Here is a 71,941-nt window from a genome sequence, read left to right as displayed (position 1 = left end):
AGGTAAGGCACATTCCGCCTTTCTCAATTTTCAGAAATGAGGATTTTGACGAGTTTTCTGTTTTGAATTTTGTTTCCGTTAGCGAATTTCAGGTATTATTTTCATTTGACAAAGGTTTTACCGCGTAACTTTTGGTATATCTTTGAGATAATAATTGCGCACGTTTTGAGTATTTTCTGGAAGATTTTTACCAGATATTTTGGATTCTGCGGTGTTTTAAGTAAACTGCAAATTATCAGGATGTTGAAAAATGTTTTGTCAGTACAAGGAAAGTCTTACAATGTTGTTGTGAATGTTCTGTGGTAATTTGGTAGATTTCTGAATCTGTGAGTTTTGTGTAAATTCCGTATACTGTCGTTATGCCGCTGAAATTTCGTACGAATTCTGATTTTCCTGAATTGAGTTCTTGAATGAATTAAAGTGTTTGTGTGCTATCAAAAGGAAGTTATAAGGGGCTAGAATTCGTAGAGATTCTGTAAGTGTCTGGGAAGGAAGTTATAAGGGGCTAGAATCCGTAGAGATTCTGTAAGTGTCTGGGAAGGGAGACATGAGGGGCCAGAATCCGTCGAGATTCTGTAAGTATCAGGGAAGGGAGACATAAGGGGCCAGAATCCGTCGAGATTCTGTAAGGGTCTGGGAATCTAAAATCTGATATGTTATATGTTATCCGAAATATGATGTTTGATATCTGAAATCTGTTATGTGACTTATCTGATCTATTTTATGAATCATCCGATATATGCACGATTCTGGTTATTCCGTACGATTCTGTCTATTCTGTGACTTGAAAGCTTTATGATATCTGTTCTGAACTCCAATTCGACATGACTTCAGTTTTTTATATTTGTTTTTGATTTATGTTTGAACAAGTGTCTGTTTTGTGAGTTTCGTACGGCTATTTCTAATGGGCGTTTCTGACGATTTTGATTGGTGATTGATGTCTTGCTGAGCTGTTAACTCATCCTTGTTTTCTACGTGGTTTTTAGGTTCTGGGAAAGGGAAGGAAGTCGTGGATTAGCGGTCCAGAGTCTGATCTGTGATTAGGTACTAGATACTTTTGATTTTTGTACAATCATGGCTTATTTGTTCTATTATGTTCTTTCTGTCTGTAAGTCATGCACTGTATCTGTATATGATTATTTTGAGAAAAGAAAAGATAGATGAACTGCACTGTATTTGGATGTTTATAGTAGCTATGTGTTTTTCTGTCTATTTAATCTCTGGAAGAAAGTCGGAAGCAAATTCCAAAACAAGATCCTGGATTTTCAATGACTATGTCGCGACCCGATGCGAGCAGGATCTGTCCCGGTCGGGTTGGGTCGTGACAACATGTGTATAAGAGGTTAAGGTAATCTTCCAAGGATGTTTGACCTATCCTAGGTTGTTTGTTAGAACATTACTCTTTGATTTTAAACTGTGTGAAAGTGATCGAATCAAATCCCCATGTGACCGATTACACCTTGATTGGGAGGGGAGGAATGTCACATGTATCTTAAATTAAAGGTGAAAAATGATCTATTTTTAGACCGCTGAGGTTGGGAATATAACCTTGCTTAAGGTGCAAAAGTTTAGGTAAAATTTTGGAGGGACTACTTGGACACAATTGTATTTGAGATCAAAACCAGGATTACCCTCCAATCCAAAATTACTTCCCATGGAATTGATACAACAATAGTTGAACATTGAAAGGAGATAAAATAATATGTGTTTGATTTTGCAATAAAGTTATCTTCCATATTGAAGGACTTTATTTGGACCTGATAATAGGTTATGATAAAGGGACCATTTCAGTTCAATCGAGCTAAGGACATTGATATGAATGACCTCTCGAGTTTGAAGAAAAAATTACCTCCATCCAGGAATCAAATTCTCCCAGATGGTGTCAAACTATTGTATCCTAGAATATTCATGGAAATAAAGAAATATAAAGTTTAATGTCCTAAGTTTTGTATGAAAATCTAGCACATACAAATAAATAGTAGAGGTGTAGCATTCATAAGAGACACCATAGTTTTTATGTGGAAACCCTTGAAAAGAAAAAAAATATGGGGGCTTACCAAATTTAAATGAATCCACTAGTGTTTACATTCGATTACAAATGAGGGCCTTCCTTAGAAGGAAGGCCTTGGCTTGATGAAGTCAATATACATTTATATAGAGTGCATTATATGATGGGAGTTGGAAGAATCAGTGTTGACATATTTGTTTGTCAGCAGGTTCATAGTTGGCAAGTGATGTAGGTCAGAAAGATCGTAGTCAGAAAAATTATTATCAAATGATGGAGGTTGGAAGGACCATAGTCGATATGTGATGAAAAGGTTAGAAGGACTACAATTGGGCGATGATGGTTAGAAGGATTGTAGTTGGTGGGAAACCGAGGTTAGAGAGATCGTGGTCAATGAAGATGGTCGGAAGGACCGTAGTCTTGATATGTTGGTTAGAGAGATCATAGTCAGCGGGTGATGGAGGTTAGAAAGACCATAGTCGGGTGATGGTTAGTGGCCGAGCAGAGGTCCGATGAGGGCTAATAGCCGGGCAGAAGTCCGACGAGGGCTAGTGGCCTATCAAAAATTTGATGAAGGACGGTGGTAGGGCTAAAGTCTGGCAAGGGCTGGTAGCAAAGCGGAAGTTTGGCAACGGCCGGTGGCTGGGCATACAGGTTGTTGTGCGGTTAAAGCTTAAGAAAGCAAGAGAGATCCTTCATTTTCATCTATTTTTCCTCCCCCTCAAGTGAAGAATAAGGGGCTATTTATAGTTTTTTGTGAAATACATGGCTAGTAAATAGGGAGAAGATCAAGGGCGAGTTGGGAGTGTTTCTAATGGATGGCCGATATCAACTCCCTTCATCAAAGACCATTTATAAAACATTTGAGTGCCAAAATGGTGTCATAATTTGGCAATCTTAGGCTCGTTATATTTGGCTCATTGTGTTGCTCAATTCAACTATAAGCACGTCACATTTTGATGTCATTTGGTTATCCAATTTATGCTTTGAACTCTCTAAATGCACTTCGGACCCTTTTTTTGGACCCATTTGGGCTCAGATTGAATCAAACTTGGTGTCATTGGGTTTGTCTTTTTGAGACATTGAGTTTAAGTATAAGTTTACTAAAATCAGAGTTTGGATGGATCCAAATTTAATTTCAAAATTTTCCAGTTAAAATTTGCCTCGAGATTTGTGCATGATTAAAAACTTTTTTGATGATATATCAATATTAATGCCCAATATCACCATAAAAACTGACACCTATTATTACCATTAAGGTTGACCCTCATTTATATCCTTATTGATGAATAACATCACTATTAGCCTTACTTCTAATAAAATTAATAATCATCATAATTTTTTTTACTCGACTTTGGTATTATATACACTTCCTTAAGTTAGATATGACCCTATCAACCATGATTTATCTAGTTCACTTAGTATATATATCATATAAACCTAGGTAAGTTATATGAAGATCTCATCACTATTTAGATTCACTAGATTATTGTATAATTACTTTTATTTACATATCATATACAAGTAATCAACTCTACTATGAAATCCATGTTTACAATCCCTAACTTGGTTAGTTGTATTGGAGAAAAAGTTGTATTATGATTGATTAAAGTAGTATCACCTTATTTATGATTCAATTTGGTATCATATACACCAATTGAGTCACAATTTAATGGTAATCCACTTATTCTCCATCTTGATCTAGTCCAAAGTTGACCTAACCTAGCCAGAATAGATCTAAGTTGTAGTTTACTAAATGCCTTGACTATTACAAGTTAAGATGGTCAATTAGTATTCATCTTAAGTTAATTTTATATCCTAGGTCAACACAATCCATTCCAATCCATCAAAGTTAAGCATAAAACATTACAAAAGACATCAAAGTTACCGTAGGGCATTCATGAGTGGTGATTATTAACATTATATATAGCCAAATTTTTTAATGAATATTTAATTCATCTTTCAAGATAATCACAATTATAATCAATAATGTTCATATTTCTAAATGACCATTTAAAATCTACCAAGACATATGTAATGACATCAATAAAATCATCTTTGAGCTTTACATCTTGTATTTAGAGAAAGTAAAATAAAGGAGATATATCTACACAGAGAGAGGCATTAATCTTATATTACATTTCTCTCACATAGTGAATGTGAATATTTTCTCACACTATTTTGCATAGAAAACATAAATCACAATGTCAAACACTTTAAATATTAATATTCTTTATATTGCCTTGTTTTTTTTTTTTTCGTGCTAACCTCCTCATAGAATATCCCAAGTTTAGAACCTTCTATGTTACTTCATTACTTAAACCTCTAATGCTTCACCTATCCTCTCTAGTAAGACCAAATTCTTAGTGTTTATAATAGTTCACCTTCTAAGAGAAATCATACACAAAAATAGTACATGAACTTGGTGTCTATATAAATCACAATTATTATAATAAATTTAAGTTTGTTTCGATGGATAACACAAGCATTATCTCTCCTCATTGAGATTGAACATCATAGAATGATTGCTTAAGGATTGGAGTTTGACACAATCAACCATTATCTATCAATGCTTGCTTGTAGCTCCCAATACACGACAAATAGAGAGACTTCTCTCTATCGAGTCTTTCAGATATCAAATAACTTCAGATTTAGTTAATTTTGATATAGTTGAAATCATCACAAGTAGATAGTCTCTTTAACTAAGGTTTCGTTTGGAACGACTATTTTATTGTTTTTTAAAGTGATTTAAAATTTTTTGTATTAAAAATTTATTTTTAGCACTAAAAAAGATGTCTCAAATGAAGCATAAAACTAACATATCTTATATTGTTTGATTTCAAAGATAAAATTTTGAACTCATTCAAAATAGTTTCATCTTATTTAAGTTGATGTAAACACCCCCAAACACAACAAAATCTTCATTTGTTCTGATAGATTTTTTTTATCACAATAATGCTGATATAAATAATATTTAATAATTAATATATATTTTATAGAAGAAATAAATATATTTTAAGTAATGTGAACCCTGCCAACAAATTCAGCCTCAGCTGGCCTTCGTTGAAAACTTTCAATAATTTAATCAAATGGGACCCACAAAATTGACCGTTGAGAGCATGGCTTGGCTGTACTAGCCTAGGTTTAGTTCATGTGAAAAGAGAAGTGACCCCATTAATTGCAGTATTTGTTGGAACAAAGTAACAAATAAGAATTGTTATATAGCTTCTAAAGTGTGTAAATTATCAAATCATTTTGTATGCTATTTTCTTTTCATGCATCTTCTATTAAAATAAAGTGTAGATTAATTAATTAATATTAAAAAAGAATTAATGGATAATATTATTACTTTTTTTTTTAACTTTTTCGTTATTTGTCCAAAATCATTTCTCATCTCTCATTATAAAAATATTTGATTTGTACAAGTAGCTTTGTAACTAGCTAGTTATGAGAACTAGTGAAAACCTTTTTTTCTACTATTTTCTAACTAGCTCAAATTGGCCAATGCATTCAAGAATTTTGCCCTATATCTAATGTCTCTTCCTCTCTCGTATTCTTTTAATGCTGTCGATACCACCATCATATAACTCACAGCATTCTTTGGCTCCACATCCCTAAATGAAAACCTCTCTCTATCTTCAGCTCTTCATTCCCCAACGACACCAATCTTCACAAATTGAGCCCGAATTCTATGAGGATGACCCCTTGATTTGACCTTTATTCTCCATCTAACAACATCACACACTCTTCTTATTTCATTTACCCTCTCAAAGAAAGGCCCCTGTATTATAATCAACATAAGTAAAACTTAAAATCTTGATTTTTATATTTCTTAAATCCTTACTTGTTCTTACTTGCTATTATTTTCATTCAAATTTAAGCTTAGGTTCTAGTTTTGTTAAGCAAATCTTCAATATTATGCTCAAAATTTGTATGACTTAAGGGCAATTTACTTGATATTATTCTGTTTTAAGCTAATAATTATGAGATCTGATTTGTAATCAAATGTTTGTCCTATAGCAATTTTTTTTTTTTTTTTGGTTTTGAGGTTAACTAGTGATCGAGATCAATTGGTTTATTTGGGATCATGATACAATGAACATAAAATCAAAAAATGAATAAATACTTTAGGAATAATATGATACTTATTAATTACTTATTTTAATTGAACGTGTGATGACAAAACATGTTATTTTATATGACTATATCACTGGTTAACGAGTATTTAAAAGTCATATGACACCTTTTGAGGATGTTTTGTGTAGTTTAATTTGAGGTGATGCATATGTTGAATAGTAATATATACATTAAACCTATAATTCTTGTAAGTAATCTTAATGAAATATAATAATGTGCATTTGTTTAAGGTTACTATTTGATACTCAAGTGTTAGCACATAGTAGTATTTACCCTTACCTATTTATGATGATATTAGTCCCTCTAATTCATAGGTTAGAGAGTTCAATCATTACCCTTACATGTTTGATATTGTATAAAAATAATGTTTTTTTCCTAGTAATATAATTTATTTCAATAATAATATAATATCATATTCTTAGTATCCCTATTTTTTAAAATATTAAATAAATATCAAATTAGAGCTCTATAATTCTCAAATTTTCTCAAGATTACTTGAAGAGGCACTAATTGGATTTTGAAAATATCAAAATTGAGTCTAGAAAGTCAGTAAAGAATTCCAAGGATCCCAAAAATATCCAAAAAGACTTGTATATGAACCCAAAATTATGCTTAAATTAGATGAGCTAGGCTAACATGCTGGTCGACATTATGTGCTAGGCATGGGTCACACATTCCTCGAGTGCACAAGAAGTAAAGGTTTTGATTTTTATTTTAAGAATGAAAAGGCTCCTAGGCACATAAAGTAGAGGTTTTTATTTTTATTTAAAGAACAAAAAGGTTTATCAATAAAGCATAAAATTATTTTTAAAATACAGTAATTGTATTAAATTGTCAAAAAATTGTCAACATATTTATAACTTCACTTCTCCCTTTCAAATCTCTATATCCCCATGGCTTATTTTTCGGGGTTGCGGGTTTCCTTTTTATAGGCTCTTCTCTTAAAAGAGATTAACTTTGTCTTACATAGATGAAGCGTAGCTCCCTTTCATAGGCTCCAATACATTTGATCTAGTCGGAGTACCAAATTGTCCTTTATAAGAAAAGTTATGACGCCCAAATTTGCAGACTCTAGTCTTCCTTTGATAGGAGGTTAACTGTCCTCGTTTAGATGGATTGAACTAGAGGTACCTAGAGTTCTAAATTCCTATAGCAGAGCTTTATTTTTCTTCTAAAACAAAGTTGATATTCTCTATTTAGATAAATTATATCTCAAGTGAGAGAATTTTCTACCCCATTGTATGGTTACAACTTTCTACACAAATGAAGTTAAATAGGAAGGTAGTCCACCAAAAAAAGATCAAAAATTTGTTCGGTATACTGATTTTTTTATTTAGAGCAATTTTCTTATTTCTTTATATACTTCCTCTAAAAACTTGGTCTAATTTCTTTATTAGATGATCATATTTATGCGGATAATTTTCTAAAAAAAAATATGAATTTTTGACATTTTATTTTTTGAAAATTTTAAAATTTTAATGTCCTTATGCTCAATGTGCGATTTTTTATTTTTGTTGAATTTCTATAATCATACCAATCATAGTTTTTTCAACTTATTTTATAAATTTACATAGCATAGTTGGACACCCTCACAAATTTATTTATAGTAAAACTACTATCTTTTAATAAAATATTAAATAAATCAAATGTAACCTATGCAAAGTCCATTTTCTTAATTATTTCAAATGCCTAGACTTTATTGCACTTTAATCTTTCTAAAATGAGTTAAAAATTTTATTAATTCCACTATGATATTTAGAGGCTTAATATTTAGAATTTTTTAAGAAGTTATTTTTCTCAATAAATTGTAGAAAATTTATTAAGGCATTGGATGAGTTTTAGTATGGAATTGATCTCATGACCCCTAATCAATACCCATTTTAATGTCATTAAAATTATTCAAGGTGAGTTATAGCTTAGGCATTATTTTAATAAGCTTCAAGAGGGAAGAGGCTACCCATGAAAATCTAACTAGAGTTTGATAATTCCAAGGTTGTAGAATACTAATGTAGATTCATTAGTTTTGCATGTGATTTTGAAATAAGACTTTTTATTTATTCATCTCTTGAGTTGAATGTATGTTTCTTCATATAAAAATTATAGAAGTTTGAATGTTTTTTTTTATAATTAAGCTATTGAAAGTAATGGAAATTGGTGATCTCTCAATTTTTGTATAACAATGATTCAGATTTTTTTTTTTTTAAATTTATCACCAAATGAGATTAGGCTATTTATATATATTTGAGATGTACTTAAAATCTTTATATCTTGCTAGAAATCTAATATATTATAATTAAATATTTGAGTTAGCAAAAAATATTGCTCCCCATTTGGAGCATAGTTACCTCAATTTCTTCGTTGATTGAGGGATTAATTGTCATCCATTAAAGAAAAGTTTAAGGAATACTTAAAATATTCTCATAATTGAGGCAAACTTATTATTTGCTAAAAGATTCTCAATAATAGAGAAAGAGATTTTAATGTCTTAGTTTTATATAAAGATCCAACATATATGGAATAAAGAATGATACATGAAACACCAAATTTTTTTCTGCATAAATTTGTCAAAAAGATAAAAAACCATGGGCCTTGACCTTGCTAAAATGATTTCAATTTTATATATCAAAGGATGCCTTTCTTTGTAATTGGGGCAGGCATTACCATGATGTAATAGACATATATTACGGATGATAGGTTCCACGGTGTTAATTTTTAGTATATTTAGCTATTATCTTTTTAAGTAGAGGATATCATAGACCAAAAAATTTTAGTATAAATTTTGGTGTTGACATCAGAAGTTAGAATTAGTGTTGATGATGTGCATTATCCTTACTGGTGTTGGTATGTATAAATGTTATTAATAACTAAGTACATTAATTTTATAAGAAATAGCGTGTTGATGTTGTGTTGACGACATGCATCCATCTAATAGATGATCGAGTTCATTGACATTATTGTTGATATAGGCTATTAAGTTAGCGTGCATAGGCATTTTTGTCCATAATGCGTATTGGCCTTGAAAGACATGGCAAGCTTTTATATTTTTTTTGTAATAGTGAGTGACAAAGTATGGAGTGGAGGATGCTACTCAGTATGAGTTCATCCTCAATAATTAGAAGCAAACTAATTAGGCGACTTAAACTTGGGCTTATGACTTTGGTAGTTATTATGTGGACTAAAGTTAGTACCAATCCACCTTATGAAAATCAATAAGTAGAACTAATGAACCTTCAATGATAAACAAATTAATTTATTATACATGAAGCTATCCTCAATCCACCTTATAAAGGCTGAGAGATTCCATCATCAATGGAAGCTAGTAACATAAGTGGAGGTTGAAGAGATCATGTGATCATCTTGAGGGAGCTACAACCATAAGGCAGTTGGGAGGAGCAACCAGCAATGATCAAGGTGAAGATGATGAGGCTGAATAGAAATTTATTTCTATTTTTTTAAGTTATATATTAAGGCTTCGTTTGGGATGGCTTTTTTACTGCTTCTTAAAAGCAACTTTTTAATAAAAAAATTAATTTTTTGTTCTAGAAAGCTGCTTTAAGAAGCGGCAAGAAAGCCGTCCCAAACAAAGCCTAAATGATGATGAGATTAAGGCTTCATTTGGGATGGCTTTTTTATTGCTTTCTAAAATGGAGTTTTAGTACAAATTTTTTTATTTTTGTACTAAAACTCCGTTTTAGAAAGCAATAAAAAAGCCGTAGGCTTCGTTTGGGACAGCTTTCTTGCCGCTTCTTAAAGCAGCTTTCTAGAATAAAATTTTCTAATTCAAAATATTTTTGTATTAAAAATTTATTTTAGAAAACAATAAAAAAACTGTCTCAAACTAAAACTAAAATTTCATTTAGAATAACTTTTTTATTGCTTCTTAAAGTAACTTTTTAATATAAAATTAAATTTTTTTGTAAATTATTTGACTCTCTATGTTATTGATTTATAAGTTCATAATGTTTAGATTTTCTTAGAGAATCGATGCCTTACTATTCAACCTAAATTCAGTTTGGAGATTCGATTGAGCCATCTCTATAAGTGCCAGCCCAAAGCATTTCCTTTATTAGGGATTCAATAATCTTGCTATCAACCATCAATAATAAGATAACTAACTTTAAAGAAGTATGAAATATTTTAGTGCTATTCGTTATATTATATTAACTAAAAATTTTGATTTTTTGCCAATCTATAGAAAATTTAAATTGAATAATATTGAAAGCACATTTATGAAATTTTTGTTAGGATCAAATATTTATATTGAAGCAAACTAAGTGTCCGTTGGAGATGATTGTTACTTTTTATTTAGTTAGTTGTGAAGTTGCTATGAAGAAAATAACTTCTCTATTATAATTATAAAAAATATACCTTTTTTCAAAGAAAATTTTGGAATAATAAAAAAACAACAAAAAAAAGTAATAATAAAATAAAATTATGATTAATATATGAAAAAATCAAACAGCCAAAGAACCATCCCAAGCATACCCTAAGATTTCGTTTGAGACATTTTTCTCCTTGCTTTCAATACAAAAATTTCTAGTTTAAAAAACTTTTGTACAAAAATTTGCTTCGAAAAGTAGGAAAAAACTGCCCCAAAAAGAAGCCGGAAGAATTAGACATGCAAACCATTAACCTGCACAAGAATTGAACTTTTTCTCTACAATACAAGAAATTATTATGCACGGTTACCGGACCGTCTGGATGCGGATTAGAATGTGCGACGTCACCCGGTACACAACACTGATAAACAGTAAAAAAAAAGTGGCGTGACGTATCCTAATTCGCCTCCGAATAGCATCCGGTGACTGCACAAAATAATTTCTCCTGCAATACAGGCCAGAATTATAAACAACATTCTTGAAACATTATTTTGAAAATAAATCCCTAGACTTTCATGATTTGTCACTACATGATAAGAATAAAGTGTGAGTACATACAGCAGGTGGGATACTAATAAGTAATAACAACTGTGAATGACAGTTTCTTAAATACACATCATGCAGAGATAAATTTAAGAAAAACTGAACAATAATTAAAGAATAAGCTTATGGTAATGAACAAAACTTAAAAATAACAAAAAATAAATGCAATTTTAAGATTCATCTGAACCAGCTTTATCCTGCAGTATTTTTTTTTTTTTTCCAAGCTCCAGATCCCTTATGGGCACAGAAAAAGAATGTTTCAACTAAAGAAATTTGCACTTCGCATGTGTCAATCACCTCTCAGGTTCTCTGCCTTTCCTTTTTTTTTTTTTTCTGATGAAGGAAATAAGAGCTAAACAAATATTAAAAAAAAAAATCATACAAGAGAAAAATGCAAGGCTTCATCAGGAAAGAAGTGACCGAGAGCCTCAAACAAAAAGGGTAATTTTTTAGCATTTTCCATGACGAGCTTGTTTCATTTTGGACAAAAACTGCTACTGCTTTAGCATTTTAGCTGGAGGAAACCCCAAAATAATATAACAAGGTGGGGTTAAGTGCAAAATTGATCTTCATGTTTATGGCTCATCTTTGGGGTTATCGCCAGCCTGCATATGACAAAGGTAAGAGGTAACATGAGCACAAAAATAAGCATTTTGAAGTCATTTTCTTCAAAAACTCAATTACAGAATTTTTTTGCAAGCTAAAGATCTTGATCGTTATGTTATCATTTGTTTTCATAAAGCAAAAAAATTTAACCAAAAATGACAAATTCAAAGATTATCAACATAATATCCAACTCAAAAACCCTTTTTTTTGCCCCACAAAAATGTAAGCCGCTTTCAACATAAGGTGCATGTGGTAATGCATGCACAGTTATTGCTATTGAAAACAAACAGACTATATATTTTTACTTAACAAACATACCTATATAATGGTGTTGAAGAGGCGACGATGGAGGCAATGATGGTGCTAAAGGCAACAACCACGTGCGGGATGCTAAAGTAGGAGGAACTCACAATATGATCTTGCGGAGGACACAATTCTGTGTATGGTAACACGAGAACCGGTGATGAAAATACAAGATTTGTTGATAGAAATGAGAGATTCATTAGATTGTGAACGACGAAGATGTTCGCCAAAAAGAGGGAATCCTTGCAACTTGTAGCATGGATGAAGGAGATGGTCGATGATTGTTCAATAATGAACGACCAAGATATGAGGAAGGAGGGATTGAAGAAACTGTGTGAGATGTGGTGGTGACTTCCTGAAAAGCAATAGAGGAGAGTGGTAAGATATTGATGTGATATTCCAGAGACACGGCAAGGGGCAACAGCTTCTAGGCTTGCAAGAAGGTGGAAACTAGGCGAGGCGCTATTATGATGGAAATAGGAGAGATAGGAGAGATTGAAGAAGCTGGTACAACAAGCAAATGGTAGGTGTTATCGCCACAGTATATTACTCAAAACCCATATTTCTGCCAAGAAAATAGTAAGCCACTATCAACAGAAGCTGCATGAGGAAACGCATACATGGTTTTTTCTATTGAAAACATAAAAAGAATACATCTTGGTTTAATTGATTTTGATGCAAGCACAAAGAAGAAAACATAATAATAAAGAAAAATACAATAAAAGGTAATATGATCAATAATGAGATATAATATAAAAATAACTCCCACATATGTCAAATATAGTTATTTAACGCATGATAAATGTGGTAACAATTTCAAGCATGCTAATCTCACGATAGGTGTTAAAATAAGTGCACAGCAACCTAGTTTACAACCAAAAAACTAAACAGGAACTCACCATTCCTGAACAGCGATGCAAATACAAGTTCATTCCAAGCATCCGGCACTCCAGGAAGGCACCAATGGCTGCAATCAAGAATGGATGAAGGATGACTCCATGGGCCTATATGGGCGTCACTTCGATATGCTCCCATCATAGTAACATTGAGGACAGTCACTGGAACAGTTATTTTTGCTATCACGTCAGCTATGATGTCTGTGAATTCGCTCCTGATATTCCCTTTAGCCTCTAATGTAGGTTGGTTTGTCACTTCACAAGTTTTTTGGCCTGAACCACTGCAAAATCCAGAGTAAGTGCATGGTCAACCGTACACCCAGGCTATTTGCACATTAGGGATAAGAAAAAAGTAAAGAACTTTCCGAATTATCTTGCAGGTACGATAACAACCCAATATAAGCCAAGTCAAATGAACTAAAGCAAGCAGAGGAAACATAAGTGCCGAAAAATAGCCCAAACTTTTATAAAATACAAGTAGAATCCGCCATTTATCGTGATCTAAGCAAAAGGGTCACAACATAATAGCGCAACAGCAACATTACCCTTGGAAATAGAATCCCTTTTAACTCACTCATAGCCAAAACTAACTGTAAAGCATCTTTAAGTTTAACTAAATGACAATACACTTCATCATTCATTTTAACTAGCACTAAACACTTAACTTTAAATGTCTTTAAAATGAATGAAACGTTTTTCTACTTATGATGGGATTTAGACAGCCTTTAATGAATCTAATCATCTTATCACGCTGGCTACTCCTTGAGGAGCTCAAATCTACCGTTGTCAAAAATGCAAATATTTAAGATGAGTCATTCTACTGTGCTAAGCCATCTTCCAATAAGATTTCTACGTAATTGAGTCAGCCTTTCTACAACTCTGGCACACCAGTGATGAGTAGCCAAGGGAAATATGCTATTTAACCTTTTCTGAGCAAGATTCACAACAATGGCGTTTTTTTTGTGATCAAACCCTCGGTAACATCTTGGCATTACCTTCGTACATTGCTCTGCATTTGCTTAAGTTTTAATAGAATTCTTGTTAGACAGTAGATTTGCCTGATCACGTTTAGTTAGCCCTCTTTTTATTTTCCCAGAATTTTTTCGTTCTTATTCACATTTAAGGCACTTCTGATGTTAATTAGTTATTTCTAAGTTTGCATCAGCGTTGCATCCTAGGCACAAATACATCATACACCATACTCTAACTCGGCCATATAACAAATGATTACATCCCATTAGTCCAAGCTTTCGAGATTCCCTACTTTAGAAATAACTACAGACTCAACTACAAAATGCATGAACAGGCCTTTAACGTTGTTAACGCATACAGTTCCTTCAGCATTTTCACCTTCCAATTCATCAAGTAGCCCTCAAGCCCAAACCTTCCCTCCCTCCCTCAGCACGTAGGAATAACATACAGCAACTGCAAAAGTTGCAGCAACTATTCATATATGATAGGAAGGACAGTCTTCTCTTGTACTCCATTTCAGACTCAGATTGAGAAACGTATATTCTCTTTACCCAGTCTAGTATTTTAATCTACAACCATTACCTGAGCTACACTTTTTCCCACTCTCTGTCTCCAGGTCGTCGTTAGCTACATGCATATAATATTCCTAACATTATATCACAATTCCAAATCCAAAGGATTGACATGAAAACTTTTTGGTTTCCTACTTGAAATTGAATAAGAAGGGCAACGTGAATTTTGAGCGACCACAAACTAGTGACAGCAAAATCTTTCCCATGTAGGAATGTGGGAGATGTAATGCTGACTTTGCAACGACTAGCCACAAGTGTATCTCCTTCCCTCCTTTACTCCCCATCTTTTTTTCATTTCACTGATCCATTTTTAATCCCATGTTTCAAGTGAATTTAAAATACAAAAACATGTGGTTCTGGACATGGCATGCCACCATAGGCTTCACTTGGTTATCCACAGCTTTCAAAAACTTTTTCCAGAAGCAATTTGATGCAGAGTGACATAGTGGAAGATTTGCGGAACCTTGAATAGCTAAAGAGGAGCAAAGAAGATGAGAGAAGCAGCAGCCTAAGTATGAAGTCTACAAGGAAGATAAAGCTAGCAATTATCCTAAGAAGATGAATAAGCAATGCAAAGCATTATTTATAATTCAATAATCATAATCTCATAGTCGAGCAATAACATGACAATTAGACCTCTATTTATAATAAAAAAATCCTATAAAATAAAGACTAAATAATCAAGAATTCTTGGCATGTGATAAAAATAAATACAAAAAATGAACAAAATAGAAATATAATGACAAATCAAATAAACTCATGCTTCCCCAACAACACTACTAAGGTGCAAAGAACCCCACTCCAAAGAGTTCACTGTTACCAGACAAAAACCTAAAAAGTCTTCTATTATAGTGCCATATTACTGAAATTCATCCTATTGAGAGCACATTTCGAAGAAGAGAGACAAAAAGAATACCTCTCAAATATGAAAGTATATATATGCATATATATGTATATACCCCCCCCCACACACATAGATATATATATATATATATATAATATATATATACGTATATATACTATATATATATAATAGGTAATATTATTTAACTTATAATCTATAGTTGTGTGGTTTTGGGTTTTTTGTTGGTGGGAGGGGGGGGGTATATACATATATATGCATGTATAATATTGTAGAGCAAAGAGGCGCCTGACTAGGAGAGGAAATAATTTTGTAATTTTGAATAGTTATCTTAGGATTTTCAAAAAAATATAGGAATAGCATAAGGATTTAAATTAATTTGAATTTAAATTCAAGGCTAATTTAAAATAATCCTTTATTCATGAAGAATTTCGTGAAAGTTATTAGAGAGAGTCTGAAGGACGATGAAAGAAAAAGGTTGATATTGGGCAATGATGAAAATTTATAAAAAGTAGAGGGTAAGTCTAAAAAATGCATTCTTGAAGGTTTACTGCAAAAGTTCTACTTTGTTTTGATGGTTTATTTAGGTTAATTATGAACATTGAAGAGTTTTAAGATGAGAACAATCTATTTGGTACCTGGCAGTTTAAAAAGAAACAAAACAAAATAGAAGCACATACGAGTGAAAACTTCATGGATGCCTTCAAGCTAATCTTTAGCAATGCATTGATCATCATTATTAAATTATCAACTATGATTCCCTAAATGAAATCGGGCTATCAGACCATTCAACTTTTGAAGATTGATGAATGCCTTTAATAGTTGAGGCAGAGTGAAGAAGAGAGAAGAAAGAAACTTGAAATCTATTTGCTCAAGAAAGACGACGCTACGGCACAGACCCTGCTTTCTCAAGCCTAAGGACCTATTTTTCCCTAGGTAGATTTGATTTTAATTAACTAGATTTCCCCCGATGATCGACATCAGGGTTTATTTAGTTCTGAGGTTCCACTTCCTATGAGCACAAGGCCTCATAGTTAATTACCACTCCTAACGCGTAGAAGACAACTATCGATTAAAGATGAATCGATTTGTTTAGATGTGCAACCGTTTTAAATTTTGGTTGTGGAGGATGGATGTAAACACGATCAAGATCTCATGCTTCCGTCATTCTAGGTATATCATATATTTCAATCTACCAACACTAATTTAAAATTAAATTTAAGTTTAAATTAAAATCAACCTCAGCTCATTTTAATAGAATTTAAAAATATATTTTAAAATTACTTGATTTAATTTAATTACATTATTAGTTAAATTTGGTTGTTTAATCAATTTAATTAATTTAATAAATTTCAATTTAAGGTTTTAATTAAGTGGTTTATTAATTAAAAGATTTTGATTTAAAAAAAATTATTTTAATTAAAGTTAAAGTTTAATTAAACTTTTTAATTAAAGTTCTGATTTTAATTAATTGTTTAAATTAGATTTTAAATTAATCAATTATTTCATTAATTGAATTTTATTTTAAAAATTGAATTTTGCTTATATGAATTTTAAATTTTATTTTTAGGTTAATCAATTATTTAATTATATTGATTTTAAATTAATTATTCAATTTATTAGAAGGTTTAAATTTTTTTTTATTTTTTAATTAATTAAATTAATTAGGTTTATTAATTAATCAATTATATTTTAAATTTATTAAATTGGTTATTAATCGTTAGATTTTAATTTGATTAAGATTTTTTAAATTAATGATGTGGCTTTTAATTATTTTATTATTTAAATTGATTAGTTGATAAAAATTCTCAAAAATTTAGAAATTTTTGACAACCTCTTGAGATAATTTTGGCAGTTTGACAAGACGATTTCGGCAGTCTCCCGACGTCCCCTCCCCGCGAAGGGAGGTTGGGAGGGCACTGGCCCTTTACAGTCTGCCTAACCGGATAGGATTCAACGACCGAGGGATTCGGGGGAGCGAATCAACCTCAATATTGATATTCGAGCACCTGTTTGCAATTTGGTGTTTTCCCGGATATTTCAGCAACATTTTGTTCCCCCTCACCGCGAGAGGAGATTGGGGAAACTTGCCCTTTAGGTTTACTTGGCCGGATCAAATCAACCGTCGAGGGCTTCGGGGGACATATCAACCACGGTATTGGTCTTCGACTCCTCAATTTGAAAATTGCAGCATTTTTTTTCTTTTTAAAAAATCATTAATAATATTAGTAATTATTATTATTATTATCCATATACACATGTGCATAGTTTCTTCATTTGCCCTCACAACTCACAAAAGCAGAGGATCGGATCTAACGGCTAGTTTACATCTCAAAAGCAGGAACCGAACAAAGGTTCATTAACAGAGACGGAACCTTTTCTTTCGTGTGAGGAGGAACACACGAAGGACAAGCTGGTGGTGGAATTGCTTGGGTCAGCCGAGATTCGTGTGTGGAGCGTAAGGATTATGTTATGTTCAGGCAATTATGCATGATTTTATAGTTATTTGATTCTTTATTAAGACATCTTGTATGGATCTATAAATAAGGATATTTTTTTATAATAAAATTAAGTTTTTGCCTCTAAATCTCTAAATTTAACATGGTATAAGAGCCAGATTCTCACCACCAGCCTTCATTGCCAAAATTCTGAGGAATACTGGTCCTTCCGCCAGCCTTCATTGCCAAAATCGTTGGGATATAAGAATCAAAGGAAGCAGAGAGGAGCAAGCGACCTTCATTGTCATTAGAGATCGAACGAGAGTCGAATGGGCCAAACCGCTAGCTCGTGCCCTCTGTTTCGTGCTCATGTCTAGAAGAAGCACAGACGGGAGTCTCTCGTGCGTCCAATACTGTGGAAGATCAAGCGGGAGGTCTTCGTTCTTTCATGTGACCTCTAGAGTCGATCGAGCAAAAGAGAGAGATGTCGAGTGCAGGACCTCCTCCTGCGTGCAGCTGGATAGCGAACAAGACCTCCTCCAGGGAAGGCGGCATCGAGCTTAGTCTTCGTCCCTTTGTGCGATCGAGAGAGGAGTAGCTTTCCTCATGGTCATCTACTTCGTGCGCTATTCCTGGAAGTCGAACAGAGAGGAGCAACCAGGAACCTTCATATGTGCAAAGGAGGCCGAACCTCTGTGCGTGCGTTCTTACCTACGCGGAAGCAGAACCAAGTGTCAGGAGGAGTCGTGCAAGAGTTTTTTTCTGTGTGTGTGCCTGAGAAGAGCCGAATGCTTAGATCGGTGGTCTTGTGCACACCTACAAGGGATCGAGAGCTTGGAGCCCTTATTGTCGTACATGTGACCTCTCTCGTGCACATATGTGCAAATGTTGCCTGATGATTTAATGCTTGAGGATGGGGTCAAAGACATCGGGAATAAGCTGGCGTCTCCTCCATCCGATTTATAACAACTTCTTCTACTTCTTGATAAAGCTAAAAAATTTATTGTCAAGAATGGAGCAATCTCCATCTGCTTCAATTTTAATTGCTACTCATCCTGCTATAAAGGCATTGATTGCTAAGGATCTTCTGGGGTACTACTGGAAAAGATTTTTGCACTTCTTCAAACTCATGATCTGAAATGAACGAGTCACACATACACCCTAGTACATGTTTCTCGATGCTGAGGACATCCTCGACGAGCGGGAGATTTCGTGACATTTCTTATTAGCTATCTTGTGTTTCTAATAAGTTGTTTAATGTTTGGCATGACATGTCTATAGAATCTTATTCTAGATAGAAGAGTGAGGATTGGCGTAGATCGATCTTAACCTGATGGTTGATGATTATGAATGATTTATATTCACACGAAAATTTTAAATTTTGAAACATACATGGATGTGAAGGTTTCTATTGCATATTGTCTTTGTGAAATAACAAGAATAACAACATATGCTCCATATGATGGTATAATGAAGGAGATATTTGGGTTGATTATTGGAGCTTTCATGAAATGTCAAGCCATTCATTTTCGAAGAGAGTTTCAATACTTGAAACTATTGCAAAGGTATGATCCTGGTTTTGATGTTAGATCTTGATTGTGATGATTTGATATTGGAAATATTTCAGCATTTCTTGAAGACGATAAGGTCAAAGATGATACTATCTTCTCCTTGATGGAGACTATCATGACACTTGTTTTGCAAGAAACTGAAAATACTTCTGCACAGCTTCTTTCATGTCTATTGGATGTTATGAAAGTTGTTGAAAAGAATATCTTGCACACAACCAATAAGCTAGCTAAGAAAGTGCTTGTTAAATGTTCCTTGAATCTAAAGCCTTATTTGGCTCTATTATTTTTTATGGAAATGGTGCTCTGCTAAGTGATTACAACAAAATTGTTGTTGTTGTATTTTAGTGGAAACTTGACAATTCGATACAGAACAAAAAAAATGCTTGTGCTGAAAATCAGGAAGCTGATCATAAATTATCTGAGCGGTTCCTTTCTGACAACTCGCCTCAGGGATTTATACAACAAAAACATGAAATTTTTCATCTTGAAAAATTTGTTGATGTTGTAGACAGATCTTCCAAACCCATGGCGAATAATAGATCTTTTCAGAATGGGGATGGTGATTCCATGGCTGCAAAGCAAAAAGCTGAATTTTGCCATCATAGTAATAAATCTAGAGTTAATATTGAACATAGCTTGGATTTAAGTACAGCAAAGCTTGATAGAAGGTCAGCTCTAAGTTCTCGCAAAGGAGAAAGAAATGCTTCATTGTAGTTATCAATTAGTAATGATCATTTAGGAATTGGTAATAAGAAAAGAGCTCAGAGTAATTCTGACAAAAAGCTTACAAGTAATGGAGGTAGAAATGGACCTCAAAGAAAGGTTAGAGTGAGATTCTCGGAAAACAAGCAAACTGCTGTCACTAAGAAGCTGAAAGGAGTTATGCATGTTGAGGCTGAAGACAAAGAATTGAAATTAAAGGAAGTTCTCTCCACTCAAAAGACTATAGTGAAATATTAGATTAAAAATCATAACCATGTTAAAGATACCGGTAAAACAAAAATCAAGATGGAAGCGTGCTTAGAGCATAAAAGAGGTTTTTGGACCATGGAAGCCTAGAAAAGGCTTGCATGACACAGTTACTGTTGATGAGAAAATAATAGTCGTAATTCAGAGTTTCAGACAAAGGGGCCATATTAGGCAGGAATGTGCATTAATATAGGAATGAAATGGGCTAATAGACCAAACAATCACCAAACATGGCCGAACTTCATTTTCAATTTTTGTGCAAGCATGCCCATCATGTAAATGCATTAATTAATGAAAGTACTTCAACATATCAGGCATGTTCTCTCAATTCTCAGAATAGACTTCATTTGTATGCATTTACTTCAATATATCAGGCATCTTTATCAGTTTAAGGAACTGATTTTATTTGTACATGACAGGCATACCTCCAATGAGAAGGCTCAAATGTCCTGAAGAAGACATGCGTCCTGTTCGTGTTGATCGTAGATTCAACCCATGATGCCCACGTCTCCAATGCCACCCTGAAAGCAGAATTTATGGACATTCCAAGCTTCAGTGAGCCTCCAACCTGGAAATAGCAGCCCCTATTGTGAAACACGTAATAGATAAGAATATTGATAAGCGATCAAGAGAATACCTAGAAAGATATAACTGCGTTAAAAAAAATATCACATGTGCAAATTAATTGCATGAAGTAAATAGGCTTTCGTTTAGAACATCTGGTAATAGAAAAACCTGAGGATATACTCTCTCTTTTTTTTTTAATGCACAAGAATAGAATACAGAAGTTCAAGCTTAAGAAATTGCTAATCATACTACAACAGAATCAGATATAACAAAAAATATACCAGCAGGCCCATTTTTTAGGTTGTGAAACAACAGCATCCTTGGTGTTGTTCATGCAATGTGGATTAAATGCATATCCAATGTGCACACTTATGTTCATGCAGCATAAGAATACACAAGCATAATAAATGCATGCAATAGATATCCATTTTATGCTGCATGTAAGTGAATAATAGAATCCCCTGCTACTAACAATCATTGGAAGCAGAGATCAAGCATTGAGAGGATGAGAGATCAAGGATTTAGAGGATGGTTACTGATGAACTCCGACTTCAAACTTGAATGATTAAGGGCTTGCATGTTTCAAGGATCAATGCAATGTGTCTGGTTTGATTGTTGAAACGCTTTAGAATGACTATGATAGAACTACTTGTCTTATAAGTAAGGAGGAATGAAAGTTTGCAGTAAATGAAAACATGCTAGGAGTGGACCTTGGCTATTATAAAATAATAGATGGTAGCCTAGACATGAAGGAAATGGGTTGTTGTAGACTGGAAACACACCATCATGAAACATGGAAAAGACATGCAAACAATGGAAGAAAAAAAATTGCATTATTTATTCATAACTAAAATAAAATAAAATTATGATTTATAACTCATCAAAATTCTCATAGGAGAGATTCATCTAGTCCTGCCTTTTAAGCAAAATCCAAAAACACTTTATATCATTCAATCCGAGCTTATTTATATTACAACGATACTTCATATTGATAAACATTACATAGCCAATATAGGAATAAAATAATTCAATGAATTTCTTCAATATTCTTTTTAAATTTGAAATTTGAAATTATCCTTATTAATCATTGATATAGCTCCTATAATTTAAGCATTTGCTTGAAGAGAAATAGTGTTGTTTAGTTTGAAATTTGTAATTGCCTTCAATAATGCTTCATTAATTCTCCTTAATTTAAGCATTGCTTCAAGGAGAATACTGTTTAATTGGAATTTAAAATTGCCTCCAATTATGCTTTATTATTATAAAGCCACCTTAATGTAAACTATGCATCAATGGATTAAATGGCCTCCAATAATGTTTTATTGGTATGACTCCTATATAATTTATACCTTGCTTTAAGGAGGGAGTGTCCCGAGTGTTGCCCGAATTTGACATGGCTCATTTTGAATTTGAATTTAAGGAGGCACCATAATTTAAGGAGTGTAGAGAAAGGGCCAAAATTTTCATAAGTTGAGATGAAGGGGTTGAACATGCATAGAATTTCTCCATAAGTGTTTAATAAACTTTGGTGTCACATGATGAACAAAATAAAATCATTCTTTGAATGCAATCCAAACCTTTGTGAGGGAACAAATAAATATTTCTTATTGCTTGATAAAGCTTACAGAAGCAAGCCCAAAAATTAAATTTTCTTTTTTATAGATATGATGTATTGAAACTTGTATCCTTGTTCTATATCAACTCATCCCTTCCTCAAGAACTCTTCTCAAGGAGAATAAACTATTTAATGGTGAATTGATCTAGTGCATAGGTCATTAAATGCGTTGGTGATAATCAAAAGAAAATAGGGATGGAAAATGCATCTAAGAAAACTTAAAACTGAGATGAATACTTCTTAATCAAGAGAAAGAAAATATTTTAAAATAATTAATTTAAAAAAAATGGTTTGTTCAATTCCACCAAAATGAACATTAACATCCAAGAGGCTTGTGAGAGGGGAGTAGTTAAGAGTTTTAGAGTTTGAATTGGACAAAGGGTGAGGTCCTTAGAGTGATAGGGTTATTTAAAGTGAGTTAGGACCTCTGTTTAAAATTGCGCAATAAGAGGCGCGCCTCTGCGCAATTTGGACCCAATACGCCTTGAGGCTTGCGCAATTTTGCCTTTAGCAGAGGCGTACGCCTCAAGTGCGCAATTGCGCAATTTTGCTTGAGACAGATTTGTCATTATCAGACTTACAGCTAGAGGATCTAAGTGTGGATGTCTTGAGGGGCAAAGAAGATCAAGTGAGCACATCCACTAGTACCACACCACACACATCCACTAGCTCTGCAACACAATAACCAAATAAAAGTATGCCACAACTGCTTATATGCTTTTGCATTATATTTATATCAAGTGAGCAATTAACATGATAATGATCATTCTTATTGAACATGGAAGAGAAAAGTGAGTCACATTGAAGATGATGAAGATATGACATTCATAGATACAATTGGAGAAGAAGATTCCCTTGAAGACCGATTTAGTGATGGGATATGATTGGATTTTATATATTCCTTCTGAATTGTACTTTGGGAAATCTGATAGACTATAATTTTGTGGTTTTCTACTTTGGAATATGATTTTATTGCATCTATTTTCTTAATTGCCACTAATTCCACTTGTTATTTAGATGTTTTATTATATGATAGAATCTTGTTATTATTTACCTGCTAAAATTCTTAAATTCTCATTTACGCAATTTTGCGTCCGTGAGGCTTACGCCTCACACCTCCTCGAGGCTTACGCCTCACCTCACGGACAGAAAACGCCTCGAGGCTTATTTACGCAATTTTAAACCTTGGTTAGGACATCAAAGAGGCTATGAATAGTGTTGCTAGGGCTCCCGATGGAGAGAGAAGAGAGGAAGGTATAGAGCAGAATTATGATTTTTAAAATAAAGAATAGTAAGAACTTCTCACCAAAGAAATTCCACAAATGGAAGCCACCAACAAAGATAAAACCTTCAAATATCATTCAAAAACAACTTCCTTTAGGTTATATGATGTTTATTTATAGCATTACAATGAAGCAAAGAAAATTCAAATTAACGTAAACTAGAACAAAATGGTTGGCCAAGCATATTTGGAAAGTAAGAGACACTCTTTAATTATTTTTTCATATTGCTTTCTAAAGGTAAGAACTGACCGTACAAATTAAGAAACAAAAAAATATTCTCTTGATTTATAAATACCTCTTACCTTTGTCCATAGCTTGGGCAGGTCCATCTAGAAATAAAAATTGTGAGTTAATTAATAATGATATTCCTGCTTGACGATAAGCTCTTGTTTGTGATCTTGTGACTAGTCTATACATATTCTGAAATTGTTTTACATCACAAAGTCACCAAGATCATGGCTATCCCTTTTGAAAGTAATTTGCTTGAGCAAAAATTGAAAATATGAGAGCTAAACTACCTTTGGTGTGTCACCTAGGCTAGCTTTTCTTTGTAGAGGCGCTTCTTCTCTAGGTCTTTCCCCGGTTGATATGACTGTTTCTTTAGCTCTTAGCTTTAGTTGGTAACAAGGTTACTTCCACCATTTTTGATGGTTTTCCCTAACATCCTTCCTCTACACAAGCTTTTGCCTTAAAATCCCTAGGATGATGAGTGTTGTTGTAGTCAAGCGAATATTAAAAGCCAAGTAGCATTTGTAAATGATAACCGCTTTTAGTGCTTAATGTACTACCTATATATTCTTAAATAGTCGAATAGGCCACCACATTAGAATTTTTTTTTTTTTTTGCTCTTTATAAGGGCATATATTTATTCTCTCCAAGATTATACACCATCCCCATGATTAGGGATAGCATAATATTATATGATTGACATCAACAAATCTAACATAATAGGTTACAACATCAATAAATTGTCAATGATAAAGCTCATATAATTATATCGAAACATTTCATTCATATATCATTCAAGAACTTTTTATAATATATGTAATGAATTATCATACTAACTATTACTATTTTTAATATGATCATTCACTAAAAGAGAACCTATAAATCACATATGAATTTCTTATCAACATTAAATTTAATAAGTAATAGTTGATTTAATGAAATTGGTTTAATGAAAGAAACATTATTACCATCAAATAGAAACATTAGTGCTCACCACAAATTTAGATAATTTGATACCTCACTCTTACTCCTTGCTCCAAATGATAGTTTGACGCATACATAAAAGACCTTCATATCATCAAAATAGCTCACAAATTCTCTTATTCAGTATTTAAATTCTCTTTAAAATATAATATTTTAATTAATTTTATAATTAAATCTCATATATTATTGAATTTAAAAAATTATACTCTCTCTCTTTCTCTTTATGTGTCTGTGTGTATATAACTAAATTAATGCAATATTCATAATCTAATTATTATTTCATAAAATAAATAATATTTTAACTTTACCATGACAAAATCAACTTTCATTCTGTAACATATATATACCTATTCTCTACTCCTATAAATCTAATTAATAAAATTAATTTACTAATTAGAAGATCTCATATTAATTTATTGAATTCATATAATGAAATTTGTGCTTTTATATATATATAGACACACACATATACATACATACATATAAACACATAAATATATACACTATAAATTATTTTTAATAATTAACTTTGAAATTAATTATCATCAATTATTTTGCTCGAAAGTTTCCTCTCTCTTGTTCCCGTTCTCTTTCACCCTCTCGGTCTCTCACCATCTCCCTCTACCTCTTTTGATTTATAAAGGATCAAATCATTTCCTTCAACTCCCGATCCGCAACTTCTCATGATCGAACCCTTCGTCTCCATCGCACGATTATGAAAACCACCAGCCCTTCACCTCCTCAACACCAAGCGACCAAACCAACGTCTTCATCTTCTCACAACACCAACCAATGGACAAACTCCGTTGAACCCCTTAGTCTTCTTCATCTTACGAAACCGACAATCTTCAATTCGATCGCTACATGATTTTATTATTATAAAAATAGCCCAATACAAGAAGACCTAGCCGAAACAAAAGATAATAAAAGAAATCGAGCATGGCCATTAACTCAATAAAGGGCCACACCAACTATACTAAAACTTCTTAAAAAGATCCTCAAACTCCTCATTAAGGTGATTCCATGCGCCTACCCCGAAGGTGCATTTCAGTAGATTCAATCTCATGTTATACTTTTGGAGAGTAAGAAACGTCACTTGCAGGTCTTTGATATGTTGATCGAGAGATTAGCTCTCGATTAGGAGGTTATCCACATTTATACTTTGATATATCGTTATTGTCATTCCTTGAACACCTTATCCATCATTCTCTGATAAGTTGCTTTAGCATCTTTCAATCTGAAATGCATGGCCTTATAGCAATACAAACCTTCATCTATGATGAATGCAGTTTTCTCACAGTCTACATGTTGCATCTTAATCTAGTGATACCTTGAGAAAGCATCTAGTAAACTCATGATTGGATAACCCACCGAAGTCGACTAGTGCATCGATCCTTAGAAGCGGGTAGCCATCTTTGGAGCATATTGAGTTCAGATTGGTGAAATACACGCACATTCTCCACTTGCCTGTTGACCTTCAAACCATCATCACGTTAAAAATTCAATATGGATATTGGACTTCCCTGATGAAGTTGGCAGCAAGTAGCTTTTCTTCTTCTTCTCGGATGGGCTCAACGAATAATGTAGCTATTTTTGATCTTCTGTTTGATGGGGTGAGACTCTCTTCGTATGTTTAGCTGGTGGCATATAATTTATTCATTGTTGTCTGACATGTATGCGGCTATTAATGAGAACACTTCGAGATTGCTGCGGAGAGTTTATACCAACTTGTATTGTTCTTTGCTAAAGGTGATGTTGATTCTAATCTACCCAGTTCATTGATGTTGCAGGCACTTCCTTGATGGTTTCAATTGTCTCGAGGCTTAGACCTTGCTCTAAGTCCAGCTGAAGGATTTCTTCAGAGGTGTCGGTTAAACCCACTGCTCGCAAGTAGCTTAGGTTGCCTCTTACCGTGAATCCTCTCCCTTCGACCGAAAACTTGACAATGATGTGATATATAGATACCACAACTCTGAATATAATCAGTAGTTATCTATCGAATATGGCATTGTAAGTAGTTGGAGCGTCTATGATGATAAAGTCTGCCATGGCTGTGTATTGACGATTCTTTTTACCCTAGGTGACAAGTAGGGCGATTACTCCTTCAGTCTCCTTGCACTCGCCAGAGAATCTGTAAAGGGGTCCAGTAATCGATGTTATAACTCTAAAATTTTAAAAGATATAATTTGACCTGTAACGATAAAAATTTCTTTCATTAGTCATTAAAAATCCAAATTTCAAACCATCTTCGTCATAACATAGATATTTTTATGCTCTAATTATAACAATTTTTCTTTAATTTTTTTGGCATTGTCTCGAGATAAATGTCGGCACAAATGAGATATTTGAGACCGTTAGGTATCCATTTTAAAAACTTATTTTACCATAGCATTCCAAACATGCTTAGCTAACTTATGAATATTTTTCATAATTTTTGAATCTCTAGATTTGAAGATATAAAAAATTTTAAACTAAAAGTTGAACAATTGCCATAATTACATTTATGTCACTTGACTACTTTATTAAAAAAATCCTAAAGCACTTAAAAGCCTCCTCTTTCATTTCTTGTAACAGAGAAAGAAAAGAAAAAGAGAGGAAAAAGAGAAGAGTGGAGGGAAAATCCATTTTGGGTGGCTTTGGGCTATTTTGTCAATCGGCCCAATTGGAAAATTTGCTTGTCTCGAGATAGATTATATTTTGTCTATTTCAATTTTCAATAATTTGATTTTTTGGAGATTTTTTTTATCAAATTTATAAATTGGTTTTACAAAAATATAATTTTATCAGCTTCTAGTAACTTTTATCCATGTAACTTTTGATATGTTATTGGAACGACTGTTTTGATCGTTTTGAATATTTATTCGAGATTTTTTGTCGAGTGATTTAGAAAAAAACAGCGATTTTTATAAATTCAAACATTTATTTTGACATTTATTGTTTTCGATCAATTAAAGCTTCAGAATATTGTTATGCACAATCTCCAATAATTTTGTTATATTTTGAAATAGTAAATTTTTGCTCAATAGTGTTTCTGTTGGCTACTATTAGGACATTTTGGCTACTTTATGAATTAAGTCAAATTATATTTTATTTAATGAAATGCATTGAATATGTGTATAACAATAATGGAGGCTGTTATTTATGTCGAGAGAAGTCATAGACTCGAATGTCGCCAAATGATCCGTGGGATTAGCCTTTCTACAGTAAGCCTCAAGATTGGGTACCTTGAACTTCGGAGGTGCTCTTGCTAGATGATTAATCTGGAAAAGGTATTGCTTGGCCCTGGTTCAGTTTTTTTTATCTGTCTAGCTGGCAGATTGAAATTCTTGTCTCTGGCCTAGGGACGAATAGGGTTGGCCAATATAATCGAAGCATGCGCTTCTTTTGGTGGCTCGTGATGAGCACTGAGGTCGGCTGGTCCTTCAAGCATGTTGATGGTTCATGGGTAGTTGTGAGCGGTTGCAAGAGCATCCTGAATAGATTTTAGAAGGCACTCTTGCTTTTCTTGAAGTCTATGATGAGTTGCATATTATGGTTCATTATCTTCATTGAGGTCTCAAGTCTCCTATTAGGTAGCGATTTTCATGCCTTCAACATCGGATTTGCACTCAACGCACCTGGGAGGATGTCGAATCATGTTTTGTTCGATGGATGATATCAGGCTATACTTATTGCCACCTATGGACTGAGAGTATAGAGGTGAAGATGATGAAGTTGGAATACTAGGGAGAGAGAGAGAGAGAGAGAGAGAGAGAGAGAGAGAGGAGCTTGAGAAGATGTTGAATCTTATTTTGTCCAGTGCATGATGTTGAGTAGTATTTCTTACCACCTATGGATTGCGAGACTGGAGGAGAAGATGATGAAATCAAAATACTATATGGAGAGAGAGAGAGAGTAGATTAGACAATCTTTATTATCCATGCCAGATGTATAAAAGTAATAAAAACGAGGGCTTTATGATGCAAAGCTCAAACTAAGGGGAAGAATAACACAATATCTCTCATTTGTGACTTGTTTTTGTTCCAGTCTGTGTTGTTCCTCCCCCGTATTAGTCCTTGATGTAGCTCAATTGTTTGTGCTAAGTGAAGTGACGATCTTCGCGAGAGGGGACGTGAGTAGTGATGAACCCGTAGATTGAGTCATCATTAGTAGGGAGCCAATAAGAGGTCGCCCAATTGAGGTTAGAGGGGGCGAGTAGTGTCTGAATGCAGACTAGAGATTGGGCCGGCATAAAGCAGAGGAACACGTCTGAGGTCGCCCTGTTGAGGTGAGAGAGAATGATTAGTTTCTTTACGTGGTCTTGAGGTCGACCCAAGTGTGAGAGATGTCTGGTGGGGGTGATATGTCCCTTTTACTTGATTGTCGATGTGTCTCGTGTAGACGCTTGACCCTGACCAGGATGAATAAAGATTTATCTTACTGAGAGAAGAACTTCTAAGGTTGCACTCGCTGGAGAGGATGTGGCTGAAGCTCGTCTGTCATCCTCTAGTGTTAAGCACCTTTCCAGTTCCCAGGAGAGTCACTCGAAAAAATTATTCCGAGAGAGGAGTGAATCCTCCTTTTGTTCGACACGAACGTAACCTGCAAAACATCTGTGAATAGGTACCTACACAGACAGTCATGGTTATACAAGAACATTGCATAAACTTAAAATCGCACTTTACCAATGTAAATCTAGGTGTTGAGTTGGAATAAAAGCTCCCACTTTCTATATAACTTTCATTTTTCCCTTTGAATGTCACCTTCTTTTACCTTTACAAATTCTCTTATTTCCACAAAACAGTGCGTAATTAGCCCTCATAGCAACATGATGGTGAAAATGGATAGCAATTGCAGTCAAACTTCATATATACTTCGGAAAGCTAGCAACTAAAGGATTAAGGTCGTAGTAGTAAGGAATGTTGAAGGTTGGCAACTGAAAGAAGGGCTGAAGGCTTGCAACTACAGTGGCTAGGCAAAAATAAGAAAGAGAAAAAAAAAAGATTGATAGAGATTGCTGGGAGAATTTTGAAGGATTGAAATTGGCAAACTTTATTTCATCCAACTAGCTTATAAAATTGATTTCTAAATCCATATTCATATAATTAAGAATAAGGATAGATAAACTCAAAATTAATCTTTATATAATGGAGTAAATATGTATAGATCTTTATCCCTTTAATAAAGCAACTAACCTTAAATTCAAAGCACGTATAGAACTTTCAACAATTCAAGGAAACAAAGTTACATAAAAGAGAAAATAATTTCTTAAGTTTAGGAATAACCTTCAAAAAATCAATAAATTCTTCCTCAACTTTAGGAAAGAAAAAAATATCACATAGATATCAATGTTTAAAATTGCGGAATATGAGGCTCGCATTGATGCCCGCCTCAGCACAGTTTTTTTTTATGAGGCTTGCACTTCAGCTTAGTTGAGGCCCACCTTGAGATACGCCTCGACTCGTTGGCGTGAGGCTTACGCCTCACCCTATATATATATATATATATACTGCCTCAACCTCCAGCATGTCACCTTCGCCACAACCATCGCTGTCATAGTGGTCGTCAAGGATCACTTGAAAACCGCACAACAACACCACCTCTAAAAATTTTGGAGTATTAATCTCATATTTATGTTGATGAAAAATACTTATGAAAGAGTAAGATGCCTAAAATAAATGAAGAATAAGTATATTGGGAGGCATTGGATTCTATAGGTTGAGACAACAAATAGACCAATTTGTTATAATGATGATTTAAATAAAGATCCCCTCAATGATGATAGTATAGATAATTTTCTAGTTGTTGTCAACTATTTCAGCTTTTTTAGAAATTAAAAATAGATGAGTAGGAAAGTGAGAAATAAAGAATTTTGAGTTGAACTTAATATTATATGATACTTTAATGCAGTTTTTATATTTAATATTTTCTTGCTCATGTAATATTTTTATTTCAATTATATTTCATGCAATTTATCACAAGCCACTTTCCGTCTTGTGCAATTTTTTGTTTCAATGTGTTACTTCAAAGTTCAATAGAAAGATAATATATCATTTTAACATATAATTTGAGTATTATATAAAAAATCACTTTTAACATTTCTTTGTATTTTATGCAATTTTTTATTTAGAGGCTCATGCCTCAAAAACGCCTTGAAGCTTACGCTTCACCTCACGATCAAAAAATGCCTCAATACTTAATTGTGAAATCTTAAACATTACTAGATATACGTGAGATTCAAATAATTATATTGTCATATATCTATTTTTAATGAGCTTTAACTTGGGGTTGCTTGACCTGATCTCTTCCATCTAAAGCTTTTACTGGCCTCAATTGATGAACCAAAATTTATATTAATGTCAAAAAGAACCATTTGGAATACAAAGTCTCAGAGATCTTCTAAAATAAAATAGAGATCCTCCTAGATCACACCCCCATTCCCACTCAGAACCCCGCTTCTTTTTTTAGCTATTGTATGTCCATATATAAGCCATTTTTCTTTGCTTGATCATCCTACTGCCTCCTCTTCACTCATAATTTTCCATGGACTGCTAGGACATGCTCTTAGGATTATTGATAAAGTAGCTGGAATATTTATAGATGAGAACTAGGGGTTGTTATAAAAACTCTTGAGTGGATATCCCTTCATAATAATGTATTTTCATTTATTTTCGTAAAAAAGTACAATTGCCCCTTTCTATAATAGACAACATTCCTATCCCATAAGGATTTCTCAATAACATGTAGTAGGCATCCAATCGTACTTCATCACATACTACTTCATCCTTAATACCCCTAGGATAATGAACTTGAGTTTGCATTGATATTACACCACATAATTTACCACAATTGCTTATCCAACTTAGAAGAAAATTATGTTGATAATTGATTATGGCAACCCCAATCTTTCCACAAACTAAAAAAAACATGTTCGTGTTGCTCCTAGTTTCCACAAATGTCTTGACCACGTAGTTATAAACCATCATGTTGAACATGAAAAACACATTCCTTGCTTTGTTGAGGTTTACAATCATTAAAAATATTAATAAATCTACTTGATGCACACGTGGTTATATTGGGTCCTCTCCTTCTGGTGTGGCAATAGTGTCAAGAGTCCTTTCCTCTTTTATTGATGACATTTTTTCTGGATACAGTTTCTAACAATCCACTTCTAAAGTGACCTTGATCTGACAATGGTTGTGATAAGTCCTCCCCTTTGGCATTATATCACTTTATAACATCATCATCACGGGTAATCAACCCTCTGCCATTTCCACCCACATTATCGATCTTCAACATCATTTCTCTTCCAAAGATCTCGGTCATGTCTCTCTCCTCCTGGGTATTCAAATCACCTCCACTTCCAATTCCTACTTTCTTCAACAATCCAAATATGCCCAAGATACTCTACATAAATTTGATGTCACCGAATGTAAACCAATACCCATCCCAACTTCCCCACAACCTTCACTTGCGGCTGATGGCGACCAACCTTTCTCTAACCCAGCTCTTTATCAACACTGGTTCATCGAAATATCTCACGATTACTCAACCCCACATTGCTTTCACAACAAATTATCTTTGTCATTTCATGCACAATCCACTCAACAAACACTTTCAACAAATGAAGCTCTTACTTCGCTATATCAAAAGAATGATCCATCTCAGTCTGCCTATCACTCAGAAGGATCTCACTTCAAATTAGGCCTCTGATCCACTAGACTGCAAATCTATCATCAGCTATTCCTCTTACCTCGATCCCAACTTAATTTATTGGAAGAAGCAACCAACAGTGGCTAAATCATCTACTGAAGCTGAATAGCTAAATATCGGGCTTTAGCATTTGCGGCATCCGACATTGTGTGGCTTCGATGCTTACTTGTTGATTTTAGTATCCCCTCCACTGCACCTATTCCTCTTCATTGTGATAAAATTTCAGCCATGGCTTTAGCAAATAATCTTGTCTTCCATATCCGCACCAAACATATTGAAATAAGTATCACTTCATATGTGACCATATCAACTCCTATGAAATTGTTGTCCACCACATTGACACCAAAGATCAACCAACTAACATGTTAACTAAGGTTTTTGCTCCATCTCGCTTTTAGATTATGCGTGACAAATTAACTCTCCAAGCTTTAGACACTTAATTTGAGGGGTAATGATAAGTCATATGTTGATAATTTCTGTTGATATGCGAGCAGCCATCTCACATTGCTATCCCACCAATCCATCTCTCTGCAACCTAGCACGGCACTCCATTGCAGAAGTCATCACCACCGTAGATCAACAACTAATTGAAGTATCTATACCGTTCAATTAAAACCTCCCATGGGATGAAATCAGCACCTGCTTCTCATTTCATATATATATATATATATATATAAGAAGTTGTAAAGAAATACAATTAAGTTTTGTTAGACCGGCCCAGGAGGTGCAGGTCCAGCTAGTCGGGAGGGACTGACCTATGTCTATACCAGACAAAAGCCTGATTCCACCTAAGCTTAGCCCACCCCCTTGGGGTGGGGTCTACACATTAAGGAAGAGAGAAAAAGGGGCGGGTGAGAGAGAACCTTGAAATAGAGGGGCTGTTTTGAACTTTTACTTCGTATTGTTTGCTTTTAATGGTTATTTCATCTTAGGGTTAGGGTTATGTTATTTTTTTGGCTGAATTTGTATTTCTCTTAGGGTTTGCTTGGGCTCTAGCCACCGGCTAGAGATTAGGAGAACCGGTTCTTCCTCTCAAATTGAAGATCAATTGTATCTTGTTTGTTTTCTTCCATTTTCATCAATTATCAAGTTTCCCTAGTGTTTTGCCACCAAGTTTCTCTCAGTTTCTATTTTATCTTACTGCAATTTCCAATTTCAGCCAAAATTCTTTTGATTTTTGCAAGTATTTCCTATCAGTTTTCTAGTACATTCTACTTCTAGTTATTCTTCTCCTCTGTTCCTATTCTTCTTAACTGAATACAGGAATTCATCTAGCTCTCTCTTACTACAGCAGCTGTCATCAAACTTTAACAATGAATGTAAAAATTGCAAGCACATATGCATAAAATTTAAACTACTAATATAGCTGATGAATTAGTTAAACAACAAAACGAGAGATGTATCCAAATTTTACAGCAAGGATCATTTGAACACTCCGGGAGAAGAAAGCAAAAAGGAAATGAGTTTAACATAAAAAATCATAAATCCCTGATACAAAAGTGTGGTCATTATCCTACACAATACAAAAAAAGTAATTTTCCAGCAAAACAGATGACCACTTAGATAGCACTGAAAGACAAAGCTCCTATAATGTTTCTCGGCATATAACAGTGAGGTAACGAGGATTAAAAAAAAAGGAGATTCAGCTGAATACAGAACTTACACATCGAACAATTTAGTTGGAGTCCACCAATGTCCAGAATTAAAGATCAGAATGTCAGAATCAACCCATCTTCGATTTATATTATCCATTTTATCAAGCTTCAGAGTCATTTTAACCCTCTTAGGCCCGTATCTAGGAGGCAGACCCTGCTGCACAAGGAACACTGAACGGAAGAACTCCACAGTGAAGTTAAAAGATCTGAACTGAACTCCCAGAAACTGAATAGTTTTCGAGATATTGTTCCCATTGATCTCATACACACTAAGGGGATCTTCCACTCCCGTCATCAGCAGACAAATGAGAGATTCCCACTGCGTCCTGCTCATTGAATCCCCCACAAACACAATCCTCTTCCCACGGAGCCTCTCCAAGATCTCAAAGGCATCAAACCTAGGCACTTCACAAAGCCGAGGTCTCCACCTCCACCGGAGATAGTTTGTGTCCATCCTACCATTGGCCAAGCAATTGAAGCCTCGTTCTATAAAAGGACACAATGAGCTATTGTACAATGGATACGAATCGGACGGCACCCAGTTCCCCTCGAAGACATTGCAGCCCTCGCCAATACCACCGAACGCTGAGACCAACCCGTTCCCGCCGCGGGACAGATACCGAAACCAATACAAGTACAGAACGCAACCCAGCACGAGAACAAGGGAAACGAGGAAGAAGACGAGGACAAGCGCGTTAAAGAAATATCCAGGCACCAACCATTTTCGATGAGCGGAAGTGGAAACTCTAGGGCTGCTGACGCTGACATTGCGGTAGCTGAGGCGAGCGGACACGCTCCGGCTAAATCCAGCACTCGCCATTTCATTCCACTTGCAGCGATAGATTATAGATCACACGATACTCTGAGCTCGAGCTCCATGATTGAAACTTCATGTCTATAACTCGTTAGAGCGGCCACATCACCTACAGGGGACCTCAGTTCCATCCGGGGCCGGCCGCAACCGTGTCCTGTCGATGGACAAATCAAGCGGGAACCTTCCGGCCCTTTTCGAGGAATCCGAATCGAAGAAAGAAAGCAGAGATTGGAATTTCACCCCCAATGGATACCCAGATTCTCTCTCTTTCTCTCGCTCGCTCGCTCGCTCGCTGTTGCTCTGTATTCGGCGGGGACTCGGGAGTTGGTGGAGCGAGATAGGGAGCGGCGAACCGAGTGACAGGCGATGTTGGTTGAGTAGGTCCGAACCATTTTCTTTATTTTGTATTTATTTATTACAACGTGGATGATACTTCCTAATCAAATAATGTACGACAAAATTTCAAAATAATCCACAGAATTTTCATTTTTAATTAATTTTACTCTGAAATTAAAATTATCAGATTGCTTTAATTTAGACCCTAATTATAAAAAATTAATTTAAAATGATTAATATAACTATAATTATGTATAAAATTGATCTAAATTTAATTCCTTAATTTAATTAAAATTATCCTAATTTAATTTCAAAATGATCGTTTTTAATCAATTTTATAGAATCGGGAGGTTAATAGTTTGTTTGGAACTGTTGTAGCATTTTATAAAGGTTATTGTAAAATTGTTGTGAGTAAAATAACTTTTTTAAAAATTGTTATGAATATTATAAATATATACTTTCTTAAAAAATCTAATTGTTGTTTTCTTAAAACTATCACATATTAGTAACTCTGGCTAGGGGTGTCAATATTTGACCCAACCCGAAAATTTTGGGTTCGGGTCAACCCGAACCCGAACCGGGTCGGGTTCAGGTAGACCCGAAAACCCAAAATCAACCCGGTTTGATTTTTAATAAATTTAGGAGGGTTTTAATGGATTTTTATGAAATAAGTAAATGATATTTCAAAAAATTATAAACATTATTGCCCAAATTAAATTAATCATGATTTATTTTAAATTAATTGAAGTAAATCTTACCTTAATTTGATTTAGATTTAAATAAATTGAATTAAATAAAAAAATTTAACAAAATATACCCGAATCGAGTCGGGTTCGGGTTGACCCGGACCAGAAGCGGGTCGGGTTAAGGTTCAGAAAACCGACCCGTTTGCAAAAACAGGTCGGGTTTGGGTCGGGTTGAACAGTGTTAGGTCAATTTCGGGTTGGACCCGAACCCGACCCGTGACCCGGTTTTGACAGCCCTAACTCTGGTTGTAAAAAAAATAGATTCTTAACATAAAATTTTTAAAAATATAGCGAAAAAAATTTGTAAAGAAGTAATAGTTAAACATAAATATAGTTACATTTTGAAAACAAAGTAATGAAAAAGCTGTCCCAAATAAATTTTAAATTAGAGCAACATCATACTCTGAGACTAAGGGTTTATTTGAATCGTTTGTAGACGACTTAAATTCGTGACGGATGTATTGTAAGTGATAGAGCAGCATTTGCTGCCACGATTTACTGATTCAGCCCTATGTCGCAGCAAATTAGTTAAAAAAATGAAAGACTAAGGATTTATTTGAAATAACTACAGTTTTTTATGAAATTGATCGTGAAGCTGTTATTAAAAAACAACAACATATCTATTCTAGCTAAAAAAAAAAGCCGTCTTTTATCATAAAAAATTTTAAAAATTAATCAGAAAAAAGTCAAACAAAATTATAATTATTATGTGAAAATCAAACAAGCAAAAACACTCTCCCTAAAATATCCAAAATTATCCATATATAAATAATTAACAGACTATAAGTGAGTTATCACTATTATGTTGTATGATAAATATTATAAATTTGGTCAATTACTACTTATTTTAAAAGATTTCTATGTTATATTGTAATCCTGTACAGCTATGATGTGATTCTCCTTCCAGATTTTTTTTTATTTATTTACTATAATGCCAAAAGCATTAGCAGTTGCGAAGGAAAAGTAGCCAATTAAAAAACTCGCCCTCCTTTGAAGTAAACTTTCTTCGTCATTATCTATTTCAGTTGATAATTAAAAAATAAAAAATAAACTCTCAATCAAATTCTGCCAACACAAATAAAATTTAAAAAAGATATATTTTCTTCTGATATTTGATTTTCTATGTGAATATCAGTATATGGAGAGTTGAGGAAATGACACAATGGATTGATTGTCGTTTTGCCTATGGGGATGAGTTGGGAATTTTCCAATTTGAATGAAAAATGATGTGTAGATCAAGATTAATTATTCTGGGCTAACGGTGAATGCTGACCGAAGACCAATTAAATTGTGTCATGTCACCACTTTGATATATACTACGGCGTACTGCTTGGTACCGCTCACGTGACTGCACTTGATTCGCCTACAGGCGTAGAGCTGTGTCTAATCTCCGCACAAAATAATTTCTCATGGGCTAAACTCTAGCTGCATTGGCCAAGTCAAGATTTTTTGTAGGGCATAAATTTTTTATTTTAAAAATATCATCAATTTTTTTCCATTCAAATTTGGGATTGGCATTGGAAGTTTTAGCTTCATGGGGGCGGTTCTCTTTCTTCGAATGGACATTGCATATGTCAATATTATGATTAAACGGTTAAGAGGGTCTTAAATAGAGAGAGAGAGAGAGAGAGAAGAAGAAGAAGAAGAAGAAGAAGAGTGGGGAAAGAGAGCTGCAACTTTAATGTAGTTTTATTTCTATTATTACGATAGTTTTATTTCCATTTTTTATTGAAATTGGATGAATATTCAAGATATTTAATGTAGTTTTATTTTCATAATCAAATGCTAATCAACTTTCAATTAAAATTTTATTTTTAATGGGTTGGTGGGGATATGCCATTAAGGCTACTACTATCAATCCGGCTCTACCTACAAAGGTGAGAGCTTCAAAGTGATATGTGTAGGATTAGAGATTTTAGGGTTCAAATAAATGTGAATAATGTTGTTTTATCAATGAGCATAGAATGATTAAAGAGAATAGTACTTCTTGTGTTGGATTCAAATGTAATCATGGGCGGCACCTTGCCCTACTGATAGGATTAGTAAGTTGGAACAAGAACATCAACAGGGAAGTTCAGGCAAGTTACTTAGAAGAAGAAGAAGGAAATAGCAATTAAGCTGAGAAAAATTATGAACAACGAGTAAAATAAGGCAATGGGGATCATGCTGAGTAAAAAAAAGAAACGTTGTTGAATAAGGAGATGATTATTGAGCCGAGAAAAGTGCTGGTGGTTCATTCTTCAAGCTATGGCTATGTTCCCCTTAGTGAAAGGCACACTAGATGAATCTATAGATTACATTGAGCTTATCGGGTGTTGATCATGATGAGTGTTTTCCTTGAGATGGCAATTTTTGCTTCCAAGGTGCTAACTCGCCCTTAGGTGAAGCCTACTAGTAGCCATAACCACATGGTGGGAGAAGTCATGTAATCATAAATGGCAAGTAGTGGTATGAATGATTCTTTTCAAATTTTAAGCAACTTATGTCTAGTGGTCATGTGTCACTGATCTCAAGTATGCTCAGAATCCATCAAACCTCAAGCATGTTATTAGGTCACTTGTCGAATGGGTTTGAGGCATTGGCTCTGCCTCTGTGGATAGTAGCTTGCATATAAGATTATTGGATCTCCATAATTGATTGCTCAAGGTCTCCCTTAGTATACCGGATAAATAATTATCTCTTTTTGGCTCTTTCTCCATATGATAGGGATGACTTCTATGGCATATAACATGACAGAAGGTCATATGCCAATTTCTATGCTATCCCTCTATGATAAAGGCTATCAAGTCCACAAAGGTAAACCCTATAGAAATAGGTGTAGTTGTCTCCATCCCAAGAAATCCTCACTACTCCATTGTTGTTGACTTTAACAGTCTACGAGTCTAACTCTTCATCCAATCATCAATATGTTGATATCCTTATGCCCCGTGTCTTCTTCCTTGGAGGCTCTACCTAGGCAAGTTCTAATCATAGAGGAAAAACTTGCATTATGTTATATCTAAGTTTGAGGAATTGAAAAGGAGAATTAAATCCCTTGAAAAGGTGGACTTGGTAAGTGATGAGGCTATCACATTACACTGGAGGAGGAACATATTTGTGAGTCAAGTTATTGGGGACCCGCAAGCTTTTATAATCATTGCATTTGAGCCAGTTCTTAGCAAGTGTTCACTTCATCCTACTTCAAATGTTAGAGAAAGGTGTGAAATCTTCATATCTTCTTTTTAGATCATGTGTACAGACTACTTTTGGGGAGTGAATGATAAAAACTCGTCCATAGGTAATATAACTTGTAAGAAAACTTTATATAACCTTCTTTATTTAATTTTTAGAATGAAATAATTTTGTGGATAAGTTCTCTTCGTAGATATCCTTTTCTTAGAAATATTTGAAAGTGTAGGGAATAAGACTAGGTCCAGGTGTTTTCTATTTGGGTTGATAGTTATATGAAAGTATTTAGAAGAGTTTTATGATTTTGATTGCTGGTTTATTGGTCTTAGAGAATGCTTATAAAGAATAGGAAGAGTTTTTAATAATTTAGAGAAGGTATTTAAGGGAATTTGTAAGTAAAATAAAACAAAAAAGAATAACTACCTAATCTCATCAAAAATGCGGCCAACACTTAAAGCACCAAGTAAATAAAGAGAACTTCTCCACAAAATTATTTCATTCAAAAATATTAAAAATTACAATACATATAAGCTCATATTTAGAGCATTGCATGATAACTATCGGAAAAGAAAATAGAGGAAAAAATGAAGGAAGTTAGTGGACATTAAAGACGAGTTCCACTTACCCATTTAGAATACCTATTTTTTTATTGTCTCATCATAACTAACTTGAATGGGCTTGGGATGAGGTTTAGTTTTTAGGGTGGCTTTTGAAAGTGAGTGAGTTGAGATAATATTCATTGTAGTTTGTCCATCTATGATTAACCTATACTTTTTTTCATTGCGCATAACATACATACTAAAAATATTCTTCCATCTTCAATCTTTTGTTATTTTTATTATTATGATTAGAAATTGAATCATAATGATTTGAGGGTCACCTATTAACTCTAACTCCTCATCTGAAAGAGGTGTATCATTATATATTTCTTCTAGGTCGTCATTTACATGAGTTTCAATTTTTTTTTAACAAAAGGATTTGGGTATTGCATTAGGTTTTCATATGACTTATTTAGTAACATATAAAGTAATTAATTTTTTTATTTTTAGAACTCCCATCAGTAGGTGCTTTAGTCAAATTGGTTGAGTTAACAGGTTGCATTATTCTAACTAGACTTATACGATGAAATGGAGGGGACTTGTCCTTTTTACTTGAAGGAGAAGCATATGTCTATTTTGATTTTCTACCAATAAAACATAATAAAAGGTTCCCCTTAGGTTTGGGGATCGAATAACTCTACTCCATTCCTAATATCCTTCCTAAGTTTGATGACATATCTATTGGCTAGCTGCCAATAATTATCAACATAGTCAGTCCTAAAAATTAGGTCTTCAAAAATATTCAGATATTCAGTTACAGGGATACTACCTTGCCTAAGAGTTAATAATTGCCCATGTAATTTCTTATCATGATTCCTAAGATAATGTTTAGCTCTTAACAACTACTTCATTTTAATCTAAGTAAAAGTGGTCATGCCTAATCTCTATTCTTTGGCTAAAGCATTAGTCCAATAGATCTTAGAATATCTAGTCAATTTCATTTTAGCAAAAAAATGCTTTGATAATAATCCATCCTATACCAGTTAAAAAAACCATTCATTTGGACTAACTAATCTAGGAACCTATTAGAGTCATGACCACCCTCATAGCTGGGAGTTTCTACTTTAACTCTCATGGAGGTATTATTAAAAGAATCATCATTCTTATGAAGAAGAAGTCTTCTACCTCCATTCCAAAGGTTAGATTGTATTCTATCAGGTTGGTCATTTCCCTAGTCTATGTAAGAATCATCATCCTCTAAAGGCATATTGTGATTTTGTGTAGGGCATGGGGCATGATTTATATTATTTTATAAATGACTTAAAAGAGTTTGCATATGTTCCTTTAGTCATTGTATCTAAGTTTTGGTATCCTTAATTAGATCTTTGGTATTAATATCATTTCCATAAATCCTAAGATATAAGAAGTTAACCATCCTAGTTAAGTTTTCAAATTGATCTTGAGAATTTGATTTACGTGACATTAGATGTTTTTTTTCTTATAATGAAGAGAGAGATGAGAGGGAAAATGGCTATAAATGCGAGAGACTAAAAGTTTATATATATAATATTCTAAGTTTAAAGAATTATTAGGTGAGGAGGGGGTACAATGACCCATTACGTCCAAAGCTCTTCTTAGGTAGTTTAGACCTTTTTAATTGTGTTTCTTTAAACTTTAAATATACTAAATTTTATACACATATATTCTTATGCATGAAATTTTGAATGCAAGAAAAAAAATATTCCTAGATCTATAAGTCAAAGTCTAATGGAAAGCTATTCAAATTTTGATAAATAAACTACTAATTTTACCATATGATGTTAACACAAAAATTAAAGAAGGATATATAAATTTTTGCATGCATCAAAGTAATGTTATAGTTTTCTTAAGGTGGAACACACCCATAGAAAGATTTTCACTCATAACAAAATCTTGTGCATAGGTTCACATAAGGATATTTATAAGGCTTTGCTTTATTGTGGAGCTCACTAATTACATCTCATGCATACACCATAGACTTGAAATTATAATACACATAAGCTTATGTTTATATGCATTAAAAGATGACATTTGAAGAATAAAAAAATGGAGAAGGTGGACATTAAAGAGGAATTTCACCTATCCATTCCACCTATGCATTCTTTTATTACCTCATCCATTTTTAACCATTTCATTGCTAACCATACAAGATTCTAGATGATAAATAAAATATAAATTATATTTAAAATATTTAAACTATGAACTCATTATTGAGCTCTTAACTTGGCTCTTATAATTGGGTCTTTTGTTGATCCTTTTCTTGGGCATTAATCTTAGCTCTTATAATTGTATTTTAGTATGATTATTTCCATCCACATTATATGCTACATCAGGAAATTTTTTGAGAGTAAATGATATAATCTCATCCATATGAAATATAACTTGTAAGAAAACTATTATGTAATGACAATTTTTATGTGTTATGTACTCTTTTCATGATTGTATCTTATGTTTTTTTCTTTCTTACTTCACTTTCTGTTTGTTTTAATATTGAAAACTCTTTGATTTGAGTTATGAAGTGTAATAGCCCAAATTTTAATTCAAACAAATAAATTTTTTTAGGAGTCATTATAAGTCAATTTAAAAATAGATATTATAAATATAGATATTATTGTGTTTTAATTACACAAAATTCTGCATAATTTTTGGACACTCGTGAAAATTCTTAAGAAATTAGCACATATCGGAACAAGTGAGAATTTTGATTGGATCGTCAAGTGTTCATTTTGTAAGCCAATTTCACCAATATATTATAAATAAAATTTCTTATTTTATAGATATTTTTCTTTAATTTTTGAAGACTCAAAAAGATTTATATAAATTTTATACTTTAAAAATTTATTAAATTAATTTTATTAATATTAAATTATTATTTTATTATTTCAAAATATCCCATTCCATTATCAAATCAATTAAAATGCCCTTTCCTATTCAAATGGCTAAACAGAGAAATGAAAATAAAATTTGAGAGAAAATGTGAGGAGAGAGTAAAGAAAAATTAAGATTTGGAGGTTGCGAAGGTATTTTTGGCAATCGGTCCTATTTGGAGATTTGCTTGTCTCCCCATAAGAAACCTAAATCCTATTTTTTATTTTAATAATTTTGCAATATATATATATATATATGGGATTACTGTTATAGTATTGTGATAATAATGTGTGTAATTACTGTTATAGTATTGTGATAATAATGTTTGTAAAAGATAAATAAAAATTGAATAAGTGTTAGTTGGAAATAGATTAACCTATATATGATGGTGATCCGACATGCTTTTTTAAAAATATGTGATTTGATATTATCCTCGACTAATTCATGTGATACACTGTTTAAGAGTTATAAGGAGATGATTATTGTGTCGATGGACAAATTAAGAGTGACGACTTTATTTATTGAGCCAACAATTTATTAACACTGATATGATATTGAAAAACATCATGATAACTTGAATTCATACTTGTTTAGTGTGATTACTTAAGTGAATGTTATTGAGACATTATTCTTATTACTGTATAAATTTATTATTAATACTATTACTAATTTATTGATATAAAACAATATGATATATACATTGAGCATGTGATATAGATAATATACTAAGCATGTGAGCATGTGATTAAGTTATTTTTTTAATTCCTATGTAGAATAACTTGATAGTATGTATACGCTCCTATATGATTTTACTACATTAATTTAATTTGACAGTCTTTATAGATAATTTGATTTTATCATTTTATATGATTTCTCTACTGATTATTGCATTGATATGATGATTATTTTAGTCATTTGACACTCGTAATGATTTATTGTCTTTTATATCATATAGTTTTACTATTTTGTACTAATTCATGGATCATATGAATGTAACTGCTATGATTTGACTATTGACATCTAAGTTACTCATTTATCATACTTTGAGTTCACTTGTAGGATTTGAATTTTTATTAGATTTTTTAGCTCATTATATGTGGTTAAATATTTTTAAGTCATGGCAAGGGAATAGGGGTGTGAGATTGATCAGGATCCTTCAGGTTTAGGTTTATATTATTTAGCTATTATTTTGTACTCAGGACAATAGTTATGATATGACTGTATTGATCCTAATTACTAACTGTACATGATTTTTCAAAAATGAATACATATGTATATATTGATGTTTTGATCGATAATTTTATTTTTGCTGCTATTTAGATTGATAAAAGAAATTAGATAGCTCTGATTATGTAAATTAAAATATAAAAGAAAAATTCTTTCTAGTTAGATTCTAGTGCATCACATGAAGAGTCTTATACTTTTACCTATTTACTCAAGGGTGACTCTTCTACTTTTATTGAAGAAAACTCTTTAATTATTAGTTGTTTGTAACTCTTTATTTTTATTTGATGATATATCTTTATTGATCAAGTGATTAGATCTTTTTTTATGATGAGAGAAAGGCAAGATCTATTTGATTAATGTTGAATGTGACTTGAACCTTGGAATCCAGGCCTCTAATTTTCATATAAATGCACCTTCGCCCTTTTTTGATGTTCTCCCTCTCGATTATCTTCTTCCTGCACTGGCATGAGCTTTCCCATATGAGATGGCTACTTTGAGAAAGTGTCATAAGGTCTTCATCATCTTAGAGCACTATCAAGTCTCAATAATGATTAATATGCTCACTCATATGTTCTTGTTTATTATTACTATGTGGAAGCTAACATGATAGTCTGAGTCTCTACTGAGGACAACACAACAAAATATTTATGGGGATAAGCTATGCTTCCCTTGTGACAACCTCAAACATGAACTATGATTTTATTAATTTTCCATATAAGTTAATTTGCAATATTTTTAAAGTTCTATGAATGACTATGGTCTTAATGGACTAAAACGAATGCTTGAACATATTTTCTAATTGATATACATCACATAAATAATCAATTGAGTATTTAAGGTTGGTAATCTTTTAATATGTATACTATTTTCTAAGCATATGCATGCTATCATAATAGGTTCGCTTATATACTATAATCAAGTTCATTTAGTGTAGCTCTCAAATAATTATTTAGCTTTTTAATATTAACAATATCAAACATTTAAATATTATGTTGTGGTACTAGGAGCACAATGAGCTAAGAATGAGAAAATTTGACCAATCCAAGAAGTCAAAGAATGAAAAAATTTGATGAGGATTCTAATGAAAAAAGTTGAAGTAGGCTTTTTATTTTATTTATTTTATGTTTATACTGAAAATTTGTTATTAATTTTAAAACTTGGAGTATTTGAATAATTTGAAATTTTGAATTTAAAAATTTGAGCTTTCGAATTTTCCTGATTCAAAATTTTAGAATTTTTAAATTTATAATTTCCAAATTTGAGGAAAAAGGTGGAATTAATTGGAAAATAGTTCATAGAATTAAATTAATTCAATTATTCAATTTTCTATTTAGAGTAGTTAAACACCCTTACTTGAAACAGTAGTTACTAAATGTTACTACCTCCTCTCTCTTCCACTCATTGGTTGACCAAAACAACTTCTCACTCTTTCTTTTTAGAATTTTCTTTGATTTAAATCATCTACACCTATTTATTTTTTGGAATGAAATAATGATGTGATTGTACCAAAACCCTATGTGTTTGCTTGGTGGCAATCACTTCCTAATAATTTGTTGAGTATTCTCTATATGCATTTGCTTTTATTTTAATTAAAAAATATTGCAAGCATATTATAAAATCCTCCTACTATACTTCTATGGAAATTCCTATATTTTCATTACTAATCAACTCTAAAGCCCTAAAGGAATCTTTCATCCAAGTATAGAGAAATCAAGACCTAGTCTTGATTCAACACCATTAATTTATATGATGTTAAATGGTCTAAAACATTGTTACAAACACTCCTCTACAAATTTTGGAAATTTCTTTCCTTGATTCTAGCATTAAACCCATTCCCCAAATCTATAAACCCTCGTTAAGGCTACCAACAAAAGAACTTCATTCCACCTAGTTTTGTTTAAACCCACATTAAAAAATCATTGATTTCTTAGAAGTTTATGAAAACCCCCATATCATAACTAGATATATTCGTGTACTTATCTCCATCATTATCCAACCACTAGAAAATTTCAAAGAATTAAGGTCTTTTTTCAAATAAGTCAAAGTATGTCAAATTTGACCAATTTTAAAATTTACTCTTCTTCAACCATCAAATTCCTTTGGAATTACATCACCAAGTTTAGAACTATATCTAAAACTTTCCCCTATCATTTCCAAAAGTCTAATAGTATAATTGGTTAATACTAAGTAAGTTATGTTTCAAGTCATCAACTAAAAATTTCTTTTCTATAATAAAAGCTTTACTCTTATCAACAATTCAAATACTAATCACAATTTTCATAGTATTTCATAATTTTCATGGTATTATCCACAACAGTTACATTTTTCTCATCTTTAAATTCTAGAGTTATACACATTTTCTAGGAACCACATACCTCTAGTAGTTCAATTATAAAGGCACACCTATATAAATATGTTATATTTTGATTTTTTGGAACCTAAACAATAATAGGTCTAATAATGTGTGAATATGTAGTTATGTTACAATGTGCATACATTTTTTAGTATTATTGTGTCCTAAAATATTTGCAGTGATAGAAAAAATATAAAATTTAATGTCTTAGCATTGTATGAAGATCCAATACACAATCAGATAAAAGAGAGGGTATAGTGTTCATAAGAGACACTAGAATTTTTATGTGGAAACTGTGAAAATGGGGAAAAATAAGAGGCCTGGCTTAGTTTGAATGAATCCACTAGTGTTTGCAATCAATTATAAATGAGGCACTTCCTTGGTGGAAAGGCCTTGACTTAATGTATCAAATATACATCATATAGAGTGCATTACATAATGGGAATTAAAAGAATCAGTATTGACATGTTCGTTTAGTCGGCAGGACCATAGTCCGCGAGTGACGAATGTCAAAAAGTCCATAATCATGAGACGGTGGTTAGAAGGATCGTAGTTTGTAGGCGACAGTGGTCAAAAAAACTATATATGATGGGCGATGGAGGCCGAAGAGACCATTATCTAGCAAAGTTGAAAGGATCATAGTCAGCAGGAGATAATGATCAGAAAGATCATTGTCTGATGATGGAGGTTGGAAGGAATGTAGTCGGCTGGCGATAGTGGTTAGAAAGACTAGTGTTTGGCAATAGAGGTCACAGAGATCGTAGTTGGTGGTTGATATTGGTTAGAAAGATTGTTGCATGGCAATAAAGGTGGAAGGACCGTATTCAGTGGACGACGGAGGTAAAAAGGATTATATTCTACTGGTGATAGTGATAAAAAAATGATTGTATGGAGATGAAGGTTGGAAGGACAGTAGTTGGCAGGTGACGGAGGTCAGAAGGACTGTAGTGGGAAGGTAACAAAGGTTAGAAGGGTCGTAGTTGATGGGATTAGTGGTCAGAAAGACTATTATCTAGCGACGGAGGTCAGAAAGATTGTATAAGTTAGCGGGCGACTGAGGTCAGAAGGACCACAGTCGGTGGACGATAATGGTTAGAAAGACCATTGTCTGGTGACGGAGGTTAGAAGGATCGTAGTTGGCAGAAGATAATGATAAAAAATATTATTGTCTAGTGATGGAGGTCAGAAGGATCATAGTCGACAACTAGGTGGATTTCTGATATCAGTCGATGGTCGGGATGAAGTCCTGCATTAGTTGGTGGCTGCGTGCAAGTCCTGTGTCAGTCGGTGGCCTAGTAAAAGACTGGTGTCATTTAGTGGCCGGGTGTATGTCCAATAATAATTGGAATCCATATGGAACTTCAATGTCAGTTAGTGGCCGAATAGAAGTCTAGCATTAGTCAGTGACCGGGAGGAACTCTGAAGATGGTTGGTGGTGTGACGGTGGTGGAGGAGTCTCATGGCAAGAGAGCTCTAATTTCTCTCTCTCTCTCTCTCTCTCTCTCTCTCTCTCTCTCTCTCTCTCTCTCTCTCTCTTCCCTCTCTTTTTTTCTTCACTCCCGCCTTCCATGAGAAAAGAGGAGTCTATTTATAGTTTTCTAATAGTGTCTTAACCTGTAAATAGGAGAGAGATCAAGGGTATGTTCGGAGTGGTTAAATAGACGGTTGATATTGATCCCCTTGATCATTGATTATTTATTGGGCACTTGAATGCCTTAACAATATGAGAATTCAATGATCTTAGGCTTGTTGGATATCATAATTCAACGATCTTGGGCTCGTTGGATTCGTCTTGTCTAGCCGCTTGATTCAACTATAAACATGTTACGTTTAGAAATCATTTGGTTATTCAATTTATGGTTTGAACCTTCTAAAGGTACTTTGGTCATTGATTTGAAACCATTTAGGCTCAGATTGAGTCAAAATTGGTGTCATTGGGTTTATCTTTTTGAGATGCTCATTTATATTATAAGTTTGCTTAAATCGGAGTTTGGATGGTCCCATATTTAATTTAGAAAGTTTCTAGCTTGATTTTGCCTCAAGATTTGTGCTTAATCAAGATAAATTTTTTATCATATATCAGTTTCCCCCATATTTTCATATGTCGAAGCTTGCAAAGTCTGAAAATATATGTTACAACTTCTAAGAAATTCCCAACACATTTCAAAATTTTAGAATGGCTCAATCATGGTTGTAGAGATCCCAATTATCTTCAATAGTGTCAAAATAGAGTTTGGAATGTTGAAAAAATGTCTTATAGGCCCTAAAAAGTTGGAATTAGACTATCGAGGCTAAAAATCGAGCCTGAACGTGCATTGGTAGCCTCAGCGGCTGACACGAGCTTAAACGCGCATTAGGGGTGGCAACTATAGTGCTCCTGGACTTTTATTTATTTATTTATTTATTTTTATTTTATGGGACACATGCAAATTTTTTTGTGTGGGACCCGCACACTCTCTTTTTTTAAGAGAGATTTTTTTCTTATCTTTTTTGCTTCTTTTTTTTAAATATTCTTATTCCCTTAGAATATTCTTATTTTTGGAATATTCTTAGAATATTTTTATTCTTGCAATATTTTTGAAATATTCATATTCCTACAAAATATTCCTTCTTTTTTCTCCTATAAATAGCCCAGCCCCCCCCCCCTAAGACATGGGAGAAATTACACATCTTCTCCTTCTCCCTTCTTCCTCTAATTTTCTTATAGTTGAGGCTTTCCACTCTCTTAAATATGTGAAATCCTCTATTAAGTATAAGTGCTCATCTATGGTATAGAAGTTAGAACTTTTTACCTGCTTTACATTTTTCCTACTTTCTTCTTACATTAGAGGCATTTTATTGTTTAAGATGTATAACATCCCCTATCAAGCTTAAGTACCTCTCTTTTATGTAGAAAGAACTTTCTCTTCCTTTCATTTTCTTCTCATCTAGTTTTCTTATTATAATAGAAACATTCCCTATGGCATACCCTATCAAGCTTCGGTGCCCCTCTTTTGTGTATAATGAACTTTCTCCTCTCATTTTCTTCTCCTAAGATTTTTTTTACATTAGAGACATTCTACTATATGAGATAGGTGACATCCCCTACCAAGTTTCAATGCCCCTTTTTGTGTGGGATAAACTTTCTCCTCCATCAATTTTCTTCTCCTCTGATTTTCTTCTTATATTAGAGACATTCCACTGTTTGAGATAAGTGACATCCCTTACCAAGCTTCAATGCCCCTCTTTTGTGTAGAAGAAGTCACGATGAGAGTTTATTCACTTAATATACAACCCTTTATAGAAGAAGATCAACTATCTCTTCACTACGGGAAAACACGCGATTACCGTCGGATTTTTCCGGCGGAAAATTGTGCGCCGGTAATAACGGTGCAATCAACGGCGGAATTGTTCGACGTAAATCTTGTGACGACCTTTCCGGCACAAAATACGCCAAAAAATTACCGACGCCGGTTCCGCCGGCCAATCCGACGGTATATGAATGTTTGAACCATTTCCGTCGCACGACAAACCTTTATAGAAGAAGATCAACTATCTCTTGCATGCGAAGGTGAGAATATCTAGCAGTAATAGTACCCAGAGGAGAACTAGTAATTGTCAATGGATGGTCAAAATTTTGATGATGTTTGAGCAGTAGTTTGATGGCGATTGACAATCAGGTGGAAGTCTGATGGCGATCAATCTTTGGGTGGAAGTCTAGCGAGTATCAACAAATGAGTGGAGAGCTAAAGGAGATAATTGGAGGGTGTGCTGCTAATAGAAATTGAGCGAGAAGCCTTAGATAGCTGATATGAATTGAAGGAAAAATGACATACATCAGGTGAAGTGCCAACGATGGCAGTGGTCAAGTTACATTCTACTAAAGGCAATATATATCCATACTGATGTGTGCAGACATCAAACATCCCTGGTGGAAAGGATCAAAGCAGTATACTTTGTTAGTAGTCTAGTTACACACTAATAGTGTCAATTGTGTGGAGGCTTGATGATGATCATGCTATAATCTTTCTTTGAAGAAAAAGTTATAGGATATGCTTCAATGTGTAGTAGAGAAGAGGTCAATAAAATTCACCAATAAGAATAAAACTTTTTAAAGTTGATTATTTCTTGATGATTGTTTTGTCATACTAAATGAAAGTACACTTCAACCAGCCTAGGAACAAATCATACATCAAATTGAATTTGATATAAGAGCAAGCTAGCTCAACAAAACATTATATCTTTTTGCTTTAGTCATGGATGTTATCACTAGACATTTGCTATAGGATATACCTTGGTGCATGCTTTTTGTTTATGGTATTCTTCTTGTTGATTAGACTAGAGAGGGAGTTGAAGGTAAACTTAGATTATGGAGATCAAAATTACTCCATATCTTTTTGCTTTAGTAGTTAGTAGACCTAGTGAGGGGATTGTGACTTTGAGCGATCAAGTCATTAATAAGTGTAACACGTTTTAAATATCTTGGATCTACTATTCAGAGTGATGGTGAAATAGATATGGATATTATAATGTCTTTTTAATTAGATATATATATATATATATAAATCCATTACTTTTTTACTCTTATATATATGTTATGGATATTAGAAATCAAAAAAGTTGGATGTATAACCGATTATCTCAAGGTCGGAAGACATTAACAGATGAATTCATCAATGGGGTGAACTTTTTCATTCAGCAAGCAAAACAGCTGCCCAGCTTTATATCAGAAGGAAAGTTTTGATGTCCATGTTCTAAACTCTGTGGAGTATTCTGAGTATCGCATCTGGTCGCAGGCCGTCAGAGGAATGCAGCATGGTAGAGTATATGGCTTAGGTGCGCAAGCTCAGACATACGAGGGGATGACATCCTCTACTGCATCCAGCTTCGCATCCAGTTCGCATGAGTCCTTACAAGCTCAACAAATAAGTGCCCTTCAAGCTGAGCTAGAACAAGTAAGGAAATCACAAGCTGATCGGCAAGCTCAGCTGTAAGCACAGGTTCAAGCTCAGCTGCAAGCACAGGTTCAAACAAGTATTTAGCAACACAATTAGTTGTTAGATGAAAAGCGCAAGATGAGGGAGCAGCTGAGTGGAAAAGACGTAGCTCCACCTGAGGAGGAGTCCACGGAGTCAGAGTAGTTTAATTTAGTTTATATTAACTTGTTTATTTCTGTGAACATGTTTTATTAAACATTTTCTTTTAATGTGATGTTTTTAGTTGATTGTTAGTACTGAACTGATTCTTTTAATGTTATAAACTATTGTGAAACTGTGGTGAAATTGTTGATATGTTGTAATGTTACAATTGAAATATTGTAGAATTGATATTTGTATAGGTTTGCAGGTGTGGAAATTTGATTGTTGGCTGGGGAGGAAATTTTTTTTTGTCAATGCTACAGGTTTCCGGCGGATTTTGCGTCGGAATTTTGCCGGAAAAGACGATACTACGAATTGTAGCGTACGTACCGACGTCTTTGTTATGTTGGAAATTACCGGCGCATGTACCGGCGCCATATGCGCCGGTATTTACCGGCATATACTTTGCGTTGCAAGCGAAATCGTGGGGTTTCTACGTCACACTTTGCGGTGTTTTATCCACCGTTAAGGTCCGGCGCATATGGCGCCGAAATTAAGACGTTTTTTAACGTCGACAACTATCCATTTTTTCGACGGTAATGCATCGGAAACTGCGCCGGAGAACTTTCTGGCGCAAATTATGCGCCAGAAAGAAATTATCAACCGACTTAAACCGGCGGACAAATATACGCCGAAACATGCGACGGAAACTATATTTTCCGTCGGATTTTTAATTTTGCCGGCGGATTTTGTCTGCCGGTAATAAGGGGTTTTCTTGTAGTGCTTGCATGCGAAGGTGAGAAGATCTAGCGGTAATAGTACCCAGAGGAGAACCAGTAGTTGTCAATGGATGGTCAAAATTTTGATGATGTTTGAGCAGTAGTTTGATGGTGATTGACAATTAGGTGGAAGTCTGATGGCGATCAATCTTTGGGTGGAAGTCTAGCGAGTATAAACAAATGAGTGGAGAGCTAAAGGAGATAATTGGAGGGTGTGCTGCTAATAGCAATTGAGCGAGAAGCCTTAGATAGCTGATATGAATTGAAGGAAAAATGACAGACATCAGGTGAAGTGCCGACAATGGCAGTGGTCAAGTTACATTCTACTAAAGGCAATATATATCCATACTGATGTGTGCAGACATCAAACATCCCTGGTGGAAAGGATCAAAGCAGTATACTTTGTTAGTAGTCTAGTTACACACTAATAGTGTCAATTGTGTGGAGGCTTGATGATGATCATACTATAATCTTTCTTTGAAGAAAAAGTTATAGGATATGCTTCAATGTGTAGTAGAGAAGAGGTCAATAAAATTCACCAATAAGAATAAAACTTTTTAAAGTTGATTATTTCTTGATGACTGTTTCGTCATACTAAATGAAAGTACACTTCAACCAGCCTAGGAACAAATCCTACATCAAATTGAATTTGATATAAGAGCAAGCTAGCTCAACAAAACATTAACACATTGCTTTTATAATTAACATATAAAGATTGTTCACAAAAATAAAGTAGCAAATAGTTTAAATTTTGGAAAACTCTTAACACAAAAAGTAGCTAACTTAAATAAAAAAAATACACTATAAAGCAATGTCATTTCAAGATAAACTACTTCCAATATGACGAAACAGTCGTGATGATAGGAAAAAAGGAGAGTTTAATATCCTAGCTTTATATGAAGATCTAGTGCATACATATATAAGAAAGAGAGGAGGAAAAATCATAAGAGACGCCAAATTTTTTACATGGAAAACCTTGAAAGAGGAAAAATCACAAGGCATAGTCCGGTTGAAATGATTCCACTAATATTTTTCATTGATTACAAATGGTGTCATTCCTCGAGAGAAGGTGTCACACCCCATAATCTAATTTGGAAGATTTTTTTAAGTTGTTACAATCTACCCACCTTAGAGAAATATCATCCCATATATTTTTCTTATGAATTTGGGCACAAAATCGGTATAAAACATATTCGTATGACAAAAGTCCAAATGTTCAAAATCTCAATCAAGTCAAAAAATCAAAGTTAAATATCATAGAATGAAATCAATTTCTATCATATCATCATGTTGTTCATTCAATCACATATCCTTCTTATACCATGAGATGCCATGTTAGTCAATCATTAAAGCCAAATTTCTTACGTGTCAAACTCTTGGGTTTTTGTTGTTGGTCTTCCAAATATTACAAGTTGTACACTCGTGTTATCACTGGAGTTGGTGTTGTTGGTGCTATCAATCTTGGTGAAATTATCTCCCTTTGACCACCACTAATAACTTTGTCACCAGCCATGCATGTTGGTCAATCTTTCATTTGAAGATCTCGATCCTATTGTCCTCTATAATGCAGTTAGTCTAGATAGTCCTGCATCAAAACTAACTATTCCTTTATGTGAACAATCCATTGCCTTTTGTCCATGCTATCCATATCGAAAACATTGTCCTATCAAAATGAAACACTAACATGAATATCTTCTTCCATAATGAATACATTCACTATAGCAGCCAGTTGATGTTGGCGATCCAAATCCTCTTAAATCAATGTATCTTCTTTTCTTATCACTAACATTATCTCTATCCCTTCTTACTTCATCTCTAGTCCTCCTACTGTTATCATGTCTGAAGCCCACACGTATCTAGATGCCAGTACTGTTAAATCAATCTTTATCATTCTAGCTCGCTCTACCAAGTTAGCAAACTCATGGATCTACAGAGGAACTAAAGGATGTCTCAATTCACTATTCAACCCTTATAGAAACCTATAACACTTTTCTTCAGCAGTAGGAATTAAATGAGCATATCTAGTAAGTGCAGTAAACTCATCTTCATACTACATAACAGTCTTTCGTCTTTGCTCCAACTTAATGAAAGATTCTTACATATGTCACCTCACTGAATGAGGTATAAACCATATCATGAACACTGTAGAATATTCATCTTAAGTGATCTCAACATTAGTATTCCCCTCGAAATTTTCTCAACTGTCCAATCCACCATCTCTTAGCTTCTCCTTCAAAAAGAAAATATAGCCAATGGTACCTTCCAATTCTCTAGGCACTACATTCTACCAAAGATCTTCTCTATTCTTAGCAACCAATTTTCTTCATCTTGTGGTCCTATAGCTCCTTCGAATAATAGAGGCTTCAACTTACAGAATGTCTATAAATGCATGTGTCCCTCTTATTCCTTATTTTAGATAGCTTACTTTGAGTATCACCCATTACTTGTTCAAGAACATTCCTTCTTTAATGAACAAAAATAACACTTTGCGATGAAAAATTAAATCCAACAACAGTTTGGGAACCAGATGGAGTAATAATGGCAGAATTCAAGTGACCATTGGTGGCTGACGAAGCCTCTATTGCCATCAGCAAAAATTCTGCCAAAAAAGTGGACATGAAAATTTTGAAAAAGAATGAAAGTTTCTCTCTAGCAAATGGGAGTATCTCTCTCTAACAAATGGGAGTTTCTCTCTAGCAAATGAAAGTCTAGATGGATGAATTCTTTGACTAGCCTAAAATGAATAATTATTGAGGAGTTATTGTTATTAAGATGAAACGTATAGGACATGCTAAAAATTACTAGATACACACATTAGCCATGGAGTAGATACTTGAAAGAATAAACAACATTTAATATAATTGATGAAACTATTAAGAGAAAAGTATTACATTAATCATCATAATAAGAAAATTCATTGATAATTACTATCTTTAAAATAGGGTAGCCTTCTTTTAATCAAATATTTAAATACGTTTGATGATCTAATTTTTATAACTAATTGTGTTGATAATGATTAGTATCTGATTAATGAATTTATCATTGAATTAGGATTGATATCAATAATGAGTTTGAATTATTTTTGTCTGGTGGTTTTAAAGAAGTCTTTCATTTTTTTCCTTATTACTTGAATAGCAAATGAAATTAACATCTATCACTAAAACTAAGTAATATGCCCCTTTTACTTTATCCAATAAGTCTACTTCTAGAATCACCCGTCCCACTGGCCCAATTCACTTTCCCAAAGCCCCTATGAAAGAAAGTTAAAAGAATATTGGAAAAGTGTCAAAAAAAGGTTTATATAGAAAATTAATATAAAGCTCAAGTTCTAATTCTAAAATAAATTGAGGACACAGTAGGTAAAAACCAAAAAAAAAATTATAATGAGAATATATTATCTAATGAAGATTTGAAATTCATTAATGCTCTAAAATCGATATTATGAGAAGCCTTACTATAGTTAAAATCATGATAGAAAATTAGAGGAGAAAGATCATCTTAGCATGTATGTTTTGTGTAATGAAAAGATATGTGGGTTTGTTATAGGCAGGGAAGTGAAATAAATTTTATCAAATCCACATCTTCTCTATAAACAACTTAAATATTGAACTTCATCCCAATCTCTTTCATGTTAGTTGGTTCAAACGCACCTCCCTTATAATCAAGAAAATAAAGCTTACGACCTAAAAATAATAGCCTGAGGAAGTTTCAAAGCAAAAGCCCAATCAAGGTCCATCATAAGAGCCTACTCAAGAAAAAATAAATAAATTTTTTAGGTTTTCATATCTAAATTTTAATATAAGATCTAGAAGTTTGATGGGATTTGGCTTAATTCACATAGTTTGAGTTATGTATGGCTAGTCTTGAAACAAGATTAGTATATATATATATATATATATATATATATATATATACTAATCTTGTTTCAAGACTAGCCATACATAACTCAAACTATGTGAATTAAGCCAAATCCCATTTGCAAGACCTCAACCTAGATTAAGCTTATTTGCACCAAGTATTATTCTCCACTCATATATAAGCTCTGAAATTCTATAAACCCCTCATGGGGATCTGATACACCTAAGCTGACATAAAGAGCAAGTTCCCTCCCTAACCACCCCTCGTGGGGAGGGGGAGCGGGAAAGCTGCCAAATTTTCAAGGGGAATAAAAATGAATATTTTAAAATAAAAAATTAATAGATATCATGACATGGAACATTAAAGACCTATAATGTAATAAAAAAATGTCCTGAATCCCTTGCCCTTCAAATCCTATCCTAGGTGGACTAAAAAGGGCAAGTGCCCTCCCCAAGCTCTCCTCACGAAGAGGGGGACACCAGAAGACTGCCAAATTTTAAAGGGGCAAAATGATTTATTTTAAATTAAAATTAGTAGTTCGTGCATAATTGGAAGACTCCCTACCTCCCCCTGTAGGGAGGGGAAACCAAGAGGCTGCCAAAATTAGAACTAACAACGGACAGAACTTGAACATTGACCTGCAACAAAAATTAAATAATGATTGGGAACCAACTTGCAATTACATGAAACATAACCTAATATTTAAAATGAAACATATAATTTTTCAAAATAACAAAATTAATCATGCAAGCTAGGATTTTTAATAAACAAATTGCCAAGCTCAACTTGCTTGCAAGCAAAGATTAAATGGTCAATGTACAACACTCACATCAGTAATCCCCTACAAGCAGAGGGGCTAATGCACAACAAGCATGATGATTTGTTACATTCAATGAAGTTTGAAGTACATAAAGTTTGAACACAATCAATGCCATTCAACTTCAAACAAATACACCAACCTGCCGACAAATAATAAAGCTCTTACAAACATACACCATGCAAAGAACATAACAATCTCACTATAACTGATGATAGCTAGCTTGAAGATACATGCAGCTATCTTCATGAATTCTGAAAGACATTCCAGTAAATATGACAACTCACTAGTCATCAAACATGAAGAAACTAGTGATGAATCCAACTCAATTGGCAATCAATATTGACATGTGGTGGAGTATAGTAAATCTGCATGTAGGCAATATCAATTAAATTGTTGAGAATATATGTTACTTGCCAATGTGTGCAGAATATTTGTAGCAAATGTGATAGCCCACATATGGGCACTTGTGATATATACAGTGTTCCACCTATAGGTGATGACTAGCAACATACAACCAATGTGATGGAGCTTCTTCAAATATGAATAAGAAAATTGTAATGAGTGCAATGTACAGTCTACCATCAAGAATAGCAAGTCTCTGATAAATGTAAGAATACGAGCACTGTAGAAAGCTCGTCATGCACATAATAGCTCGCTTACAAGTAATAACTGGAGACTTGAAACATGCATAGCTGCCCACCTACATGTAGTACTAAAAGGATATGCAGTGCACTACAACATGCTTGTGGGAAGCGACAAGTGATCTTTAGCAACATTTTCAAACAATACCAAATAACCAATCATGCATATAGCAATCTACCTATGGACAACACTAGAAAATATGCATTCAGCATAGCTTGCCCATGGATAATAGTAGAAGACTTATAATGCATACATCAACCCCACTTGTAAGAAAATGTTGGAAAATTTATGCCAAATGCAAGCTACATATATACAACGACTAGTGACCTTTAAAAGTCTATAGTCCACTGGTGACCTATAAGAGAATTTAGCATAGCTAGCAATGTATGATAACTTGCTTGCATAAAGTAATGAGTGACCCGTAGTGTAATGCTACGACGCACTTGCAAGTAGTGGTAGGGAATTTATGATGTAAATTGCAAATCACGAGTGGAAAACTCTTGATATGTCGGACAGTGTATTTGTATGCTGAATTATACTCCTATAGATTGGATATTAAAGGAAAATAATAGCTAACAAATGATGAAATATGACCCAGTTTGGTGCTAAACAATGACATCGAATTCACAACACTTGTACAAGCGGACATAAGGCAACACTTCCATAATAACTTCAATATATATGCTAAAAACACATCCCCCATATGCTCTAAAAAATGTGTTAAATTTGTGAATGCCAATATTTGAGAAAGCTGCACAGGTTAAATATTCTAGTTTCATCCTCTTCCTTTAAATGACTAGAGTCGACTCGACATGAATTATGAGAAACCTCTTATATATATTGTGTAATACACAATGATGGTTGTGTTAAGAATAAATCTCAATCTGAGGGGTTAAATCTCAAAATCAATAAAAGCCTAAATTCTTAAAAAATGAAATATATCATATAAAAACTTAAAACTTAGAATCATCTACCTTCTGCAAATATTTATTGGGGGTGGTAAATTTGACATTAACCTCAGCTCACAAAGAAAAAATATCATGTCGGGTATATTACTAAAATTCATTCTCAAATAGTCTCTTATGAGAAGTAATGTGGTACGTGCCCTTTGATTGGATAATTTTTTTATAAATTGGCACCATTATATTACGATCATAATCAAAGTTCATATATTCCCTAATGATGTCAAACCATGGATTAATGAATCATAGTGTATATATGATAGGCATAAAGCCCTCTATCAACTAAAGTGAATTCAAATATATCCCCTTAGAATTACACCACCTCAGGTCTACAAGGTATTCTTGGACGAAACAACCCATAGCTGCCAATAAGGAGCCTTCTATTAGGTTGGGTCGACTACCACTTTTAACTAAGTAGACCAGGGACCATGATAGCTCAGGATGATAGAACCATGGGATCTTGATCGGGCTCATCATCATCCCCTCATCACTTATTTTAAGTTTATAACAATAAATTCTATATCATAAAACCAAATTCAAATCCTAAAGTTATTGCTCTTATACGCTATGTACTTAGTGTCTATCTCATGACTAGCCTTAATCGAAAATTCTCTCTCCTTATCAAGAGAGATAATTAACTGCAGAGGATTATGCCTATAGGAAACCAAAACCCAGATCATAAAGTCCTCACAAAATGAGGGTGAAATATCTAGATAGTGTGTTATCATAAACCCAATATACATTTTAAAAGTTCACCTGGAACTTACATATGTTAAAACTCTTCGCCGTCAACTCACCCAACAACACACAACGAGAGAGAAGAGAGCGGTGCAGAGAGGCTGAGGGCATGGAGTTCTTGGAGCCCCATTCGAACTCGAGCTTGGTAAGTCCAGCGAGCACCAAATCCTATTCAAGCTCGACTCGCGAGCTCGATAAGCTTGACTCGTCAAACCCATTAACAGGTCGAGCCTGAGGTGGCTCGCGAGTCGGCTTGACTCAGTTGCACCCCTACTCTACTCTACAGTTGGGCTACCAGGTGAAAGGTGAAAGAATGGGAGTTATAAGGGGCATCAAGACATTTGCATTATGGATTTAAAAGTGCTTTTAATGTTATGTGACTTTTGAACTAAAAGATAGTTCTAGCATGTATTAGTCTTGTTCTATGTTTTCCTTTAATAATAATTAATTGAATTCTGTGAAGGGAGCTATGTTTAGCCTACTGTGTTGTGAACTCATTCAGATATGTGTGATTCTTGAGTCTTCCAATGAGTATTTGAAGTGGTTGAATCAACAGCTTTATCACATTTCACTTCTAAGTGGATTATAAAGCAAAACCTTTGAAGGGGCAGAATGTTGCCCATAGCTAGAGGGCGGAGCAGAGCAACGAATCAAATTTTATCATATTGGATTCCTAATTATCTTCTCTTACTTCATCATTGGTATCAGTATGAGCCGTTCCTCAATTCTCTTCATTATACTCTTATTTGAATTTTACTTCATATTCATTCCATCGCAACGCTCATTCAATTGGCTTGGTGGGTTGTTTGTTCAATTGTTCTGGAGAGATTGATTGATTTTGATTGATGACAGAGTGATTACTGTTTTGTCATTGGATATCTTGATGGAGAATTCTTTTGTTTTGGATGGTTTTCAATTTTGTCACATCTAATAGATGGGTTTGAATCTGTCCAAGAAAATAAGTTATTTTTGCGTGAAATTTTTTTATTTTAAGTGGAGGGAGGATAGTTGTGCAGGTTTCTTTCATCCTACAATGCTTCATGTTTGAGTATGAATTGTAATTATTTCCTTATATATTTTCTTAATAAACATATTTTGAAAAATCAATATTATGCTTTAATTTTATCTACAACATCAACAACATCAAGCCTTTGTCCCACTACGTGGAATCAGCTACATGAATCCTTTTTCGCCATTGTGTCCTATTAAAAGTCAAATTCTCATTTAAATCTAATAAAGAAAAATAACTTCTAATATTTTCTTTCCAAATATTTTTAGGTTTACGTCTACTTTTCTTAACATAAGTCCTCAACCTTTCTAACCGAGCCATCGAAATTCCTTCGTTTATTGTGACCAAACCATATAAGGCAACTCTCTCTAATCTTTTCTTCCACTGGAGCTACTCCAACCTTTTCACGTATACGCTCATTCTGTATCCTATCTCTAAGGGTAAAGCCACTCATCCACCTAAGCATCGTCATCTCTGCAATACTTAACTTAGTATTATGATTCTCTTTTAATTGCCAACATTCAACATCATAAAGCATTATGCTTTAATTTTATCTAAAAAAACTAAAAACAAAGTAAAAGAGCATATTTATTTCATCATAAGATCAGATGTTTATAGAAGATAAACAAAAGAATCAGTTAAATATCTTTCATGTTCGTTAGATTGTAATGATCTAATGACATATATTTAGTCAAAAAGATTAAATAAAAAATAAAATTTACAATTTGATCAATTAGACACAATTATATTACAACACTTAGCTATATTTCATTATATTGTTGCAATATTATATAGGCTTCCTAATGGAAAAAAGTTCAAAAATTCAAATATAATATTATAAAAGAAAATATACAAATACTCATTTGTTGAAATAAATATATGAACTTCATAGTAATCATAAATAAAATAATAATTAAATACCTGCAATGCCAAAATGCACCCTAGCTTTCTGTGATTTTTTTTATGATCGTCTTCATCTGTATCTAATTTTGCTTGTTTAATTTATTTAACAAATAATTTAAGTAAATTCTGTTAATTCAAGTTTAGGCTTTTATTAGGACAGCTTATAATACTCTATTAAAAAAAGGTTTTCTTTAATTACCTTTTATATAGTCACTTTTTCAATGACAAGTAATGAAAGAAAATATAAAAAAAGAAATTCAAGAAATTAAGGGCATATCATTTTTCCTTAACATAACTTAATGACCAACAACAACAAAATAATTATAAATTCTATCATATTTTATGACTAGTAATCTTAGAAGCTTATAACTTAAGGATCTTTTTTCCTTAACATAACTTAACGACCAACTAACACTGCCGTTGCGGTCCCAAGTCCTGGATGAGAAAAGTGGAGGGTTGCGTTAGTAGTCGACAGTCAGCATAAAACTTGTCGAATAATCAGAACATAAAACCTTGACGAAAAAGGATTCATGTAGCCGACCCCACGTAGTGGTACAAAGGCTTGATGTTGTTGTTGTTGTATAACTTAAAGACCAACTACAACAAAATAATTATAAATTCTATCATATTTTATGATAAATTATCTTTGAAGTTTATAACTTAAGGATAAATATGCTAAGGTTAAAAAATAATCTCAAGGAGTTTTATTAAGCAAAAAAACATAGTGATGGCGTATAAACACTCCACTATGGAGATCGCCAACAACATAATAAAACAAATTTGTACTTTCACTTAGCCCAAATGGCTTAATTTAAATTGTCCTTTTAATGCTATGCGTAATAATAAATTTGAATACAACTAAATAATACATTAAAATAATTTGATATTTTTTATAAATATATAACAAATCATTTAAACAATTAGACATTAACATCACTATTTTGATGCATTCAATACTAATAGGGGCTATAATTTAATTTAAGACATACAACTAAACTATTTATAAACATTTCTTTATAAAAATGATATACAAAATGTATACTTAGGATATTAATCTACTAATAATGTACTATACTTTAACACATTCTCTATACTAAAATTTACACAAGTTATAAACCTATTGACCAATGAACGGGTTGCATCTCTTAAACCAAGACTCTCATAGCTATACTATTAGACATTTTTGCATGCATAAAATAATTAGACATACTGACATTCATCAGAAAAGAAGTAATGCAATGTAGTAAGAGGATATAGTTCTTTAAATGAAATCTTGTTGATGTCAACATATACAACAAAGCAAGAACAATTTTTTTTTCTTTTAGCCAAAGAAACATCACAACAATCAATTGTTGAAGATTTTACAGAAGTTTAAGATCTTACAAATGCTAACTGATATGTCATCAAAAAATTATCTTGGTCGGACACGAATCTCGAGGCAAAAATCAAGCTGGAAACTTCAAAAATTAAATATGAGATCATCTAAACTTTGATTTCAGCAAACTTATAGTTGAACTGATCGTCTCATAAATACGAACCCAACAACACCAAATTCGACTCAATCCGAGCCCAAATGGGTCTGAATCGAAGACCCGAAGCACTATTGGAAGGTTTAAACCACAATTTGGATTACGAAACGGTTTTCAAAACATGACATGCTTATAGTCGAATCGAGTGGCTCGATGAGACAAATCCAATGAGCCCAAGATCGACGAATTCCAATATCATTAAGACATTCAAATGTCTGATGAACGGTCCACGATCAAGGGATTCAATATCGGCCAACCATCCAAATCACTCCACATTTGTCCTTGATCCTCCCCCTATATACGGGTCATGCCACTCTAAAAAAAACTATAAATAGCCCCTCATTTCTCTTAAGAGGGGATCCAAGCAAGAAGGAAGAAGGAGAACAAGAATAGAAGAGAAAAAGAGGAGGGAAGAAACTCATCCTCGACCACCGGCGGAGTTCCGCTCAACTTTCAAGTGATGCCAAAGTTCCGCCCGACTTTCAAGTGAAGCCGGAGTTCCGCCCGACTTTCAAGTGACGTCGGAGTCTCGCCCAACTTTCAAGTGACGCTGAATTTCTGCCCCACTTTCAAGTAACGCTGAAACTCCACCCGATTTCGAAGTGATGCCGGAATTCTGTCCGATCTCCAAGTGACTATGGAATTTTACCCAAATACCATCTAACGTCGAAGTTCTCCCCGGTCGCTGACTGATGTCGGACATCTACCCGACATCGAACCTCCGCTCATCACCAGATTTCTACCTAACGCCTTCCTTCTGACATCCGTCATCAAACAATGGTCTTACCGACCTCTATCGCCCGTCGACTACGGTCATTCCAACTTACGTCGCACGTTGACTATGGTCCTTCCGACCAAATAAATATGTCAACAGTGATTCTTTGTATTCCCATCATGTAATTCATATAATATACATCAAGTCAAGGCCTTCCCCCTAAGGAAGGGCCTCATGTGTAATCAACTACAAATAATAGTATATTCATTCAAACTAGGCTAGGCCCCATGATTTTTCCCCATTTTTAGAGGTTTTACACATAAAAATCTTGGTGTCTCTAGTGAATGACACACTCTCTCTTTTTATCTGTATGCGTGTTAGATCTTTGTACAACACTAAGACACTAAACTTTCTATTTCTCTAGCGTCACGAATACTCCAGGACACAACATTGTGGCACCATCTGTGGGAAATGGTTCCTGACTTGGGGGAAAATTTTGTTATAATCTCATAAGGTCATTCATGTCAACTTCCTGACATCAGTCATTGATGCTTCAATTTCTTAAGAATCAGATGCAGACTGGGGGCAAATTTGACTCCAACTGTAGTAAAAAAGATCCACAAATATCTAGATGATATTTCAGGAAAATTCCAACAAATGCAAGGATACTTCCAATCAATTATAAGCTTTATACAGTCCCCTGCTGGACTTCTTGGGCAAGGTTTTAATCTCGACCTAAAAAAGGTAGTAATGATCTAAAGATAGATCATTCTCCACCATTGATTTGGGATACATGCAGCGTTCACCCCCTCCCGATGAAGGAAAAATAAATCCCAGGGGGATTCGATTTGACCTCTTCCACACATGTTAACGTCATCGACCGGGCTCTGACATATAACCTCGGATAGGTCACACATCCTTGGTGAATTCTCTCGACCTTTTTTCCATATATGTTAACATCATCAAGAAAAGGCTCTGACATACAATCTCGAATAGGTCATACATCCTTGGTGGATTCTTTCGACCACTTCCACATAGGTTAATATTATTGAGTATGACTCTGACATATATCCTCAGATAAGTCATACATCCTTAGTGGATTCTTTTGACCTCTTCCACATAGGTTAACATCATCGAGCAGAGCTTTGATATATAACCTTGGATATGTCATACATCCTTAGTTGATTCTTTTGATCTCTTCCATATAGGTTAACGTAATCGAGTAGCGCTCTGATATACAACCTCGGATAGGTCATACATCCTTGGTGGATTCTCTCGACCTCTTTCATGTAGGTTAACATTATCGAGTAACACTCTGACATACAATCTCAAATATGTCATTCATTCTTGATGGATTCTCTCAACCTTTTCTATATAGGTTAATGTCATCAACAAGTGCTCTGACATACAATCTCAGATAGGTCTTACATCCTAGATGGATTCTCTCGACCTCTTCCACCAGGTTAACGTCATCAAGCAAAGGCTCTGACATACAACCTCGGATAGATCTTATATCTTTGGTAGATTCACCCGACCTCTTCGCACAAGTTAACATCATCGAGCAGTGCTCTAACAAACAACCTCAGATAGGTTTTATATTATTTATGGATTTTTTTGACATCTTTCACATAGGTTAACGTCATCGAGTAGTGCTTTGACATACAACCTCGGATAGGTCTTACATCCTTGATGGATTCTCTCGACCTCTTCCATGCAAAATAAAGTCATCGAGCAGTGCTCTGACATTCAACATCAGATATGTATTATATTCTTGATGGATTCTTTCGACCTTTTCTATTGAGGTCAATATTATCAAGTAGTACTCTAAGTAAATAACATTCACTCTAAAAAAGATTTCAGGAAAGTGATTAATAAAATCATCACTCATATAAAGACCTTAATTGTCTAACAATTCCTCCAAAAATATGGGGAACAACATATCAAAGCATGTCTCAAAGATGCATAAATAATTCAACTTCCTCTAATGAGCAAGTTCTCAACTTCTTATACAATATCAATGGAGTTACATAAATCCAACATTATATTCAAGTGTATATTTATTATCACTAGAAGTTGAAATTAAAAAGTACATTGGCATCATCCATATAAGCTACTATCATCAAGCAACAAGAAACTTCAAAATAGTCAAATATCATTGGTGGATTTAAGTGACTTCTTCTCTACTGCACACAATCAACTCCTACAACTTCTTCAAAGAAAGGACATAACCTGATCATCATTATGTCTCCACTAAGTTAATAGTGTTAATATGTTGCTAGAATGCTGGCATAGCATACTGCTCTGACCCTTTAAATCAGAGATATTGGATGTAGACACACTTTAATATGGATGCATATTTCCTTAGCAAAATGTCACCAGACTACCACCATCATCAGCCCTCCATCTGATGTACGATGTTGGTCTTTCATTTTATATATGCCATCATCGATTTCTCGCTCAACTATTGATAGTAGCACACCATCCAACTCTCTCATTCAGCTCTCCACTCGGTCATTGCCAACAGAGTTCCACTCGTCGTCCATCGTTAACGAACTTCCGCTCAAACAGCATCAAAATTCTCCTTATTTACTCATAACTTCTAGCTCTCCTATCGAGTACTATTACAGCAAAAATTTTTTAAATCACCCTCGCATACAAGCTATGCATTCCTCCAACAACATCTGACCATGTATGATAGCAATTAATCTTCTTCTATCAAGGGTTGTCTGTTAAGAAGAAAGTCTTTCATCGTAACTTCTTCTATACAAGAGAGGGGAATTGAAGCTTGATAGGGGAATTCCACCTATCTCCGATAGTGGAATACCTCCAATCTAAGAGGAAGAATGCAAATGAATAACAATGAGGAAAAAATCTCCTTTCACATAAGAGAGGGGTAGTGAAGTTTGATAGGGAAATGCCACATATGTCCGATAGTGGAATGCTTCCAATGTAAGAAGAAGAACACAAGTAAAGGACAAGGTAAAAAAAATCACTTTATACACAAGATAGGAAAATTGAAGCTTGATAGGGGAATGCCACCTATATCCGACAGTGAAATGCCTTCAATGTAAGAAGAAGACTAGGGGATAAGAAAATGAATGGTTGAAAAAATTTGAACTTTTGCACAAGAAGAGGGGCACTGATTTTGCGTAGGGAAAGTTAGTAATGAAAAATAATGGGATGCCTCAATTATAAGAAGATTAGAAGAAGGGAGAAGAAAGAAAAGAAACAGTTGAAAAAATTTTAACTTTTATAAAGGAGAGGGGCACTAATTTTGCATAGGGAAAGTCACCTACGAAAAAGTAGTGAAAAGCCACAACTGTAAGAAAGTTTGAAAAATAAGAAATGAAAGAAAATGCTACAAAAATTTTAACTTCTGTATAAGGAGAGGAGCACTAATTTTGCGTATGGAAAGTCACCTAAGAAAAAATAGTGAAAAGCCTCAACTGTAAGAAAGTCAGAGGGAGAAGAAAGAAGAAAGAGCAATTTCTCCCCTAGCCTAGGGGGTATGGTTGATATAGGTTCTACTTAGTTTTGCATATTTGATATTCTTCCAACATGTATATTTTTTATGATTTCAAATATTATTGTTTTGATTATTATTTCTCCTAACATATTTAGGAAGAATTATTTTTGCTCTTGTGTGTACTAACTTTTCAGGAAAATCATACTCCAGATTGTTGAAGACTTCAAATCAAGATCAGCTTAGAATATTTTATGCATTGAAGTTTGTATTTTTTATTTTATTAAGTCTGAGAAAGTGTGATTGTAATTGAGTAACTGAGCACACACACACTATGGGAGAGATTTAAAAATTTGCATTTTTAAACTGATCATACGGTGCGATAACTTTTCATAAGGGACGATATGTTGGTTATTTTTCCTCAATGAGCAATGGAACGAACAGGAAATGTCAAAAATTTTTTAAGTATAGATCGTACGGACGATATTTTGGTTCGTCCTAAGATGATCTCCTATGGATTTGTTAAATGTATTGTTCGTCCAGACGATAATTTTGGGACGATCTTCTCTGGATTTGGCAAATACACTGTTCATCCAGATGATATTTTGGTTCATCCTAAGACGATCTCTTCTGGATTTGCCAAATATACTGTTCGTCCATACGATATTGTTGCGGATCTATTTTCATGAATTAGAATTTTGATGATAGCAAACATTCATGATTTTCTACGACTGTCTTGCCTACTAACTTTTCAGGTCCACAAGATCGAGTGCAACTTAAGCTAGTTTATGATTGGGTAGATTAAGTATGATTCAGTTTGTATTTTTTCCCTTTCATGAGTCTATTGTATATAATGTGATTCTTGATGCTAAGTAACCTTGCACACACACACTTTGGGAGAATTTCTAACTATTTTCTAGAGTTTACTATTTTTGGTAACATCGTCCGGGATGATATTTCTATCGGCCTGGACGATCGGTTCAAAAACATAAACCCTAATTAGGGAATCCTCATTAAGGCAGTCGTCATTAAGCACATTATCCTGGACAATTTTGTATCGGCCAGGATGATATGCTCAAATCAGAAAGAATCAGCCGCTATATCTATTTAGGTATTACTTATTTTTGGACATCATCCCAGACATCGTCACGGGCATCGGCCTGGCCGATTCAGCACAATTTTTTTCTAAATTAATCTGGTATTTAAGAAAAGTAATTAAGATTTGATTACACAATCACATCATTCTGGACGATCGCAGGATCGACCGGGACGATCCACTAGACGATTGGTCATCGGACAGCTCTTATTTAGGGCGATGTTCAAGATGATATTCCACGATTTGTACTGATCGATCAGGATAATATATTATCATCCTGGACAATATGAATAAATTTTTTCTGATCATCCAAAATCATCCTGATATATTGGGCTTAATTTACACTGATCGGCCATTATAGCTTCGTTCTTTTGAAGGGAACTTGAAGAGAGAGCTTGAAAGGGAGAGAGGAAAGGGTGGAGTTTGAGAGAGAGAGAAGATCCTTGGAGGGGATTTCAAGGGAGTGGGGGGGATTCCACACAGTTGCTCTGGAAAGCTTGCACCTTAGTACCATCGAATTCAAGACTTATCTTGAGGGAATTTTTGGGAAGAAGAAAATCTCTTTGGTGTCAAAGGACCCGGCTACTCCGTCGCACCGGGGAAGGTGAAAGTAATTTTGTAAGGGCTTCTCCACCTAGTTGTGGGGGCTAAAGGAGAGACACTGAGTTTAGTGCAATACTCGGAGGGTGCCTCCGAGGAGTGGATGTATGTCAAGGTTTGACCGAACCACTATAAATCTGGTGTATTATTTCATTTATTATTTTTGTATTTAATTTCCGCACTTTGATTTCTATGGTGAATCTTAGTTTATGTTTTGATTGATCGAAATAATTTTAAAAAATACCAATTCACCCCTTTTGGTTAGCCTTGGGACTAGTTCATAAGGGCCTAACATCCCTAACAAACTATCAAGTTGTATCAGAGCGGGATTCATAAAAATGAGTTCTTAAAAACTTTTAAATTTCGATCCATGGATAATTTTTATAATCGTAATATTGTGGAAGATTATTCAATCACTAGATCACCTTTGTTTGAAAATATTACTTTTGATTTTGAAAAATTTGTATGTCTACTTTCTTATAGTCTATTAATTTTTGAATATGTCAAATGATTTTAATTAGTTATTTTGTACCGTCTCGGCTTCACATGATTTTAATTAGTTATTCTTTACTCAGACGGTTCAAATCCGATGTTTTTGGGGTCCCCATATACATTTTTTTATTTTTCGGATTCAATTTTAATACTTTCGGAGCTCAACAGAGCCTCTATGATTGAGTTTGAGCAAGTTTATATTTTATGGAATACAATTTTTTGCTATTCGATCAATTGAAATATTGGAATAAGTATTTTCGGACTTCTAGAGCTTCGACGTCCGAAAATAATGGGGCAACTGATATGTCATAAAAAAATTATCTTGATCAGACACGAATCTCGAGGCTAAAATCAAGTTGGAAACTTCAAAAATTAAATTTGGGTTCATTTGAACTCTGATTTAAACAGATTTATAGTCGAACTGATCTTCTCGGAAATATGAAACTAACGACACCAAATTCAACTCAATCCGAGCCCAAATTGGTCTTAATCGAAGACCCGAAGCGCTTTTGGAAGGTTCAAACCAAAATTTTGATTACCAAATGGTTTCAAAACATGACATGCTTATAGTCGAATTGAGATGCTCGACGAGATGAATCCAACGAGCCTAAGAGCACCGAATTTCGAAATCATTAAGACCTTCAAATGTCTGACAAACGGTCCACGATCATGGAATTCAATTTCGGCCGTCCATCCAAACCACTCCACATTTGTCCTTGATCCTCCCCCTATTTATGGGTCATGCCACTCTCAAAAAATATAAATAGCCCATCATTTATCTTAAGAGGGGACCCAAGCAAGAAGGAAGAAGGAGAAGAAGAAGAAGAATAGAAGATAAGAAGAGGAGGAAAGAAACTCCCCTTCGACCACTGGCGGAGTTCCGCCCGACTTTCAAGTGACGCAGGAGTTCCGCCCGACTTTCAAGTGACGTCGGAGTCCATCCCAATTTTAAGTGACGCCGAAGTTCCGCCCGATTTCCATGTGAAGCCGAAATTCTATCTGATCTCCAAGTGACTCTGGAGTTTTACCCAAATACCATCTAACACTGGAGTTCTCCCCGGTCGTTGACTCACATCGGACTTCTACCCGTTGTCGGACCTCCGCTCATCGCCAGATTTCTACCTAACGCCTTCCTTCTAACCTCTGTCGTCAGATAATAGTCCTACCGACCTCCGTCATCCGCCGACTACGGTCCTTCCAACTTATGTCGCCCATCGACTACGGTCCTTCCAACCAAACGAACATATCAACAATGACTCATTGTATTCCCACCATGTACTTCATATAATGTACAACAAGCCAAGGCCTTCTCCCTAAGGAAGGACCTCATTTGTAATTGACTGCAAATAATAGTGGATTCATTCAAACTGGGCAAGGCCTCATGGTTTTTCCCCCTTTTCAGAGGTTTTTCACGTAAAAATCTTGGTGTCTTTAGTGAATGACCTACTCTCTCTTTTTAATTGTATGCGTGTTGGATTTTCGTACAACGCTAAGACGCTAAACTTTATATTTCTCCACCACTGTGAATACTCCAGGACGCAATACTAACTTTGGGCTCTTTTTCCATAATCCACCAATCTTTCTTAGTACACTATTGTTCTTCTTTAGTGATTCATCATCAAAATCATGTGAGAAAGGACGAGCCGAGACTGTTAGCTTACCAGAGATGGAATTCTTATCAGGATCCTCATTGTTCCTACCATTGTTTCCAGATGTGAGAATTGTTGAAGCTGCTTCAGCTGCCTTTCTCCATTGATTTGACTGCACCTTTAGCCTCTTTAGTTCAGTTTCCAGCTCCAAATTCACTGTCTTGGCTTCCTCCAGCTGCTCTAAAATTTTCACTTGCTGAGCTCTGAATTCAAGATTTCTTTCTATTCCAAAATGCTTTGGAGTGTGGTTTCTTTATCCAAGAGGTTTGCTTTTAGTTCTGTAACATCTATTACAGCCTTCAATAGCTTCAACTTAGAGTTAAATTGGTTAGCCTCAGCCTTCCTCAATTCCTCTCTCAGCTTCTTGTTCCTTTCTAATATGTTATGAACTTTCTTTTCCATGTCGAGCAATCATTCATTAAACTCTAAAAGTTCAATTTTTTATTTCTCTATGGTTGATTTTAGTTCTGATTCTCTCAGCCTTGCATTAAACTTCACATGCTCAGCAGTTTCATATGCTGATTGGATTTGAATAAGCAAGAACAAACTTACAAAATCATCTGAAAAAACATAGGTAAGGGTTCAAAAATTTCTTGAATACAAAACATTTACAACAAACAGAAAATACCTAAAATTTTAAAATCATATAGAATTGCTTGAATGGAAAAGAAAACAATGCAGACAAGTTGGCAAATCTATAAAATTCAATAGAATATCATCTCTAATGTTGGTTAAAGCACTCGTTAATTAACAATAAAAAAAAAAACAACTCTTGCTTTTCATAATAATTTATCTGTCAGCTATCTGCCAATCACTTATACTATTGCAATCATCACTACATATTGTGCAGCACTTAACCACGATACGAAGATGATAAATTTTGATATGCGAATTGAAAGTTTGCCATTATAGCAAATGAGAATAAGCCTCAAGGCCATCAGCCCATGGCAAACTGCATTCAAAAAACATGAAAAGTGGGTGGGTATAGGTGGGTACGAAATCCCGGAAGTCACCATGGGTGGGTGTGGGTTGGTGAAGCCCGTCCGAGTAAAATATGAGTACCCAATGGGTACCCAATCAGGACCTCATGTAGGAATAATTATTACGTCCTCCGACCGGACGTAGAGGAACGTCCGGTCGGAGGCAAATTCCCGCCAAATACCGAGTTGTACCGAGTAAACACCGAGCAATATCAAATAATAACGAGGAATAACATCATATGAAGGCCCAATACCGAGTTATTTCGAGCTATCTTGAGTAAT

The 71,941-nt window shown here is 34.1% G+C and overlaps 1 protein-coding gene across 1 annotated transcript; it reads right to left on the bottom strand.

Moving 5' to 3' along the window:
* Nucleotides 1-11,196: 11,196 nt before the first annotated feature.
* LOC110094267 (protein trichome berefringence-like 7) lies at nt 11,197-35,471 on the bottom strand. The gene is made up of 4 exons (XM_020819461.2): nt 34,286-35,471; nt 20,679-20,837; nt 12,873-13,150; nt 11,197-11,669 (listed from the first exon to the last, which is right to left on the bottom strand). Exons 1-4 carry the CDS (start codon nt 35,095-35,097, stop codon nt 11,659-11,661), a joined length of 1,260 nt encoding a protein of 419 aa, XP_020675120.1. The 5' UTR covers nt 35,098-35,471; the 3' UTR covers nt 11,197-11,658.
* Nucleotides 35,472-71,941: the final 36,470 nt, after the last annotated feature.

Source organism: Dendrobium catenatum, unplaced genomic scaffold (assembly GCF_001605985.2).
Source record: "Dendrobium catenatum unplaced genomic scaffold, ASM160598v2 fragScaff_scaffold_207, whole genome shotgun sequence".
NCBI classification, from domain to species: domain Eukaryota; kingdom Viridiplantae; phylum Streptophyta; class Magnoliopsida; order Asparagales; family Orchidaceae; genus Dendrobium; species Dendrobium catenatum.
Note: the sequence above shows the minus strand (reverse complement) of the source record. Positions and strands in the feature narration are given on the sequence as shown.

What these genes read in the sequence shown, in the direction of transcription:
- LOC110094267 (XM_020819461.2), bottom strand. Translation starts at nt 35,097, where the DNA reads ATGGCGAGTGCTGGATTTAGCCGGAGCGTGTCCGCTCGCCTCAGCTAC. An exon ending in CCAACTAAATTGTTCGATGT is followed by an intron (nt 20,838 to 34,285) that starts GTAAGTTCTGTA and finishes GTTTCACAATAG; the next exon opens with GGGCTGCTATTTCCAGGTTG. An exon ending in TTTGAGCCTTCTCATTGGAG is followed by an intron (nt 13,151 to 20,678) that starts GTATGCCTGTCA and finishes TGGATTTTGCAG; the next exon opens with TGGTTCAGGCCAAAAAACTT.